This window comes from Gadus macrocephalus, chromosome 8 (assembly GCF_031168955.1).
Source record: "Gadus macrocephalus chromosome 8, ASM3116895v1".
Lineage (NCBI taxonomy): Eukaryota > Metazoa > Chordata > Actinopteri > Gadiformes > Gadidae > Gadus > Gadus macrocephalus.
This window is the reverse complement of record NC_082389.1, coordinates 1475205-1532704: the sequence shown is the minus strand read 5'-3', so window position 1 is coordinate 1532704 and position 57500 is coordinate 1475205. Positions and strand designations below refer to the sequence as shown.

The following is a 57500-nucleotide window of genomic DNA, read 5'->3' as shown; positions in this document are numbered from 1 at the left end:
GTGTGTGTGTGTGTGTGTGTGTGTGTGTGTGTGTGTGTGTGTGTGTGTGCTTTTCCATTGGACCTGGGCAGCAGGCAGAGAGACATTTGACAAATAGAGTCAACCTTTTAAAAAAAAGACTTATTTTTAATACAGCTCAGGTTTTTTTCGCACTGAATGTTACAGCAAGAGGTTTCAACGTTGAATGTATTTAACATTTCTGTAAGGCTCCCGTTTCATTAACCCATGGAGACAAACCTACGCTTCACTGACCTTATTTCATTTAAATTTAATTTTCACGACGTTTTTTCCAGAAGAATGTCCTTCAATGTCCATTAAGTCAGGTCTGAGTAACGGCCGGTGACATGTCCTCACACCTTCCACCCCCTCACAGTATAGAAGGCCGGTACATACAGTACCTTTGGCTAAACAATGGGGTCTAATCCCCCGGTGCAGAATGTACTATTGTTAGTTGGATGTACGGGTTGTATTTGCCAAGCATTGTGGTTGTGTAAGCTTATTGATGATTGTGCAGAGAGTCTGTGGAATTTCCAGGAATTGACAACTAAAAAACATATTTAAGTCCTTCAAATGAATCTTTCAAGATTGCCCTCATTTCATTTTGACTCATTTCATGTATTTGACTGTAAATTTATTAAATGTTCTATTTCATGGTCCAATGGGTTTTTGTTGATGTTCTTTTGTTTCGTAAGTTTATCTAAATATATTTCTAAAATAAAGCTTTTGTAGCAATTATGTCCCTGTTTTGGAATGGATGGTGATGTGATCTTTAATTGTCTATAAAACATATCAGTGTGCTCTCACAGAAAATAAAATGCCAAAATGATGAACAAATATATAGGCTATATGAACAATGATGGCTCTTATGAACAAACAGGAAAGACCTGGTAGGCTTGAATAATGATGTTCTCTGATATCCGGTTACGACAGGTAGGAAATAAAAAGGTCGGAAAGTATCCTAATCCAGTCTTGGCTATACCTGAATCTCATCCCTGCTTTGCATAATGTAAGGGGCTGTAATTATAGCATTGGGTTACAAACACAAAACTGCCTTTCTGAAACCTTCCAAAAAACGTTTGCAGTTTTCTCTTCGCACAGTGTATGTTTGTTCTGTACTACAAAGACACACTACTAATGATGTTAAAGAGCCAATCATCGGTATGTTACTCTGTAAAGTCCACCACAACCACCAATACCACACTTTGTGAACATGGACAAACAAAAATGCCACTAGGGTAATCGTATACTAGAAGGGCTATGCATAAGACTCACATGCACCTGTCATATGCATGTCACCTATTGTGCATGAAGGAGTCTGAATGCTTAAGACTGATGAAACTTTGCATTAAATATGAAATATTTGACCGAATGACACTTAAGTTACAACAGTCATCAACATTCTTCAAGACTCCTCTTCATGGTCAAGACATGGTGTTGAGGTGATGACCTATTGGGTCAGCCTTATGCTCAACCCTCCAATGAAGTGTTAACAAAGATCAAATAGTTGCGGTCATCCAACTATTAATCAGAAATGTATTCTTGGATGTGGTTTTAATTGCCACAACTATAATGACATCCAATCTAAAATATGAACAGATGCAGATATTTGATATCTGACTGATGTAGCTTCAGGTTTGTATTTATTTATAGGTATATACATATTTATTAAATGATAACATAATAACTTTACACATTATACCTGATCAAATCAGATCTCACAACCGCCATCTTGTGGTTAGAATATAACGTCACTGTATCAGATAAATTATTTAAAACACAGTGTGTGACAAATACGTTATTAATAGTCAACCACAAATCTTGGATAGTGTGTATTCTAATAAGGGGGCGAAGAAGGATGGATTGCCTGCATAAATGGATTGCCTGTCAGAATAGGCAAACTGGAAAGGATTATAAAACTGCCCAGGAGAAGGAAGCACTAAGTTTGACAGGAAAACGATGTGAAGAACAAATAAGACAGCTGGAATGGCCAATGATAAACCCAGGGTGTGTGTGTGTGTGTGTGTGTGTGTCTGTGTGTGTGTGTGTGTGTGTGTGCACGTGCGCGCCCATGTGTGCATGTGGGAATGTGTGTGTGTTTTCAGGTATAGCCTACATTATGTCATGAAGTTGTACAGTGCTTGGTGCTAAATTGCCATTGTGGCGCATTCATTCCAATAACTTACTGACATGGGAAACACAGAAGTACCTCAGTTGTAATGCCTACTCAAACAAAGAATTGGAAATGAAATGTGTAACATATTCATCGTACTTTAACAGACATTCCTAATTCATATAAATTAATTAATTAACCTCTGTGCTACAAATTGCTTATTGAGGTAATTTGTGACTCTGTTATGAGTTATTGAAAGATCAAAATGTCGCCCAATTATTAGCTAATGCTTTAACTATCAGCTCATGGTAGAACGCGTAGGGACAGGATTCCCAGGCTATAAACTGTGAGTGATGTATAGCGGATCATGACATTCTGACAGGGAGGTTTAAAAGGCACGGGGAACTCATATTGTCATCAGTAGAGCTAGCAGGCACACTAATCATCAGCCTCATCCTTTGTAAGTCAGCTGTTTCTAGTATTTTGGGCCAAGAACAGCCTACTGAGAGTTTGTGTGAAGTGGGTCTTGATGTTTTCTAGGACTTCCGGCCATGACGGTGTCGTACTCCTTGGAGGTGGCTAACGCTCGATTCGGTGGCTTCTCCAAGCTCCTCTTTCCGTTGGAGAGGGAGTATCTACCGGCTGCTTTACAAGGAATTCCTGGTGTTCTGTGCGCTGTACGCCTTTGTCAGTGTCTTCTACAGGTAAATGCTTTTATTTTTGTTTGTTCTTGACACACTGACTCTTTTGTTTTCTGAATCTGGCATTGAGCACTGGATCTCTTCTGTGTGTAGATATACACTCACATCTAGACAACGGGACCTGTTTGAGCGCATTGCCCTCTACTGTGATCATTTCACCAACACCAACTTCATCCCAGTCTCTTTTGTGCTGGGTAAGCCCATCCAAGTTCTTCTTCATCCACTCCATTGATCCGTGATACACAGAATTCCTTTTATTTACTTCAAACTTTTGTGAAAGTTATAACTTTTTCGAAGAAGGCCTATCGGAATTGAATCAGAGTATTTTATTTTATTTTTATATTTTAATTTGCATTAAATCATTCCAAAAACGTTTTACGGCTCGCTCTCAAAACGATTACAACCTCCACAGGATTTTACGTGACCTTGGCATTCAACCGATGGTGGGGGTCAGTACACCAGCTTCCCGCTGCCGGACAACCTGATGATGGTGGTGTCTGGGAACGTGCACGGCGGAGACGAGCGGGGACGCCTGCTGCGGCGCACGCTGATGAGATATGCGCACCTGTCGTCTGTCCTCATCCTGCGCTCCATCAGCACGAGGGTCCGCAAGCGGTTCCCCTCCCTCGAGCACATCGTAGACGCCGGTGAGGAGCCGGCAGCTGCTGTGTATATAAACTTGCTAAATCCGTATTCACGATATACATTTAATCATAATTTCTCATCAAAGGCTATATAATGTCTGAACCCTTTTCGGTGAAACTTTTTTAAATTATTCTGATACGGTTCTAAAACTAGCTTAACTTCTTAATTACCTTTGCATTGTTGACTTTAGTAGGCCTAACATTTTTTTCCAAATTCAAAATGTCCCATGGCCACGGATCACGATGCATGGCTTCGGACTGCAAATCGATTACAAAGCGCCTTGTATATACGCAGGGTTTATGACGGCAAAGGATGTGGAAAAGCTGGAGTCCCTGAACTCTGACTTCAACAAGTATTGGATGCCCCTCACGTGGTTCTCCAACCTGGCGGCCGAAGCCAGGGAAGAGGGTCGAGTCAGGAACGATGTGGCGCTTAAACTCCTCATGGAAGTAGGCCTGCGTTTTCCCCTTCTAAAATTGGAAAGAACAACGTAATAACTTGATTAATTAATCAAAGCTGGCCTAGTGTGATCTAGTAGTGTTTATTAAATAGGGAGAAATGAAATGACATGCAAAAATGTAATAACAAGATTAATAATATATATATATAATATAATATAGTATAATATGAGATAAGATAATCTAGCATTAAATAAATCAAAGTAGGCATGCGTTTAAACCATTATCCACTATGTTCACAGGAGCTCAATAAATACAGAGCCAAATGTAGCCTCCTGTTCCACTATGACTGGATCAGCATTCCTCTGGTCTACACGCAGGTATGTACGACGTGTAATAAAATAATAAAAGATAAGACCTTCTGGAATACTCTGATGACCTATGGGAGGCATCAGATGTTAGGCTCGCCCACAGATGGAACTTCCTGGTTCACAAAGTAAAAGTCCTCCCTTTAAATCCATTCCTATGTATTTCTTTTTTGGTAAGTTTGACCATCATGAGTTGATTTAACTAAGGACAAGAAAGATACATATATATTTTTCTCTTGCCATTAACCTTTTGTAATGAAATTTGTGCCTTCATAATATTATGGTTGCTCTCTACACAGGTTGTGACGGTTGCAGTATACTCCTTCTTTGCTTTCTGCCTGATCGGACGTCAGTTCCTAAACCCGATGAAGGGCTACAAAGACCATAAGATCGACTTGTACGTCCCTGTTTTCACACTGCTCCAGTTCTTCTTCTACGTCGGATGGCTCAAGGTATGTAGGTATATGTACCCAGCCACGGGGACGACTCTGCGCTGTCTACAGTGAGTTCCTGTTATGAGAGTGGTCGCCCATATACCTCGATGAGGCTGTGATGGTTCCACACAGGTGGCCGAGTTAATCATCAATCCCTTTGGAGAGGATGACGACGACTTTGAAACCAACCAACTGATAGACCGAAACTTTCAGGTGGTTTATTTTGTTGATTCATTTTGTATCATTACGTTTTCAGGTTTTTTACTGCAATTTATATAAACATGTATATTTTATTTAAAAAAACTGCCACGCTGAAAGAAAGATTCCCAGGCCTTTATTTCTCAGAGCCTATTGCGGGGGGGGGGGGGGGGGGGGGGGGGGGTTGGTTCCAGTTTCGCGTCATCTCTCCGCTCTCGTTCCAGGTCTCCATGTTGGCTGTGGACGACATGTACCAGAACCTGCCCCCGACGGTGAGGGATACGCACTGGGCCGCGGCGGGCTCCCCCGCGCCCTACAGCCGGTGCGCCGGCCCCGGGGCGCGGACCCCCGCCTTCATGGGCTCCACCTACGACATGAGGTGAGCCGCTGGCGGCGCTCCCTCTCTGGGGTCTGCGCTGGTCGTCGTTGTCCCGCCGGCGGAGCCCAGGTGGAGCGTCCAGGGTCAGACCTGGGCCCCACTGGGGAGGCCGGCAGACCGGTCTGTTGACTAGCCGGCGTACGTCTGTGAGGAGGACACTCCCTCTGGTGAAGTCACCTGAGGAGGTTTTGAAACGGCTTTTAAAAGCCCTTTAATCACATTGCATGTCGTGTGACTAATCATGCAGGATTGGGCTTTTTCTTACAAAGCTGGGATCCTCCCTCAGTGCAGCTCAGTGGTCATCAATGAATTGTCTCTTTTGCACAAAAAAAGAAACGTTTGTGTTTACTGTTGCTGAGTCGGCTAATTAAGCCGACAGGAATAAATCCAAAATATAGCCCTAACTTAGTTTCTTCCCTTTTTATTTTCCTACTTATTTAGCACATATGCTTCGGCGGGATATCCCAAGTGTGCAAATTAAACAAACACAAACCAGGTGTTGTTTTTTTTTAAGAAGTTGGCAAACCGCCATTGACGTAATTAGTGGCCCTAGTTCGATTCACCGTGTTCTGTACTCGTGTCTCTGGCCTCTGTGTATCCTACAGGATGAGTGCTGAGGATCTTCAGGTCCACCAGCCACAGGACTCCTCTTCGAACATTCAGATGCTTCAGCCCAGGGGCTCTCTTGGAGACGGGCTGGAGGGGGTTTGGGAGAAGGGCAAGGGAATCATTCGAGGGGCGAGCCTCCCGTCCTTGCTGGAAGGCTTGACACACCCGGTCGAGGATGACTGCGTTAACGGCAGCGGCGATGAGGTCTGAGCCCTGACTCAAGGACACAGGCAATGATTACAGTTGGATTACATGATGAATTAAGAGGAGGTTTATGCATTTGTTTAAGCTTTCTACAGTCTGTTTTTGTTACAATAATGGTTTTGAAACATGATTTATTTATTATTTTATTTTTAACCTTATATATATTTCTAAATGATGCATTGTTCAAAATAAAATCATAATAAATGTGATATTTGTTATTAATTTAAATCTATGACTGCAATATTTCAAACGTATGGTTCATGGTTGGATAAGCGAAGCGATAGTAGCGAAGGACTTTTACTTTGAAATTAACAGGACGGATCACGAAAAGGGTCAAAATAAATGTCAAAAACTTACTTCCGTATACTTTCGCTTTACCAAATACATTACCTGTAAACACCCAAAGACTCCTGACGACGTTGACATTATTGGTTGAAAAGTCCAATTGTAGGTAAGTTGTTACCGTTAATGTTAAAGCAGCATTAAGCCATTCGCTTTTACTAACATTACGACGTGTTTTGCAGCTATATTAGCTAACGAAAAGCTTGTTAATGATAGCTAGCCTTACTTCATAGTTCTGATGTGTGAAAGCCATTGGGTGGCAGCTTTAGCAGTCTTTCGTTTTCTCGCTATCGTTTATCTGAATGATTATATAACAGGCGTTTCACCCTTTAGACCCTAGTCAGAGACGGGGTATGAGGTTGTGAGATTAACGTTAGTCATCTTATAATAACCAGCCCTGTTCGGGTCTCAGAGACGGACATTGCTCTGCCTCGAGCATCATATAATATGCATACTGAAGCCGAGCTCTGATTCATTCAAACGAATGTTCTGTTTTGTCTTGCTGAAAACAGGGAATCCGCTGCCACACTACGTGGTAACAAACAAGCACTGAAAACGGTCATGTCAGGTGACGCCTCGCCGCCGTGTTATTAAGTGTGACCGCTGCATTGCTGGCGGTGGGAAGCCCGCTGACAGCACCGACATGGCCCTGGGTGACAGCCCTCACGTGCTGTTAGGGAGGATTCGCTTCCTGAACAAGTGCATCGAATGTTTCCGAAAGAGCGAGCCTGTACCAGAGAGTTTATGTTATGTGCCGAACGAGGTATGTTATAAAATCTGCAAAGATTCATCGTCCGCCTCTTCCGCATCATCCAGCACGTCGGCTGGCACTGCTGGTACTCCCGGAAAGACCGTAGTCTCCGTGTTTGAAGCCCCTACAACGACCAGTAACAAGAAATTATGCAAGTACAATATTGAACCAAAGAAAGGAACGTGCATACGGACAACTGGCGATGAATACTGCAACAGCCAAGGCCTTTGGGTGAAATTAAACAAGGTAGGCGTCTGAGGTTCCAATGTGATCACTTCTAAAGTTCATCATATTTTTATTCTGGCACCACTGCATGTGCACTTTTCACACCACCAGTGTTCGCTTATCCACTAATTATCGAATCGTAATGAATATACTTTCTAAATTGATGGAGAATTGTTTTCATTGATGCACCCAACATAGGCCATTCTTTTTGCAACTCCCTGCTTTCGTAACTTCTTTTGTTTGAACATTACAAACAGATTGTTGTCCTAGAATGTCATTCTGTAATCATTTCTAAAATAGACTTGCATACATAAAACCTGCTGCTTTGTATCAAAACACCACCTTAACGCTTAACATAGACGACCCCTCAGTCACCAACCATACAGCTCCCTATATATCCTGCAGCCATCGTGACTGTATCCAACCAGTGGTTCACGTGTTGACCACGTGTCCCCCCCCCCCCCCCCACCCCCCCCCCCCCCCCACCAGGAGCAGCTGGAGGAGCACCGCGCGGGCCAGGACCTGGAGGAGGCCTGGATCCTGGTGTGTAAGCACACGGAGGGCGGCGACCGCCTGGTGCCGGTGGAGTCCCCGGAGACGCTGAGCCGGCACCAGCAGCTGTTCGGCTACGACCACAAGCCCTGCAGCCGCTGGGAGCAGGTGGTGGACGTGGAGAATGCCCTGCACCTCGGCACCAAGCCCAGGGTCGCGGACAGCGACCCGGCCGCCGTCCAGAAGCTCAGGTGAGGGAGTCGGGGTCTCCGGGTCAGTTTCTCTTTCACCACAGTGACGCTCACTGGTTCCCAACCGCTGACTTGAGGCGTGCAGCTTAGTTGACGTCAAGACCTTTCGTGGACTACCTCGTATTTGAGTCACTAACCTAATGAATAGATGAATAAACATGCAGTGGTTGAGCAGAGTGCCGTCACCCCCCAAATACACAATGATTACTGCAAGGTTGTGTCTGCTACCATGGCCGGTGGGAAAGAGTGGAAAGACTACGTCAGCAACGTGGCCCCCAGTGTGTTTATTTCATAAAAACGAAAGATTCTTTTATTTTACGATACATTTATTTTCAATGATCTATTCCCTTTTTTTCAATGATAGTAAATCGGTCTATTTCAAGAATAAAACCCCCGTACCGCCTGCAGTACCCTCACATACCACCGGTTCAAAAACACTGTTGTCGCTCATTTACTCACTCTATACCTCTTCCACTAACTCATTCTAAATCTCGATTCCGCACGTTGTGGAGTCAGAGTGAGGATGCGAGCCGTCTCTGCGTGGGTTTAAAGGCGATGCCTGTCTTCCCCCCCCAGGCATGTGCCGCCCACCTGGACGTACGAGAGCGACGAGGACCTCGTGCACTTCTTCTACGACCACATCGGCAAGGAGGACGAGAACCTGGGCAGCGTGAAGCAGTGCGTGACCAGCATCGACGTGTCCTCCTGCTCGGTGAGTCGCACGGGCTGACCGTCGTCAGTACGTCGACTGTGACGCGTTGCTGTGGCTGTGGTGGTGGGGGGGGAATCGGGGATGAGGATACCGGTCAACGGTCGCCATCAGGGGGGCTTTATTTATGCAGGAGCACCGCGATCAACCTCTGTGTTCCTGGATGGCTGGGCGTTTATTTTATGTTGACTACGATGCAGCTCTATCTGCGGATTTCTAAATGGATCGACCAAGCAGTCGGAGGCACCAGCCAGACTGAATCAATACGAGTCTCAATAGAGTAGCAGTACGGAAAGCCTGTGTGTGTGTGTGTGTGTGTGTGTGTGTGTGTGTGTGTGTGTGTGAAGCTAACTGCTATTTGTTGTTCAGGAGGACCCTAGTGGCGGGGCGAGCGGTCTGACGGACGGGGACACGGAGACCTACTGGGAGAGCGACGGCATGCAGGGCCAGCACTGGATCCGCCTGCACATGAAGAGAGGCACCGTGGTGAAGTACGAGACGCACGCCCTCACTGCGGGATGGGGGACCCCCTCGGGGCCCCTGAGTTGGTATTCTCGCCCATGTTTCCATATCTGTCGCTGCCTGCTGTGAATGCTCAAGAAACCATCAATGCTAAGTGGCAATAATTATGTAACAGATACAGAAGACTTTAAATTGTATGTTAGAGGCGCCCAGCTGCAGCAAGAAACGTCCAAGTAAATAGAATAAACACAACAACACATAAACACTAGCATTATAAAACACAAATACAGCATCCATAGAATATTGTCATTTTAGATTTAAAAATATGCATCTTTCCAACAGTAGAATGTCAATAAACATGCTTGTGTTTAAAATCAAAGTATAAATGTAAGCGCAGCTAAGTGAGGTGAAGCCTAGTGTTAGTAATGCATGTCTGCAGCACCTCGACCACCCTTAGTTCCCCTGCGCCGTTGGGCTCCAACATGGGCTCAATGCGTGGGATCGAAGCGTCTTTGCCATGGTTCATATTCTGAGCCCGCCGCCCCCTTTGCGGCCTCCAGCAAGCTGATCCTGACGGTGGACGCCACGGACGACAACTACATGCCCAAGAGGGTGACGGTGTACGGAGGGGAGGGGGACAACCTGAAGAAGCTGAGTGACGTCACCATCGACGAGTGAGTGTTCACAAGGGAAAAGGTCATGTGGTTTGTTTTGGTTCTGTTGTTAGAAAGCAGTGTTTTCTATCGATGGGTGTTCAGGACTGCATGATAAACGCCTCACATATATCGTCATATATATTTAAAAAGGGCATCCGATTGCTAACTGAGAAACCATCCAAACATGCAGGACAATAACATTTTTGACCCGTTTTGAACCCGTCGCTGCTGTGTGTTGTTCCCGCAGCAATCTGATTGGAGAGGTCTGCGTTCTCGAGGACATGTCGTCCCACCTGCCGGTCATTGAGGTCCGGATAGAGGAGTGCAGGGGTAAGCCTATGAGCCACCAGCTCCATATTCCCGCCTCGCAGATCCTTCCTGAAGCTGCTGCTAATGTCATTCTAACGGATTAACGTCCACCCCGCGCCGAGTCCAGACGAGGGCATCGACGTGAGGATCCGCGGCCTGAAGATCAAGTCGTCGTGCGAGCGGGACCTGGGCCTGAACGCCGACGTCTTCCAGTCCTCCAACCTGGTGCGCTACCCCCGACTGGAGGGGACGCCCCCTGAGATCCTCTACCGCAGAGCCCTGGTCATCCAAAGGTCAGGGGGGGGGGGGGGGGGGGGGCATGTTCCATTGGTTCGTAGGGGTTTCTGAAAATAGCTGTTAAAGGGGAAACACTATACCACCGGGTGTGAGTGTGATTAGCCGTTACAAGCCATTTTGTAAATGTGATACATCTAGGTGGACACGCCCACCTGGGATGTCAGAAGCTGTGCATTTTCAAAACGTCTTGTAACGGCTAATCACACTCACACCTGGTGGTATAACATGTCCCCTTTAGAGTTTTGAGGGGTCCTATCTATCTGCCATGAGCCATGGATCACCAAATAACTTAATTCAAAGAACCACTGGGAAAAAATCTTCCACTGGGCCTTGACACTGAACATCGCCGAAGGGAAACACCGTGCCCAAGCTGAACTGGACAACAAATTAATAATGAAAGTGAAACATGACTTCACTTCAGCTGAGCCAGCAACTTGAAATGTTATTGCGTACTTTTTCCCTTTGTTCATGCTCCCTTCTTGTTCCAGTGTGTGACTGATGCCTTGTGTGTTGGGCGCACAGGTTCATCTCTCTCCTGGACGCCCTGCTGCCTCACCTGGTGCCGGCCTGGGACTACAGCCTGGGCACCTTCAGCCACCTCAAGGTGAGCCCTGTCTCCACCCCCCAGATCACGTGCACAACGGACAGAGGTCCACCATGTGACCAGGGCTGAACGATCTAGGGAAATAATCGAATTGTGATTATTTCAACCATTATTGCGATTGCTATTTAGGTTTTTCGTTTTTTTACGTTCTGTATTATTCACTAAACAAGCAATAAATCATTTTATAGTATGACCAACACAACATCGGAAGCAGTCATCATATAGACGGCTCTTACCTTTTAAGCCAGGTCGATGCGCTGAGATTAATTGATGCATGAATGGATATTATAACATCTTTATTTAACTATTGAATTGTAAAATAAAAATCTATACGAATCGTACTGATCCCCAGTCAGTAAAAGTAACAGTAAAAAATATATCGCGTTCTATTACTTCGTGACGTCGGTTTGATTTCGGTGCATCGGTCAGCCCTACATGTGACCCGAGTTAACGATCGTCCAATGAATCGATCCCCGCAGAGCATCAAGCAGTTCCTGCTGCTGTCCAAGCGGCGCTCGGCCCTCATCACGCAGTGCCTGAAGGACTCGGAGACCAGCAAGCCCAACTTCATGCCGCGCCTCTACATCAACCGCCGGCTGGCCATGGAGCACCGGGACAACCCCTCGCTGGAGCCCAGCTGCAAGAACGCCCTGTTCACCCAGGTAGGGGCCGCGGAACCAGGGCCCGCCAACCCAGATACATGGGATGTTTTTTTAATTGTGTCGTCCATGATCTTGAACATCGTGGCCTTGTTGTTTTTTTGGTCACTGTAATTAAAATAATAGCATCATTTAGAAGAGCGAATGTAATCCTATGTGCGGATGAGCGCTTAATGTTAATGCTGTGATGTTTTTAAATCTTAGTGTTTGAGATCTAGCTGAAAGCGGGGGTTCTTTTGTACTATAACCTCGATGAATAGATGTGTCTGTGTCTGTGCACACAGACACAGTCTGTGTGAAATGCACCGGGGAATGAGGAAGATAAATAAAAACGCCTTCAAATAACACGCCATTTCTTCACCCAGGTCTACGAGGGTTTAAAGCCGTCCGATAAATTCGAGAAGACTTTGGATTACAGGTAGAACTCTCCTTGTTTGAACCCCTCCCCACACCCCTCACAAACCCCCCCTCTGGCCTCCTGATCGTCACCTCTGCCCCTCTTGCGCGCGCTCCACCAGGTGGCCCGCCAGGTACGATCAGTGGTGGGAGTGCAAGTTCATCGCAGAGGGCATCATCGACCAGGGCGGCGGCTTCAGGGACAGCCTGGCCGACATGTCTGAGGAGCTGTGCCCCAGCTCGGGGGAATGCCCCATGCCTCTGCCCTTCTTCACACGCACGTCCAACCAGGTGCGCCGCACTCAGGCCTTGTGCCTTCGTACCTTTCCTTCCTTTTTGTTTCATGCAGGTCGTTTTCAAAGGAAAATGCCCCAAACAACTTACTTTAGACGAGACGTGATGTATTGGGTTGTACAGTGTCCTTATGGATTAGTCCTGGTCCAATTCAGAAGTTAAATGCACTTTGTTTTAGGGACTATGTGATATGGTCCCACACTGCCCTCTATTGGTCAATCGGAACCGCCAATTCTTTTTGGCAGCTCTGTGGTGCAAATATTCGAACGAGAATTCGGTGATTGTAGCGGGTGGAGTTGATTAAAGCCTGAACAACAACATCATAGCCCGCGCCTAAATACAAAACAGTGTGCGCCTGAAGGCCTCTTTGATATTGTGATTGTTGGTTAGGGGAATCTACCCGCCACCCAGAGGTACTAACACTTCCCTAATGCCTTGCTCCAGGGCAGCGGGGAGGCCCGGGACTACTACGTACCCAACCCGTCCTGCAAGGAGTTCCACAAGTTTGAGTGGATCGGCCAGCTGATGGGCGGGGCCCTCAGAGGAAAAGACTTCCTGGTTAGCACGCCGCGCGCCGCGCACTGAACGAATGCAGCGGGGATTAAAATGAGCATCGCAAAGTCATGGACTGGATTTGTGTTTCAAGTGGAGGCACAAAGTGCTACACCGATAAGGAGAGTTAGAAATACATCACAACACATATATTGCATAGAATGAAATAATACAATATAAGATAGGAGATTTATTATGTGTTTTTAGTCAGTATTAAAAGTATTTACAGATTCTGAAGAAGGTGAAATGTGTGGCAGGTTATTCCACCATGTGGAAAAGCCCTTTCACCTTTTGGATTCTAGGCTAGAGGGGAGCGGCTAAAGTAGGACTGATGTCTTGTAATAATAGCCCAAAAAAAAGCCAGTTTGATGAACTACATTCAACCCTGTTTTAATACAGCCCTTTCATTATTATGTTGTCTCTTATTTATTACACCCTGTCCAGACCTTCACGCCTGTCCCCTGACTAGTTTAAGTGCATTTGTGTTTTCTACTTTCTTTCCGTGCATAGGCTGTGTATTTGTATATCCGTTTTATATTTGCCCTAATGAGTCATGCCTGTGTATTTTTTTATTTGTACCTTTTATTCCTGGTGGGGCCTCTTGGGCCAGATCCATATTGTATATAAGAAACTGAAAAATAAAGGTTAAATAAAAGTAATATTGATGGGAACCTGGAGGACGCTGCCTTCCGGTCTCACGCTGTCTGCCCTGGGTCCCTGCAGGTGCTGGCTCTACCTGGGCTGGTGTGGAAGCAGCTGGGTGGAGAGGACGTGAGCTGGAGCAAAGACTTCCCCGCGGTGGACTCTGTTCTGGTCAGCATCCCTCCCCACAAACATCGTGGCACCCGCAGCATCTGTAATGCGCTGTACTATTCGAGGAAGAGAGGAAGATGTAGAAAAGAAACAACCAAAAATAACCAGTCCCTGTTGGTCTCTCTGCCGTTGCCCTAACTCACCTGTCATGGAGCTATAATAGCACAATATCCTTAAAGAGCCTTTCACCCACGGATAGCTGGGGCATTTCTCACATTACACTCAAACGACTCTTGAATCTTCCCTACATCGCCCTTAGCCCCACTGTCGGTATGCGCCCACTCAAGGGCTGATTATGGTCCCAAGTTAACGTAACCCAAAGGGGGTTACGGACCCTCCTTGCGTCCTCCGCAAGGGCCGGACGTGCGCCTCCCAATAATCGTAACCTTCCGTCGAGGCGACGCAGCAGCGAGGGCTGTGATTGGTCCGCTCACTAAAACCCGACGCAGAAGCATGAAGGTTCAGGACTGCGTCGGAGCGTCTGCGGGGTCGTTGCGTTGCGGGGACGTGGGGCCATGATCAGCCCTTCACAGGGGAAGCGATGCCCCGCCCTGACCAGTGCTGTCGCGCTCTCTCCCGGGCCCCAGGTCAAGCTGCTGGAGGCCATGGAGAGCATGGACCAGGCCACCTTTGAGTTCAAGTTCGGGGAGGAGCTGGTGTACACCACGCTGCTGAGCGACGGCCAGACGGTGGAGCTCATCCCGGGCGGCAGCAGCGTGGCCGTCCGCTACGAGGACCGCTCTGCCTTCATCCGGCTGGTGCAGAAGGCCCGCCTGGACGAGAGCCGGCCGCAGGTAGCGGGGAGGGGGGGGGGCCGTGAGGGCGTGGCTGGATGCGTGTTCTGCAGGGCTATGTTGAGGCAGTGACGCCTTTCACTTGCACATTACACCGTTGTCATTTTTTCTTTTTAGGGGTGGTCAAAGATTTAGAGTTTTAATCGCGATTAATCGCATAGTATTTGTGAGTTGATCGCGATTAATCGCACTTTTAAAATTATATTTTAAATCCACTCCAATTGAGGTTAAAAATAAATAAAAATAGGCCAAGAGATCTTGAGGGAGTTTTATTGACTCACTCGTGTGGGTTTAATATGAAATTTACGGAAAGCAACAGATTTGGGAATTTCTACAGGCTGTCACTTACTGCAAGTGTAATTGAACGCAAAGTAAGCGGAACAGAAAACAAAAAAGATTTCTGATATGAATGCAAAAAAAAAAAAAAAAGCGTCAATTTGGATTAATATTGTTAAAATAAGATTGCGTTAACGCGTAATTAACGCGTTAACTTGCCCATCCCTCATTTTTATCTATTTTTTAATAAATCTTGCCCTCCCTTGGACGTTTGTTCACCGATGTTCACCGAGGCTTGTCTACCATGAGGTCCACCGCTGTGGTTGGGGATTCATCCGAGCCCTGTCTGCGGTGCGTCTCCTTCCAGATCGCCGCCATGCAGGCGGGGCTCCTGAAGGTGGTGCCCCAGGCCGTGCTGGACCTGCTCACCTGGCAGGAGGTGGAGAAGAAGGTGTGTGGAGACCCCGAGATCACCGTGGAGGCCATCAAACGACTCAGTAAGTGGACCGCTGATGTCAATGCAGATTTACCTTGGTTTAAGGTTATAACGGGTCAAAGAAGCTACGTCTATCTCTTAAAGGGTTTATGGTCTGAGCTTGGTAATGCGGAAATTATTTGGAATTGTATTATTTTTAAGGGAAAACTACTTCAATGTCAATGAATTCTAGTGCTGGACCGATTTACAGGATCCATCTTTCAATACAAAAAGAGCATAACACCTTCGATCATTGATTGACCGTTTGTTGCATTTGTCTCTGGTGACTTGTAGAGATATTGAAATTGTAAAGACCAAAGGGTTTATTAGAATAATTGAATAAGAAATGAGATGCATTTCTAGCAGCAGCCCTGAGTGTTTCTCCACCCGTCGTTCACAGCCCACTATGAGGACCTGGAGCAGTCGGACGTCAGGGTGCAGTACCTGTGGGAGGCCTTGCAGAACTTCACCAACGGTACGGTCGCCCGTTGCTTTATTCTTTAGATTATCATTAATTTATTATTAATTAAGATGAACTGGTCGCAAGGCCAAGCGCTCGCCGTGTCTCCTGTGTGTTTTGTATGGTCAATGGTCACAGTATCACGTGGACGCGATGACCACACCACGTGACTTGTCCCTTGTGTGTTCCAGAGGACCGCAGCAGGTTCCTGAGGTTTGTGACCGGGAGAAGCCGGCTCCCCGCTCCCATCTACATCTTTCCTGACAAACTCGGGTATGCCGGATCGTCTATTATCTCCTCAGACGCGTTCATACAAGGTGTTGTGTTGTTTTGACGTAGTTCCCCTCGCCCCCTCCAGGTCTGAAACGACAGACGCCCTTCCACAGTCTTCCACGTGCTCCAGCACCCTCTATTTACCCAACTACCCGAGGCAAGGAGCACGCCAGACGGACATATCTGACACGTTCTGCTTTACAGAGACTGGATTCACTATGACATGAATGAGGACATGCACCCTTTCATTCATTTTAATGTAGAAAATATTTTGACGCATACATTAAGTTCAGGTGTCAAGAATTCAATGTTTGATTTGAATGCTTAAATGTATACAACTAATAAATGCATTTTGAAGTAAGGAATAACAGCGACACTACATACAAACTGATATATTTATGGAAACATTGGCATTGCCTCATGCTAAAGTAAGCTGCAATATATGGCAATGTTTGTTATGAATGCTTAAATGTATATAACTAATAAATACAGTACATTTTGACGTCCGGAACAACACTGACACTACATACAAACTGATATATTTAAGGAAACATTGGCATTACCTGCTGCTAAAGTCAGCTGTTATATACACTGCTGCTTTTGATTGTAGACTTGGAAGGACGGATGGAGATTCTCTTGTGTTTTTAACCACTGTTCTCTCCGCCAACAGTGCAAAGGTTTGCGAGGAGAAACTGCGCTATGCTGCGTACAACTGTGTGGCTATCGACACGGACATGAGCCCCTGGGAAGAGTGAACCCCATCCTCGTGGCTGTATAGGGGAACCCATATTCACACACACTCACACAGAATCACTTGCCAAAATTACCACCATATCTACATTTTTGCCAATTATTCATGACTGTGTATATAATAAAGTATGGCATCAAAGTATGAATGTTATGTGTTTTTGTTTCTGCACCTGTACAGACAAGTCTGGTAGCTTGATGTCGGTTTTTAAATCAATATTGTTTGAAGCAGCATCAGTGTTTAGCGTGCTATGACACCAATGTGAAAAGAGGCAATGAACAGGTCTCATCTGTGAAAGTATGGTGGTTCTGAGATAAACACAATTCATCAATAACACCAGAAAATATGAACTTTTTAAGAGTGGGGTGCTACTCTGAAGGGATCTGAAGAAATATTCCTAGTTCTAGAGTGCTGGATCTAAATGATGAAGTGATGAAGATAAATTGAAGGAGGAGCTGAGTAAAGTAAACTCGACTGGGACTTGGGAAAAAAACTAGAATCCATGAAGCATCACAAGAGCAGGTGAACGTTATGTGCAGATAAGAAAGATAACAGTGATTTGCAACATATACCCAATGTTCAGGTTGATAACTTAATATTGTAACACCAATAATAAGTGACTCACTTCTGCGTATGCAAAGTAATATTTCGAAAATAAGCCAAAATAATTTGATATGTGTATGGCAAATGTTAGGGACATGTGAAAATTAATCAGTAGTGCATTGATGAAGTGCCTTTGGGTGGCGCTATGAACGAGGTTTACCTGCGAAAAAACAGGAAGTAATGGGTTTTCTCGCGAGAAGAAATGGCTTCAAACTTCCCCATGAGCCCTTGCGAGTTCTCTTTCTAGCCGGCGCCTGAGAATGGGTACGTGTTTTCATGCTCGGGTTGGAGAGAGAATCCTTGTCCATCAGGTTTTATACAGCATTATTATGGCATTAACAGTCTGAAATATACCTGCTTAATACAATCTAATCGTAGAGATGGCCAAATTGATAGACATATTTTAATGTATTTTGTTAAATTGAGATCTGTGGAAACGGATGGCTGACTTGGCTACCAAGATGGCTACGCTCATGGGCTGTATAGCAATTGATACGGAACGATGTTTTTAAAAACACGGTAGACTTCTCATTTAATTGACTTAAATTACTTCCAGGGTGCATATGTTTTCTTTGTGTTCCCTGGGCATATCTTAAACTTTAACCCGCTTGTATTTTCAATGTGATTTGCAGTAGTACTGAGTTCACGCTAACACTAGGCTAACTAGCAGGCTAACTAACACCGTTGTGAGATTGTAAAATACAGATATTGTAATTGACAAAGAACGTAGTTGCCTGTACGCATGACTCTAAAATGTTTTCTTGATGGCTGGCGGGTAATGCCGGGATCTAGTACTCTGTCTATACCCGTTGAGTCTAGGTATTTGTTAAAAGCTAGGTGTTTTTGCCATGTGCATGCTGTCTGTATGTTTGAGCAATATGATGATACTATAAGCGGAATCCGAGCTCGCTATGAGGATAACTACCTTGGAGAACTGATTGCTCAAGCGTTTCATGCGTGGAATTAAACAAATAGAATCTACTCTCCAAATTAACCACTTGTATCATCTGCACCAGGTATCTCGAGGGACAACTGGCATAAACGCCGCAAGACCGGCGGTAAACGCAAGCCTTATCACAAGAAAAGGAAGTATGAGCTCGGTCGCCCACCCGCAAACACAAAGGTATGTAGCCCTACGAATGCTGTTTCTGGTTTTTAATGCCGTGGGTGATGAGAACCTGACCTAAGGCTTTTATTTGTTTGGCCGTTTTGGTTCAAATCGTACTTGCCGATGATAGGACTCTGTCATAGTTACTCTGACACGTGCATTGCATGTAAGGCATGCTTGTTATTGGAAATCGCTTAAGTTAATCACACTACTTTACTCTTTTCACAGATTGGACCTCGTCGTATCCACACGGTGAGGGTCCGTGGTGGGAACAAGAAATACAGGGCTCTCAGGCTTGACGTTGGCAACTTTGCTTGGGGCTCAGAATGTAAGATTTGTTTATATATTGGCTTAATTGCGTTTTCTGCTGGCTGCACATAGATCTTGGTTAATGGTAAATGACTAGCTCAAACTTGATAAATTATCCATTAATTGTAATATTTACTACATGTAGGCCCACATTTCTTTCAATGACGATAACCTTGTCCAGTTCTGCTACTGAATGCAAGTGACGATAATGTGACTCTGAGAAAGAATGTTTACTAAAAACGTCCCCAGCAATTGCATCTACATCCAGTTAAACGTTTTGGGGTTTGCTGTTTTTTAGGCTGCACACGCAAGACCAGGATTATAGATGTGGTCTACAACGCCTCCAACAACGAGCTGGTGAGAACCAAGACCCTGGTGAAGAACTGCATTGTCCTTGTTGACAGTCTTCCCTTCAGGCAGTGGTACGAGGCTCACTACGCCACTCCAATGGGACGCAAGAAGGGAGCTAAGCTGGTAAGGATAATAAACTGATTTGTCTAAAAATAATTTGTCTTGTGCTGTGTGGTTTTAGCCCACATTTAGAAGTGGCCTTTCAGTGATGTTAAATAAACTTTTCCAGTTCTGCTACTGCTTGGTTGAAGACAATTGTGACCCTGAGGAAGGCCTTATGATAAAGTTAAAACTGTTGAAGAGCACTGGAACATGTGGTGTTTTACGCCACAACATCTCAATTCTTCTTGTGCATCTCCTATAGACCGCTGAGGAGGAGGAGACTCTGAACAAGAAGAGGTCCAAAAAGATTCAGAAGAAGCTTGATGAGCGCAAAAAGACCAGCAAAGTCAATCCCCTCTTGGAGGAACAGTTCCAGCAGGGAAAACTTCTTGGTACGTCAAATGTCTACAAAGTTATTTTAAATCATGGGGCTCTTTTTATTCCCATTGCTGTTCATCGGAGATGGCAATGTTGGCACACCTTAACTACATCCTTTAAATTAATCTTCTTGGATGAGTACTTATCTGCAACGTTATCTGCATGTAATTAAACGTTGGTGTTTCTCTCCCACAGCTTGCATTGCTTCCAGACCCGGCCAGTGTGGCAGGGCCGACGGCTACGTACTGGAAGGAAAGGAGCTCGAGTTCTACCTGAGGAAGATCAAGGCCAAGAAAGGCAAATAGATGTACAGCCGTTTGATAAGTCAAATAAAATCCAAACGTCCCAAAGCTGTGTATCGTCTTCACTTTCTTTGGGGTATTGATTAGAACAAGAGATGTGGGGATGGATTTATATCGGAGGGGTTTTTCAGATGCACTGTCCATTCATACTGGACTGGTATATGCTGCCCTCACTGGCTGTCCAAACATCCTCAATGTTAGATCAACCTTGGTTTGCAGAAGGACTGGGTCACAAAAGGACTTCTTCCTTTCAAAGGCTAAGAACAGGTGGATGCTGAAAATTTTAATCTGTTTCTAAATAAAACTAGTAATTCCAAAACTTTCTCTGTAGGACAATATATGCCATGATGCATCTGGATAAACAAGGCGATATAAAGACAATGGGGTTCAGCTGTGGCTATTTTATTATCCAGGCTTTTGTTTTCGTTTATTCAGAGATTTAAAACCTCATCAATAGAAATGTTAAACGATATGCAGAAGCATGCCAGCTATGAGGTATATATTTCCTATTTTGTCTTTACATCGGGAATTGCATAAGATGAGACATTTTTTACTCATGTCCTATAGGCAAGTAAAAAGACAAACGTTACCTTCATCTCGGAGTCCCCCGTCGATAAATAATGCATCAGACAAGTCAGGGAAAGTATGACCGCTCAGTGTTGTGGCTCCACCACAACCCTATAAGCTTTACTTTGACAAAAAAAAAAAAAAAACATGGGTTGGGTCAACTAAAGCACTTACCCAACTCCCCAATACAAATCGGAGATGTGTAACTAATCAGGAGTTAAATACAAGCACACAAAATATGTTGGCTTAATTAAAGTATTTTTGCTCCCTCTGAATCTATTTCATTGATAAGTTTGTAGTGTATAGCTTGGGTTGTGTTTGTAGTTATCATTTTGGTATGGATTTTGCTCATCCAGGAATGCAGTAAATAAGAAATAAAATCTGGACCAAACTAATTTCTAAACCCTCGCTATGGTCCTGAGAACAAGTACACACATAAGCTAAGTCTGTTTGATCAATGGGTTAAATAAAATGCGTGTTTCCTTCAAACATACATTTTTATATCGATAAATGCTCTGATGCATTGGAATGGAATAAACATAATTGGCATGTCAATTACTATAGAGTGGCGAAGTAACGCCTCTTCCGGTAGGGCTCATGGGACCTATGAGATCGAAAAATATGAATGGGTGTCAATGGAGAGAAAATAATTATTTTCTGGTCCCGGTCTTTATATGCCCTGGATTACACATATGTTGTTTGTGGATTTAAAGGATAATTTTTCATGCAAAGAGTTCGACCGTTTATTGTGCAATTGTTCAGATAAAGGCTGTAGAGAAAACACGAGAAAGACTACACGGCTCGTATGTGACGTCACACTCCCTGCGACTGGCGTGGAGAAGACCGACAATCTTCCCATCGGCATAACTGAAACTCTGCACGTGCCCCGATTTATAATGGTTTTCACCTCTTTCGATGCTTTTATCCTCCCCTTGGAAAAAGCGGTGAAGTGGGGCAGAGAGATCGCCATCTCTGTGCCGAGTTCCAAGGGCGGGTGTGGTGACGTATATCATATGCGTCGAGAGCAGCGAAGAGCTGTAGTTCACAAAGCGGCCTCACATAAAACCTAAAATTATCAAACTTCTTCACGAACATTTTTAGTTTTCTTTGCACGAAAAATTATCATTTAAATCCACAAACAACATATGTGTAATCCAGGGCATATAAAGACTGGGACCAGAAAATAATTATTTTCTCTCCATTGACACCCATTCATATTTTTCGATCTCATAGGTCCCATGAGCCCTACCGGAAGGGGCGTGACTTCGCCACTCTCTCACTGTAATTATCTTCTGGTCCCAGTCTTTATATGCCCCGGATTACACATATGTTGTTTGTGGATTTAAATGATAATTTTTCATGTCAAGAGTTTGGCCGTTTATTGTGCAATTGTTCAGTTAAAGGCTGTAGAGAAAACACATTGAGAAAGACTACACGTCTCGTATGTGCCGTCAAGCTCCCTGCCACATGCCCCAACTTACAATGGTTTTCACCTCTTTGATGCTTTTATCCTCCACTTGGAAAAACCCTAACATTATCAAACTTCTTCACGAAAATGTTTAGTTTTCTTTTCATGAATAATTATCATTTAAATCCACAAACAACATATGTTTTATCCATGGCGTATAAAGAGTGGGACCAGAAAATAATTACTTTCTCTCCATTGGAACCCATTCATATTTTTCGATCAAATAGGTCCCATGGGCTCTACCGGAAGGGGCACGAGAACCCCCTTGTGAGTGGGTAGCTAGAGTGAGGGCAGGACTTCTGGTTGCATGAGAGGGAGGGACTACCCCTACATCCTCATGCAAGTGGCTCACTCTAAGCCAATCACATGGAACAACCAATGAGCGCTGACATACACCGCAACCATGGAAGTATAAATAACCATAGAACCCACTTCTCGATCTCATTCACTTCTTCAAGAACAACTATCAAGTGAAGATCTCAGCCGATCCCTCCTAAATACGTCGACGGTAAGCTGAATGGCTATGTTATATTATATTATAATCGTTAGTATAAGGACTTTACTCGTGCAGCCTCATTCAGGGAATAACTAACTTCTAATGTTGCATGATTCTCTTATGTATGGGTTTAAGGAGATGTGTAATCACTCGATTGTATAAGCGGTACTAGGACACTCACTTTTGGAGTTTTAAGTTAATGATGTGGGAAGATATTGTGTTCTCAAGACTGCTATTGACGAGGCCTATTATCAGTTGCAGCACAAACGAGATAAAATCGGACATTTAGTTGATGGTCGGTATCCACTAGACTGGTAATTCACTCCCTGGAAATGATGACAAACCCAGCTCATTGAAATACAATGAAAATACATGTTCCAAATATTCTGATCCAGGGAGCATCCATCCACGGTTTTGCATGTAGTGCTACCGAAAAAAAAACGAATTTAGGTGGGTCAAGGAGCCCATATCCGTCCACGCTGCGAACCGGGTTACTACCACGTGTTGCTACATTAGCATGCTAGTCTCATAACCGTACACGTGTGACTGCCTATAATGGTCCGCGTGCTAACGGGCCCGGGGTGCAACCGCTGTATTTCCTTCATGAAATACACAACAGATGCATTATTTATTAAATAATGAGGATTGTTCTTACCATCCGTTTTGTTCATTATTTGAGTTATCACGGTATATTGATATTTTCCCCAGTGAATTGTCCCTATTTGCACCATTCTAGATACAAAGTGATCTACTTCATTTTTTTTTTGGTAGACTGATTACTTTCCTCTTAAGTAATGCCTTGATCCAATCTTTTTAGGTTGATTGGGAATGCCGAAATCCGCCAACTTGCCGATGACTTCGGCGGCTGCGCTGGGTCCACGCCGGCCTCAAGGAACAATCCCTGGGAGTGAGTAACATTCCTTTATATTTTATTAAACGATTGCTAGGTTTCACACGTGGTATTCTCCTGCAATCCATCTATGGGTGGGAGGTGCAAGATGTCTGTAAATATATATATAATGAGCTTGCTAGCTGCATGCTGTCGACGATGCTTGAGCAATATGATGATACTATAAGCGGAATCCGAGCTCGCTATGAGGATAACTACCTTGGAGAACTGATTGCTCAAGCGTATCTTGCATACTTAAATTTGTCGGCAAATTACTCTCCCAATTAACCTATGGTACTCTTCTTATTCCCACCAGCTATCTCTGACAATTGGCCCTAACCCAACTGGAACGAAAGCCCTACCCTAAGGATTGAGCCGAGTCATCTTCCAGCAACACATGGGTATGCTTGATCTCTACCATGGCTACGGTTTTGGCTTTGCTGTTAATCTTTGTCTAAAGATGGTAAATGAACTGTAGCTTTTGAGACAAAATCTAAAATGTCCACTAATATATGATCTTGAATACTATTGACTGGATTTGAGTTGTATACTGGTTTGACTTAATTCTGCACTGTCCATTTATACTGGTATGCCACCTTCATTGGCTGTCCAAACACCCTCAGTGCTAGAAGAACCTTGGTTTGCAGAAGGTCATGGTCACATAATGGCTTATCCCTTTCGAAGGCCAAGAACAAATGGAGGATGAGAATTAAGCAGAAGATCCCAATCTGTTTTGACGTGTGTGAAATGACACTAACTATTGCATTACTTAATGTCTCGGTGTGTAGGCATCTCAGTGGACAGCTGCCATAACCCACCAAGATGGGTGTGAACGGCTGGGTGTCGGCCGACAGAGGTACGTTAACCCCTGTGACTGCGTTAGTCGATTGCGTGGGTGATGAAACCCTAACCTTAGGTTTGTTTTTATTTGGCCGTTTTGGTTCAAATCTTTTAACTTGCCGATGCCAGGACTCTTGTCATAGTTACTCTGACACGCTGCAGTACATATTGGTGTTGCCAATACAATGCAGTACAAGTGGATGCAAATATCATGGACTAGTCAATTAATCAGATTTTGTTTTTGAACAGATTGGAACTTGCCCTAGCCACACGGTGATGGTCCAACGTGGGAACACAAAATGGAGGAACCTGAGCCTGGATGGTGGCAATGTCTCAAAGGTAAGATTATATTTTAGATTTAAATTTTATTTTCCTCCCTATTGTCTTTTTTTTTTGTTTACGAATGGATTTTAGTATTTGTATCACTTTCAATGACGATAACCATGTCCAGTTCTGCTACTGAATGCAAGTGACGATAATGTGACTCTGAGAAACATTATGTACTAGCATTTTCCTGGAAACTGCTTGTTCATCTTCCTAATATTGCTGTGATGCTGTTTTTCAGGCTCCACACGCAGGACGCGCCATGTGGTCCAGCAGGAAGCCGTGAGAACCCAGACTGGTTAAGAGTGGTGGTGTCCTGGTTGAGGCTTCAGTCATGCTGTTGAATGAGGCGTGGTTTGCCAGCCCTACTGGATGCAAAGCTGGTGAGGATTTCAACATGATTTTCGATTATTCTTTTTTTTATTGTATAGAGTGTTTGTGGTTAGAGCCACATCTAAACTTGGCCTTTCAGTGAAGATAACATTGTCCAGTTCTGCTACTGAATGCATGTGACGATATTTGTGACTCTGAGGAAGGCCATATAATAAAGTTAAAACATTTTAGAGCACTAGAACATGCTAGAGGTAGGCATGAATTGTTAGGCCTCAGAATCTCACTTTATTCTTGTCCATCTCCTGCAGTCTCGACCTGAAGAGCTCCTGAACACTTTCTTGCAAGATCCAGAAAGTTCTGCAAGGGCCCAGCAGAGTACAGTGAAGAGCTTGAGATACCTGTGGAAATGGATGCAGAGAACAACATATTGATTAAAAAATAAATCAACTTTCCGCAACATTTTCTGGTTTTGTCCTTCGTATTGACGCATGGTTGACTATGTTGCTGCACTTTGAAATTCTATTTTGCCATATGGACAGCATAAATTGTTAATTCCCACTTTTGGTTTAAACATTTAGTCTAGATTTGAGGGTTGGTCAAGCACTGATAATCAATTCACATGGTAAACCTGGTGGAACATGGAACATGACCTTGCAATGAAGGTTATGGCTCATGAATAAATCTTTTAAGGATAAGGAATTAATACGACTGCGATTCAAAATCTTTTCTTTTGCCAGCCGAATCCTAGAGAATAAACATTGAGCACTTGACTATAGGTCAAACATGCTGTTGGCTACGCTTGGCACTAGATGCTGAATTTAATACTCTGCCTATGAAACTGGTAGAATGCGCTGAGATGCGATCCGAAATCATAATAAAAAGTCACGCTTTTCATTTAGATGTAATTGTAATCTACAAATTTCAATGTTAACTTTTAGTCAGACCTTTGGAAAAAGGGGACACGCGGTGATTCATTAGTATTTGTCAAATGGTTTGGTTTTGTGTACAATGCCATCTACCTTTTCATACAAGACTAAAATTGGAACTCTAATCAGAACTGCGGCATAGCGTTGGACTCCCTGGCTGGACTTGGCACACGTGGATGTGGGGGAACGTGTGGGCGTCAGCCCTCCAAACGCCGCGTTACCAGGAATGATTGTCCATATCCGATCTATCCTGTCAATTGAAAAAGAACCAGCCTTCACTCTTAATGTTTCATTGTCTCGATCATTAAAGTTAATTCTGGAATTTCCGTTCCATATAACTGCAAATATTGGTAAATCAATCCCCCTGATGATTGGTGATTTTCTTTAAACGTCGCTTTAACGAATTAGAAACTATCAACTCTTTTCCATGAGAGAAAATTTCGTGTTGGGTAAGAAAGTAGAGCAAAGGTCTTCTCCTTCCAGTAGGGCTGGAACCAACCAAGGGATGCTTTGTTCTGATTGGCTGGTGTGAAGTGAGGGTTGTTTAGTAGGTCAGAGGTTTCTTAGGGAAGGGTCTTATTGGAACGTCAAACTCTTTCTGGATCAAACAAAATAATGTTCTTCAACAAGGTAAATGCAATCCTTATTGCAAGGACCAACGCCACACGAATGACTCGGATATTTGACTAGTCTATGAGTTTTTCGAAGGCAGACTTCCTCCTTTGCTGCTAGCTTGTGCTATCGAGGCTAACGTAATGTCATGGTATTCTGCAACATGCACTTTGTTGTGTACAGCGGTTATGGATTATTATTATTATGTATTTTTCATGATAAATCCTATGCCTACTACCTATCGTATAACGCAACTGTGTAAATGTTGTTTTGACGAGGAAAACTGGTTGGTTTCTTTCAAGTAGCTGATTACATGACCCGTTTTGTAACAATTTAAATATCCTTATACGTTTCTCCACTGAAAGGTTTTCTCTTGTACCAATCCTCGTTTTTTTTATAAATACCAGACACCTAATGCTATGTTCATGTCAGTTCAGATCTACATACGTTGTGTGTGATCTGTGTCCATGTGTATCTAACACATTGACACAGATCACACACAACGTAATACGTATGTAGATCTGAAAAGACACGGAACACAAAAGGCTGAGAACACTAAGGCATTTGACACTAATTATTATCATGTATAATGCAATGTAACATGTTTTTGTTGAGAAGTTATTTTAATGCTAGTTTGTTGTACTTTGAACATCTTTCCTGGCGACACCTGAGTTGCATTCATATTCAGTTATGCTTTTAAGTTCAAGTTCAAGTCTTTCAAGTCTTTCAAGTCTTGGGCTATCTTGAACAAACCTGAACCAATGGTCCTAACATATAATGGCACTATGTCCTCTGTAGGACCCTTTGAAGACAATGCTGTAATAATAATAACCTATTCGTCTGATTGACCTCCAGGCACTTCGAGCCGGTGTACAAACCGGACTCCGGCTGCAGTCCACTCACGCTGCCGCAAGCGCGAATGTCGCCCCAAAAGCATCCCTTGGTTTTTCCTTTGGTATGTGGCAGTCGGGGTTATACATTAGCTCATCTTGAGATGAGGTTCATAATATCATGCGAGGACACACACACTATTGTGCAACACATTCCCTGTGCCCACAGAGCTCACCGAGCAGCAGAAGGAGTTCCAGGAGCTGGCACGGAGGTTTGCCCGTGAGGAAATCGTTCCCGTTGCAGCCGCTTACGACAGAAGTGGTGAAGTGGGTCTTATTTTTTTAATCCTACGGTCACATTGGTGTGAGTGCAGTGCTTTCATTAATTGTTTGCCTCCAATTGCTTTATTTTGTACGTCTTTTCTTCTCGCTGTACAGTATCCCGTCCCCGTTATCAACAGAGCGTGGGAACTCGGTCTGATGAACTCTCACATCGGAGAGGACTACGGTATGCACTCCTTTTTTGTATTTCTCGTTTCTTTTTTCTTTCAATTTGTATTTTGTTTACAGCGCACTATATGTGTAGGAACGCCTTTTGCCTGGCCTTGTGTTCAGGTGGAATGGGCTTGTCCATATTCGACGCCTGCCTGATCACAGAGGAGCTGGCCTACGGCTGCACAGGTGTCCAGACCGCCATCGAGGCCAACTCCCTGGGTGTGAGTACCATTTCTCCAAGGTCATTGGTGTCACCAATTACGTGTGCTTGTGTCTGTTTGTCCATATCATCTGGCCTGACATGAAAGCATTACTTTTATTATGTACATTTAGATCATCTTGTTTATAGGCCTTTTACCTTTTTATCCAGACCTGTATTGCCTGATATTTTATGTTGTGTGTTGTAGTCCATCTCATGACACTGTTGTTAAAAACGAAAACCTGGTAACAACCTTTTTGTTTTTGTGTGTGCAGCAAATGCCCGTTATTATTGCTGGCAATGAAGCCCAGAAGAAGAAATACTTGGGGCGAATGACTGAGGAGCCCCTCATGTGTGTGAGTACGGCATTGACCCTGTAATCAAAAATGGTCTTTTGTTTTCTCCTGACATCTACTCCAAAGATAAACGAGGTCAGCTACATAAAAATAAACAAAACTATCAAAAGCCGAATGACTACAATCATTTGTCAGTAGGATATTCAGCGTTGGGACACTATCGGGCTAAATATGTCCTGTACACATTTGTGATCTGAACGTCTCCGGGTTACTGGGATTCTTGCATCAACTATGAGATGAAGATGTGAAAGATGGTGAAACATGTACTTGACCTTGAATGCCCCGTGTGTACCCCGGCAGGCCTACTGCGTGACCGAGCCGGGGGCGGGCTCCGACGTCGCCGGCCTCAAGACCCGCGCCGTGAAGACCGGGGACGATTACGTCGTCAACGGCCAGAAGATGTGGATCACCAACGGAGGGAAAGCCAACTGGTGCGCAGCCGCCGAGACCGGACACGGCACAGGTGTGGGAAGTGGCAGTCTAGTCGCGGCCTCTCAAATGTGTCGTCCCATCTCAGGTACTTCCTCCTGGCGCGTACCAGTGTGGACCCCAAGTGCCCGACCAGCAAGGCGTTCACCGGCTTCATCGTGGACGCAGACACCCCAGGAATCCAGATCGGCCGGAAGGTGAGAACCGCTCCGGGCAGTGTCTACAGCCTTGTTTACCTTCAGCCCAACCAGTTCACCATTTTGAAGGGTGCACTAGCTTTACACTTTGCCCCGAAAGTAACACATGGCCCGGTTAATATTAAGGCAATACTGTGTAAAGTACAATCGCTTTTCATGGCTCCTTTTTCCAACGTTGGTGCAAAGAGTTTGAACATGGGTACATTTTACAATTGACCTTGCTTGTGAGTAGGCTGGAGCCATATCATTTTTCAAGGGTCCGGTTCAACTGGTTAGCGTTTCTCATGAAATGTGTCGGTTAAAATCTCGTGCAGCAGGTTAAAGAAACAGGAAATTTAGTTTTCAATCCAGAAACATCCAAATCCTATGAATGATGTATTGTCAAGATTGAAAATCCAGAAATTATGTTTTATCTAACGTGTGTATATATACAATTTAAGAACCATGTGCAAAGCTGGAGAAAAAACTGGGCCTGGCTCCTGAGGCCAATGCAAAGTTAAACGTTACCTTTTTTCTTTTTAAGTGTTTCTACACTTACCCACCCTCCTCACCTTGATGTCAACCTCTGTCTCTGTGCAGGAGCTGAACATGGGCCAGAGGTGTTCCGACACCAGGGGCATCACCTTTGAGGACGTGCGGATACCCAAGGAGAACGTCCTCATTGGAGAGGGAGCCGGCTTCAAGATCGCCATGGGGGCTTTCGACAAGACCCGACCCCCCGTAAGTCTCCACTAGCTGGGAGGGAAGAACCCCAACAGTGATCCTTGTACCCCCATACGATCCTTCTGACACCGCAGGATCCTTTAAGATTCTGTAGACGGATGGTCATAAAACAGAAGCCCACTGTTTTTGATTTTGTGATGTTCAACAGTGATGTATCACATGCATTTTAGTAGCAATCATTCTACTTGGCTGACATCCATTTGGGTTTCAAAAATGTCTATGGTTATATAATTTACACGATATTGAAAGTACTAGCACATGCAGATGGACTTTGTAGGTCATTTAGCAAACATACTAGAAACGGAACACATACAACCTAGCACGTCAAGGTATCTTGAATGGTGGTACTATGTTGGTAGCCGTCTACACTGGCAGTCATTCAGGGTTCATCACCGTGCTGCAGGTGGCTGCCGGAGCCACCGGCCTGGCCCAGAGGGCCCTGGACGAGGCCACCAACTACTCCCTGGAGAGGAAAGCGTTTGGCGTAGTCATCGCTGAGGTCAGTAACAAAATCTCACCGTATTATTCATGATAACAACGGTCCTTAAGGGCTGATCGTGGTTCCACGTTCACGCAACACAAGGGGGTCACGGACCCCTGTACGTCCTTGCGGACCCTCCTTGCGTCCACCACAAGGGCCGGACGTGCGCCGCCCAGAAATTGTAACCTTCCATCGAGGCGACGCAGCAGCGAGGGCTGTGATTGGTCCGCTTACTAAAACCCGATTGGTCCGCTAACTAAACCATAAAGGTTCCCGACTGCGTCGAAGCGTCTGCGTGGTCATTGCTTTTCGTGAACGTGGAACCCAATCACTTTGGACACAATCCATCCGCAAAGATTGCTATCGATTATGAATATCGAAAAATTGTCATCGATCCTTCACCTGCCCTCGTCTTCCTCCCCCAGCACCAGGCGGTGTCCTTCCTCCTGGCGGAGATGGCGCTGAAGGTGGAGCTGGCCCGCATGGCCTACCAGCGGTCGGCCTGGGAGGTGGACATGGGCCGCAGGAACACGTACTTCGCCTCCATCGCCAAGGCGTACGCCGGGGACATCGCCAACCAGGTGGCCAGCGACGCCGTCCAGGTGTTCGGCGGCAACGGCTTCAACAGCGACTACCCCGTGGAGAAACTGATGAGGGACGCCAAGATCTACCAGGTGTGTGTGTGTGTGTGTGTGTGTGTGTGTGTGTGTGTGTGTGTGTGTGTGTGTGTGTGTGTGTGTGTGTGTGTGTGTGTGTGTGTGTGTGTGTGTGTGTGTGTGTGTGTGTGTGTGTGTGTGTGTGTGTGTGTGTGTGTGTGTCATAGCATCAGGGGGAAAACAGATGGAACACCACTGGCTGAGATTATTAAAGGAAGTGGATGAGACGCCTCGTTAAATGTACTATGATTAACTATTATTCCTCTTTTTGTAGATCTATGAAGGCACGGCTCAAATCCAGAGACTCATCATCGCCCGTGAACACCTTGGGAAGTACAAGAAGTGAACGTTTTAAACCATTGGACTATGCATCATCGAAATACCCTCCTTGCTTGTATTATATTTTTGGATATATTTAATAGAAATCACTCTTGGATAATACTGCTTGGATACAAAATCAAAACATTTGTTGCCTTAACATCAGCCAAATTGTAATGTCATGTACTTATCATCATCTTGGACGATATAAAGTATGGCCTTTCATTGTACTTTCATACCGATCACAGCGAAAAAAATGTTTAGTGTGTCCAGGTGGAAAGCTGAGTGTGGTACTTCAGAATGCTAACCTGTGGAATCCAATGAGGTCTATTAGATTCAGCATACATACATAATAACTTTGACATTCTCTTTCCGTGTCATTTTCTTTTCAACTACTTTCTTCTGTTGTCCATGAGGTCTGTTGGGGATTGTAATAAATGTAAAATGTGACAACTATGGTTTTAACTCTTGTGTACTTTGAATGGATTGCCGATACATTTGATCACGCACTGAGATGGGCAGTTAAATATACATACATTTTCGATACCTAAAATGTAGGGATCTCTCATACAGCCCCAATGGATGTAATCTTAAGATTAAGAAAGGAAATACTAAGCGCAATAGTGATCATGATTTGATTTCATTAAATGCACAGTGACGATTAGTTTTGACTTCCGAAAAAAAACAGCCGCTGACAGCCAGCTGATCTGGTGGCGTGACGTCGTAAAGGTGCGACGCATGATCACGCGATAAATCCAGAATGGTAACTAGCTTGCTGTTTTAAAACTGATACATTCCTGCTATTACTGATTGTAATGGTGTATAGTACATATATTCCGTAATGTCTGTGTTTATACTTTTAATAATTTCAACAGCTGGGGCGACATCAGTTCTTTCTACAGGACTTCTAACCCTGTATTAGCCGCGTAGCTTCGTGTAACATTTAATACAATTGCCAACAGGGCAACACCTGTTTTCTACTCCCAACGATGCAATTTATTTAACATAATTTCTAATCTCGACGCCCTAAACTCTAACTCATCACGTCAAAGAAACATCGTTCATAGTGTTTCATATGTTCGGCTCTTAATTCCAGGGTACCCAAATAAAAGATGTGGTCATCAAGGATGATGCCCCCAATGCGCTCATATTGGACAAGCATGCCGACTATATAGCAGCATATGGTTCTAAAAAAGATGACTACGTAAGTTTGGATTTATTTTAATCATAATGTATGAAGAAATTAAATGTATCTGTTTAAAATTGGGTTCGTGTTGGGTGTTGTGTTCCCCTAGGAGTACACGGTATCAGAATACCTGAGGATGAGTGGCATCTACTGGGGTCTGACCGTTATGGACCTCATGAGCCAGCTCCCGAGGATGAACTGCGAGGAGATCACAGAGTTCATCAAGTCCTGCCAGCACGAGTGTGGAGGCATCAGTGCGAGCATCGGACACGACCCGCATCTACTGTACACCCTCAGTGCGGTGCAGGTGAGGGGGCTGCCGTTAGTCAAAGGACGTCTCAAAAACGATATATTCTAATGCAATGTAAATTTATGTCAATTTAAACAGGGACAATGTGCAAAGAAAGATTAACCTTGTTTAGAACAAGGAGAGATGCATTGCACCAGGTTTTTGCTAATTTCTATTTTCCACCTGTAGTACCTGGGCAGGTTAGAATAATAAATAAACAAGACACAATAATATATTAACAATAATTCCAACTACATAGCTAATCAAGTCATTTGGGTTTCCGATGTCAATTCTATGTTCAGTGGGCATGAAAGGACTTCTATGTAAGAATTTCGTTTTTAGACTAGTCTTACTTTAGCGGCATCCATGGCTTGAGCACGTGGCTCCAAACATGGCCGGACTCTGGATGTATTGGTTAAAACCAAAATAAGTGAATTTAAATAGATGTTGTGCACCACATCAACAAACTATCGGTCTGTTATTCCAAAATACAATTGCTATAGTACAGTGGGTACTAAACTACAAGTGTAGTTTAATCGCCAACCATCTGCGGCGATAACAGAGTGAAACTCTATAGCGACGTGTGTTAATATCTTACTATCACAGGTTACGACGTGGTTACGATGCGGTCTACACAGAGTGCAGCAGCATATAGCGGTCTATGTTTACTCTTGATGCAAAGATAAAAACTATCTATACATTGTGATAGTTTAGTTTAGAGCCGCTTTAAGTTTAATTGTTGTGTTTAGTTTGTTTCAAGTGATTAAGAACACGTGTTTGATTCCTGTCCCTCAGATCCTGTCGCTGTATGACAACGTTCAGGCTCTTGATGTGGATAAGGTGGTGGAGTACATCAAGGCCTTGCAGCAGGAGGACGGCTCGTTCGCTGGGGACAAATGGGGTGAGTAAGGATCCTTCTTCGTCTGGATATTAGTTGAATCCACATATAGGAACCACCACTCAGGGTTCCGGTCTTATAATAACTGCAAATCAACATTTTTGCAAAAATCTTTTGAACAGAAGGGAACGTTAATACTAGCCAGGCTGTCAGCCCTTTGTTTGTAGTTTATTTAGCAGGGACAAAGCAGTGCACATTATTACAAACATGACATGGCAAGGCCATGACACAACTTGCAGATGTGAATACATAAAAGGTTTGTAGCTAGATAGCTAATTTGCAACCTCAGTCCCTGATCAGGCTACCTATTCTAATAAAATATATAAGTCACCTAAAATATACAATTAAACAATATATAGGCCTACAGTGTACAATTATACAAATATATGCTATCTTAAAACATACTTCCTATAACATTAAAACCTTGTGCAGAAAGAAGAAACAATATGATGAGTGTGACCTATATATGCTGTGTGTGCATGTATGTGTGTTATCTATTGTGTGTTGTCATGATTACATTTTTGGTTTTCCTTCAGCCAGTGTTTCAGTTGTCTGTTAAATGTTTTAAACCTTGACTTCCAGAAGAAACAAATGCCATCTCTGTTTTGGAATCTTGGTGTTCTGTGTGCAAGGCTTTGAAGACATTCCCTTTGCACATTATACAGTGCCTGGCATGATGTTGCCTCATTCCTCTGCCTTCTGTCTCCACAGGAGAAATCGACACGCGGTTTTCCTTCTGCGCTGTCGCCACACTCGCCCTACTGGTATGTATGTAAGGGATAATGTATAGAACGCCGGTCATTATCGGGATAATGACGTAGCATTCGTAGTGTTGATCAGCAGAGAAATAGTCCGCCAAAGACGTTGACGTCGCTTAGCAACCAAAGACGCTGGGGTTGACAAGTTACCGGACTACTTGCGGAGTGATACCAAAGACATCATTAGAGGCAAAAAATCCTTTGTTTTCCTTGACAGCGGTCAATTATCCTTAGCAACGGTGAATTATCAAATATAATTCATCGCCGGAAGTTGGGAAGGGCCCAAGCAAGGGAACGGAGCGTTCCACGGCATTGAGAAGACCCGTGTAATAAAGTTGCATAATCGTCTACGCAATTATTAAAAAATTATATTATAAAAAGACTTTATCTTAAACATAAACCTAATAATCGATTTGGTTATTCTTGGGTAATAGCTTGTGTGTTGTCCCAGAGGACGTGTTTGAGAGATGCGTTGGTTCTGTCGTCCCAGGGGAAGTTGGACGCCATCGACGTCGACAAGGCGGTGGAGTTCGTCTTGTCCTGCATGAACTTTGACGGTGGGTTCGGCTGCCGACCCGGCTCTGAGTCTCACGCCGGCCAGGTACATTCCCCGGGTTCAGAATAATGAAAGGTCCCATGACATGCCACCAGGTGTGAGTGTGATTAGCCGATAGATCGGTCTACCAGCCTACCCAGTGGACTGTGGCAAACGCTGCTCATCCCACTGTTGTCAGAAGAGGCAGATTTTAAAACGGCTCGTAATGGCTTATCACGCTCACTCCTGGTGGCATGTCACGGGACCTTTAAAACATCAATAACATTCCCCTTCCATACTGGATAAGGGCTATGCCAAAAGCATTAAGAGTGAATTGCGCCCTCTTGTGGGGGAAACGTATTTCAAGTGAGTGCTTGAGAAAGAAATTATGTAAAATCGACATTATCTGTTGATATATTCTCTTGGTCAAACAAAAGCTCTCATAAAACGTGGGGGAGTCTTTAACTATAATTAACCGTTTCTTTTACCAACACTGCCGTCCCTTCCGTGTTGTTTAATAGTGTCTTTCTTATTGTATTATTTTGTATCACGTGCCCCTAATCATTGTAACGTATAAACACACAGTTTACATTTAAGAGAGGGAGAGAGACAGTCTTTTCCCTAATTCTTCATATTCCAATCTCCTGTTTTCTCCCGCTGTGTCCCGTCCGTCCTGTCGCCTCCCCCCTGCGGCAGATCTACTGCTGCACGGGCTTCCTGTCGCTGACGGGCCAGCTGCACCAGCTCAACGCCGACCTCCTGGGCTGGTGGCTCTGTGAGAGGCAGCTGCCGTCGGGGGGGCTCAACGGCCGGCCGGAGAAGGTGGGTCCCATCTGAGCCGGCTCTTGACGACGTTTAACTCTGGGTTGGGTTAGAACGCCAGATTCATAATGTATGATAGAAAGCCTGATTCAGAACGCCTGTGATGAACGCTCAACAGGAAAAAACAACAACTGCAACAAACGAACAAATCTTCCTGACCCTCTCTCTGGTTCCTCTGACCCTTTCTCTGGTTCCTCTGTCCCTCTCTCTGGTTCCCCCTCCCTCTCTCTGGTTCCTCTGTCCCCCTCTCTGGTTCCTCTGTCCCCCTCTCTGGTTCCTCTGTCCCCCTCTCTGGTTCCCCTGACCCTCTCTCTGGTTCCCCGTCCTCCTCTCTGGTTCCTCTGTCCCCCTCTCTGGTTCCCCTGACCCTCTCTCTGGTTCCCCTGACCCGCTCTCTGGTTCCCCCTCCCTCTCTCTGGTTCTCCCCTCCCTCTCTCTGGTTCTCCCCTCCCTCTCTCTGGTTCTCTCCTCCCTCTCTCTGGTTCTCCTGACCCTCTCTGGTTCTCCTGACCCTCTCTGGTTCCCCCTCCCTCTCTCTGGTTCTCCCCTCCCTCTCTCTGGTTCTCCCGTCCCTCTCTCTGGTTCTCCCGTCCCTCTCTCTGGTTCTCCTGACCCTCTCTGGTTCTCCTGACCCTCTCTGGTTCTCCTGACCCTCTCTGGTTCCCCCTCCCTCTCTCTGGTTCCCCCTCCCTCTCTCTGGTTCTCCCGTCCCTCTCTCTGGTTCTCCTGACCCTCTCTGGTTCCCCCTCCCTCTCTCTGGTTCTCCCCTCCCTCTCTCTGGTTCTCCCGTCCCTCCCTCTGGTTCCCCCGTCCCTCTCTCTGGTTCCCCTGACCCTCTGTGGTTCCCCTGACCCTCTCTGGTTCCCCTGACCCTCTCTGGTTCCCCTGACCCTCTCTGGTTCCCCTGTCCCTCTCTCTGGTTCTCCCACCCTCTCTCTGGTTCACCTGACCCTCTGTGGTTCCCCTGACCCTCTCTGGTTCCCCTGTCCCTCTCTCTGGTTCTCCCACCCTCTCTCTGGTTCCCCTGACCCTCTGTGGTTCCTCGGTTCCAGCTCCCAGACGTGTGCTACTCGTGGTGGGTGCTGGCCTCTCTGAAGATCATCGGTAGGATCCACTGGATCGACAAGGCCAAGCTGCGGGCCTTCATCCTGGCCTGCCAGGACGAGGAGACCGGGGGCTTCGCCGACCGTCCAGGAGACATGGTGAGTCCGTGTGGTACAGCAGTCAGACCCTCCAGGATTTCGCGATGTTGCGATTTGCAACTTCAACGCAACGTCAACCAATCACCGGCGAATTCAGGGCGGTGTCGCAATTTTAACCAACCACCGCAACTTTCCCGCAAATTTGACCAATCAGTGGCGTCGTCGTACGTTCAAGCGATTCAAGCGTTCATGCAGCATGTGCGCGTCCAACGTTTCACACTTGCCGACCAAAATAACTGCGAAAGATCGCGAAAAGCAGTATCCTGGTATTCTACATGAAAGCGGGGGGGAATTATTTTGCACTCCATGCAACATTGTGGGGGAACATAAGCGGAAATCTTCCATTGATAAGCATTTTGCCACTGCGAAAAATAACTACAGAAGTGCAGGCAGGACGTCAGACGACGGGGCAGATCGCTATGACAGAGGCTGTGGCATCCAAGTCAATTGCCAGCGCGGAAAGAATCAAGAATCAATTATTCATGGGACCATTTCTCCTTTTTTTCTTTTTCTTTTAATATTTTTTTTTTTCAGTAATAACTTAATATTTAACAAATTACTCAGGGAAAATGCAGTAATATCTTTAATTTCCTCTCGCACTGTAATCGCAAAACAAAAACCTAAAAAACACTGCAACTATCATCGCAACTTTCTGGAAAAGGCATTTTAGGCTGCAACAATCTCAAAAAAGGTCCCCGAAATCCTGGAGGGACTGAGCAATACATACTAACAATGCATTGGTCTAGCGCCCCCTGGAATCTGTTCATTTATGTGTTGGATCTTTTTGGGGGTTTTACCTCTCTAATGCCAAGTTTCTAGAAAAACAGGCCAGAATTGTACCTGGTATCTGCAAGAGTTTCTTTAATTATAGGCGTCTAATTGTGTTTGCTTTTCCCCGAGCAATCCTCAAGTTTAATTGGATCGTTTAGAGGATTTCTGTCCCTCAGCCCATTTTCCTGGGTTTATTTGTATAAATTGTGTTAGTAACGTATTCTTTGATTTTCAAGAGCATAGTACAAATAAACACGTCTCTCTTTTTGTCTCTCTCTGTCTCCACCTCCCCCCTCCACCCTCGACTGCCTCTCTGTCTCCACCTCCCCTCGACTGCCTCTCTGTCTCCACCTCCCCCCTCCACCCTCGACTGCCTCTCTGTCTCCACCTCCCCCCTCCACCCTCGACTGCCTCTCTGTCTCCACCTCCCCCCTCCACCCTCGACTGCCTCTCTGTCTCCACCTCCCCCCTCCACCCTCGACTGCCTCTCTGTCTCCACCTCCCCCCTCCACCCTCTGACTGTCTCTCTCTGTCTCCACCTCCCCCCTCCACCCTCTGACTGTCTCTCTCTGTCTCCACCTCCCCCCTCCACCCTCGACTGCCTCTCTGTCTCCACCTCCCCCCTCCACCCTCTGACTGTCTCTCTCTGTCTCCACCCTCTGACTGTCTCTCTCTGTCTCCACCTCCCCCCTCCACCCTCTCTCTGTCTCCACTCCTCCACTCCTCCACCCTCTCTCTGTCTCCACCTCCCCCTCCACCCTCTCTCTGTCTCCACTCCCCCCTCCACCCTCTCTCTGTCTCCACTCCCCCTCCACCCTCTCTCTGTCTCCACTCCCCCTCCACCCTCTCTCTGTCTCCACTCCCCCTCCACCCTCTCTCTGTCTCCACTCCCCCTCCACCCTCTCTCTGTCTCCACTCCCCCTCCACCCTCTCTCTGTCTCCACTCCTCCACCCTCTCTGTCTCCACCTCCACCCTCTCTCTGTCTCCACCCCCCCCTCCACCCTCTCTCTGTCTCCACCCCTCCACTCCTCCACCCCCCCTCCACCCTCCACGGTGCCGGGCGTGCCCCAGGTGGACCCCTTCCACACGCTGTTCGGTGTGGCGGGCCTCTCCCTGCTGGGGGAGGAGCAGGTGAAGCCCGTCAACCCCGTGCTCTGCATGCCCCAGGACGTCCTGCGCAGGATAGGCCTGGAGCCCGAGCTGCTCAGCTGAGAGCGCCCTGCCTCCCCCCTGCCTCCCTGCCTCCCTGCCTGCCTCCCCCCAGACCCCCTTCTTAATACCGACCTCCACCACCACCTGAGACCCACCAGCACCTCTCACACCCGACGCTCACTCGCACCCTCCCGATCACCCCAGAGAGAGAGTGTGAGAGTGAGATTGACGGGGAGAGAGAGAGAGAGAGAGAGAGAGAGAGAGAGAGAGAGAGAGAGAGAGAGAGAGAGAGAGAGAGAGAGAGAGAGAGAGAGAGAGAGAGAGAGAGAGAGAGAGAGAGAGAGAGAGAGAGAGAGAGAGAGAGAGAGAGAGAGAGAGAGAGAGAGAGAGAGAGAGAGAGAGAGAGAGAGAGAGAGAGAGGTTATGGTGGCTTGGGGTGAGTGGGTGGAAGGAGTCTTGTTTTAGCTAGCTTGCTCTGCAGACAACACAAGGACCAACAGCTGGGAGGCGGACGGGCCAGAACGACGGCAGTGAATTCCTCCCCGGGTGTACTGTGTGTTTAGGGTCTAATCTTCAAATGATTGGGAAAGAAGACGAGTAAAAGTGGGGACGGTTAATATAAAACATTTACAAATACACCCACCATTCCACCTACCGTTGACTCGCTCTTCAACAGCGGTTGAACTGAAGATGTAGCTCCTACGGCTAGCGAGCGGCTCCGTGTCGGGTAGAGCGCGCCGCCGCGCTACTACATACGTGTTCGGTGCTGTGTCTGAGAGCTAGCCGCCGCCGCTGTGTTATCACCAGCTCACCGTAGTCGCCGAGAACAGAACACCTTGTACTCCTATGCGTGCTCAAGGTTGAAGGTCAAGTGTTGCACTGACCGTTAATCAGCAATATGATTGTTATGCTTCTAACAAACCAACTTTCAACAAAACCCTGTGTAGCCGATTTGGTCTCTTCTGAGCGGGGGCGTCGCCGAAAACGACCGCAGAGGATCTGCAAACGAGAACTTAATGTCTGGAAAATGTCTGTGGGAGGGGTATCATTGGGTCGTATTGATCTGCGGGGGCCTCATCTATATACTGCTACACCTTACAGCTGGAAAGGTGTTTTACTAAGTGGAGTTTGGCTCATTTCATGACTGGAAACACACACACACACACACACACACACACACACACCATATTAATGCAGAGAACATACAGTAGCAGTGATATCAGCTTTTTAGCTCCAGGGGATTTCCTAATTTATGCACAGTCACAGCTACACTAATTTATTTTTGATGTTCGTGTCATTATCCCATTGTCAACTGTCTGTACATCGCAAGACGGAAAACCTTTGCGTGTCAGTTCTCCCAGGGTCACATCTGTCAATATCTCCACTTTCGCCATGCCTCACTTTGATATTGAGAGTGGTCCATTGTAAAGAAACATTGATTTCTTGTCTTTTTTTTTCTCTGTTTACCGCATTGAGCGCATTCAGCGTCTTATTTGTCCACCTGTCTTCCTTAACGTCAATTTGGTCCGTGTGGCTGTTTGCTCATGTCTGTTTTCTTATAACCGGATGGAATAAATAAATGTGTAAATTGCCATTTCTGGTATCCATTTCAGTCTTAATCCTTATTATCCCGTTGGAGTATTTTCTGGTCATGGTCCGCGAAATGCTGTGAAGTACAATCAGACCACTAGATGGCAATAGTGCCACTTATGACATTACGTCGCCCTGCGGTCCGACCAGACCGATACCGACCAACGACAATCAACGGCACATTTTTCTATGATTTGGCAACTGATCATTTTCTATAATCACAATCAGTCAAAAAGATAGAAATACGGTGGCTCTAAATCCCTATTCAAGCCTATGATAAAACACACAAAAAATAATTCCACTTTGATCCATTAACTAAACTAACATCTCTCCCTGCTACTTAGGCCTATACTCTTTTTGCTTATTACTGTGGTTATTTTCAACCATGAAAGTCTTTATTTAATTACCGAACGTGTGCCGGCGGGGCTCTGATCTGGGAAATGCAATAGGAGTCATGTAGGCTATTTAACAGACATAGCAGTCATTGGAAGCATCCAGGTGTGTTTAGCGACAACATAGTGCTGGTGGCTCAAAGCGAGAGAAAGATAAATAAAGATAGACAGGGACACAAAGACACAACGGAGAGCTGGTTGAATCTCAAGCAGCAATGTGTAACCTGCCAATCATATCAGCACGTTCGAAATAGGCTAGCCTACATATTTCCCAAGATTGCATTGCCCACAACAATTTGAGGAAACATTCTGAAAGCAAACAAACTTTGGCATCTTGGTATAATAATTTGAAACTCCAGTACAGCAAGACAAGACGTGTGCCCCGTTTTGCTGAGAAAAGAGAAACCAACGCAACACAAACAGTGCTGTTCACATATGGACCTGAATAATGTGTACGTGTGTTATTCTGCTGTGGAATAGGCCTATTTCTTATGGTTTACCTTTCTTAAAAACCTTCTCTCATTGTGTTTATGTCACATTATTAGAGAATTTGTATTCAATATGAAACAATCTAACATTAAAAAAAGCTATTAATCTGATAATCTTTAAAACATTGCATGCTTTACGGTCCAACAATTGTTGCATACTAGGTCATTCAGAGAAATCTCCCATGGATGCTTCCTACGGGAATCAAACCCGGGGACATAAATTCAACGCTCTACCAGTTGAGCTACACGGGACCACAAACGAGGTATTGTTCTCGTGGCAACGGAATCAGTCAGCGCAGCGGGGGACCAGCGCAATCTGAATCTCTCGCAAAACTGAATTCCATAACTCACGTGTGAAGCGAAGAACAAGGCAAGCCGTTGAGGGACCGCAGGTTGAAGAATTATTATCCCCCCCCCCCCCCCCGTCCTCGTTGTTCATTCAGAGCGACACGGCAGTATTTACGGATGACAGGAGTGCAGAGTCAATGAGCGAGGTTCAGCGGGCCTATAGGTCCCCTCTATACGTCTCCTCTACCGCTGCAGCGTTACAACCAGGCGGCCTCTGGGAAGCCCCGTGTCTCTGACCGCCCCCCAAGCCCGACGTGACCATGGAGGAACCTCATTAGGCACGAAGGGGGGGGGGTGTACACGCCGTCTGATAATTCATTGCTACCAGACATCGCCGCTGATGGGTTCACCCATAAATGTCTACATATAATTGAACCACGTGTTATTCGGTTCAAATCCGAGAATGTGTAATTGGTCAGTGAGACCATTGACTCAGTCCCTCATCTTGGTAGCCTGCCGTAGCCTCGCGTCTTGTGGGTACGAGCCCCGTTTAACGAGAGGGCACGCTCGCAGGGAAGCACAAACGCCTCGGCCGCTGTTCATTAACGTCCGATGCTGGCCCATCATCTTTTCCATTAGCTTTCCGGCCACTTTATTAAGTCTTCATGTCCCGTTGAAGTTCCTTAATCGCCTGCCTTGCGTGGATGAAGGGGTCGTGGAGGAATGGCGTCTGTCCATAACGGATCTTCTACAGCCGCCCACGAGTGATGATGCCTCAGCAATGCACTAGTGCCTATTCTTCACCTGGTTAATGGTCTATTTGGGGGGGGGGGGGGGGGGGTGACGCTGGTGGGTTTACGTCCGCCTTTAGACAGTGGTAACACACCTTTATAGTACACGCACGCTCACGTCCGCACACACACGCACAAATGCACGCATCCCGTTTCTGGTGTATTTGCAAACGTCTGCTGAATGCCATTGCTGGAACAGTCCAGGGCCAAAGCTAATCGTACTCATTTGTTATCTTCTACTGTGTTGTTGGGAGTAGCTCCAGCTAAAGCAAGGGATAGGTCATCTGTCTGTTTGAACGTCGTTGTAGTATCTTTTCAGCAGGGTTTCTCAGTTACAGTTAAACTTCAACATAGGGGGGGGGGGGGGGGGGTGCGGTACTGTTGCTGTACACATTGATGAACCATTGCGCGGCCATTCTTGCGTGCAGTGATTTGGCCGAAATGTATCAAGTCTGATTTAATGGGTTGTAATCAAACACCTCCTTAAGGTGAGCAACTTCTCACACAAACACACACACACACACACACACACACACACACACACACACAGGGCCGTTGCTACAATTCCTGGGCCCCTAGACAAGATTTGCTGATGGGCCCCCCTGCGCTGAATTGTTGAGGGGGGGGGTGGAAGGAGCAATTGTTGACCGGGGAGAACAATTGTTGACGGGGGGGGGGGGGGGGGGGGGGGGGGGGGGGGGTACTATGGTAGTACTATGGGCTGGTGATAAAATAATAATTTAAAATATTTTTTTTTATTTTTTTTTGTGGGCCCCCTGAATCGTTATCCCCTTTCACCCCTTATCGATGGCCCTGCACACACACACACACACACACACACACACACATACACACACACTCACTAATCAATGTGCTGCACTTAATATGCTTAGAATGCCTTGTTTGATAGAAGGGCGAAAAGAGGTTCAGTTCGTATTCCTATGTTTCCAAAACTCGCTCCTTGGAGACTAACGTGTAGGCCTACCACAGGAGACTGTGAGCTTATCTCCTCTTTCATGTGGTTCGCTTGAGGCAATCTGACGGGCAAGGCAAAGCACACGCTACAGACAAGCTGGTTTAAATGGGATGGAGAAGGAAGATGGGAGAGGTACTGATTCTGTGGTACGGAAGCCTTTGCAGCGTTTTGCTGGAACAGGATGAAGCAAACTTTAATGTTAAAGCTTTAAAAAAAAAATGTTTTCGATTATAGATTTGACAACTCCCGTATCCCAGCATGCATCTGGAAGGAGGAATGCAGTGGTACTTCCTCCATGTGGTTCTCAGCCAATCACAGGACTTCGACAAGAACACACAGAATCAGAATCTTATCTGGGGCTAAAGAACAAACTGCTTTTTTCTTCTGTTTCTTTCACTCATTGCATTTTTCGTTTGACCAAGAATTGGCTCCTGACGCTTGGCTCCTGAAAATAGCACATAATGGTGGGTTTTCTAAATAATCAGGGGGTCTTGAGCATCAATCCATTTTGCATTGTTAATGGTTGTCACCTAGGTTGTCAGGGCAATCACATGGTGCAAACAGATCTCACAGAGCTCAAAGAAAAAAACGTTGACACTTCTTTAGAAAAGCTGACATGTACCAATTTAAAACCAATTTGAATGAAATGGAATAATAATAATAATAATAACATTAAAACAATAATTGCTGCTAATTTTTTACAACTATTTATTTTGTGTTGGAGGAGCTTGCTAAGTGATCAAAGAGCTCTTTGATTCACCATTAGTTTGAGTTGAAAGTGCCGATTGGACCGAACAACGTGGAAACCAAACCCATTCAAAGGCGGCCTCAGAGATTGGCTGTACTGGACGTGTGGAATGAAGCCCCTCTGGGCCCCATGAGCTCATTGTGTTTGCGTTTCCGATGTTCGCATTGCTCTTCATTATCTCCCCTTTTCATTGTCTTTGGAACCCCCCTCCCCCCTCCACCTCGTTCTATCTCGGCATAGGCCTAATCGCTCTCCCCTCCCCACTGTCCAATCAGCTGACTGTCCTGCAATCACCAGCTGGGAGCATCTCTGGGCTCCATTGTGAGGGCGTCTGTCAGCCAGGGAGACGGGTTTCACAGCTCCAGCAAAGTCCTGGGAACCGGACCAACCTGGCCCGGAGCATTGTTCATCCTCAGACAAATGGAACCACGTGCACAAGGGCAGCGCGCTGCCGCTGACTCACTGTTGCTTCTCTCCGGGAGAGCAGGGCTGCACACTGCTCGAACGGGCCGTAAAACGCCACGTTTCACGGCCCGCCCTAAGACCGGATCCAGCAGGCCTGCGATGCTACAGCTGAACGCCTGGTAGGAGTCGGCGCAGAGACAGAAACCAAAGACTTGTTGCCTGTTTCGTAACGGACAGATTTGACGACGTGTATTCAGCTTTCAGAAGGGGAAGCTGATCAATGTCTTTCTACAATGGCCAGCCGACATGGTGTTGAATTGAACACTTTGTTTTCACCTCTTTTAAATACTTGGTTCAGGTGGTGTCTGAGGTAATGCTGGCTGTTAGCCAATCCGGTGCTCACAGATAACAGATGGACAAAGTCCTATTCACGAGACGTACATCCCCAGCCCTCCAAAGAGCACGAAAACACCCTGGATTAAAGAAGGATCCTTGCGAAGGAATGCAGGAGAGCGACCCCTCCTATAGTTGCAGGGTGGTAACGAACATGGGCAGCTTTTGGGTTATAACAAAACAACATTTTAGTTTATAAACCCTGCTGGTTCCTGTATGCTATGTGGTCGTTTTAAATACAATGAGAGCCATTCTGAAGCAACTATTTTGAGGCTAAATAAATGCAAGATGAACCTGAAATTGAGTCTGTAACCTGCACTAATCTTTTTCAGAGCAGCCATTTTAACAGACCAAATCGATTTGGGGCGAAAAAAGTGTCTTTGGACTGAATCGGGGATTAAGGGCTTTCAATCTTGTTTGGACACTCCTACACAAACACGTTTGCATGTCTGCAGTCAGTGAATAGCTTACAGATAAGTCTGATTTTATTGCCTCGGTTCAAAAGACTTTATTAAAAACAAACAAATTCACGCAAATCACATCACAAATTCCATAAACAGAGATGCTCTATATTCCCCCTCCCCCCGCCCACCCACTTCTCCCCCTCAGAACATCGGAGTGCTTGAGGTGGGGTTGAACGCCTTCAAAGAGTCTCCCCTGCTATGTTCCCATGGGAGCACGCCCTGCCTAGCCCCCGCTGCCTCGCCTGACAACAGATCCACGGGGCTAATAGCTTCCACCCAGACAGCCGTCTAGCTAGCAGGCAGTACCGCTGGGAGGGGGGAGAGACAGAGGTGGGTTCTCTCTCCCCGTGGGTGGCATTGTGTTGCTCTCTATCTCCTCCGGTTTTGCTGTTCCTGGCCCTCTTTTATCGCATCTGATAAAGAGGTGAGCGAGAGTGGGAGCCTCTTAATCATTCATTGCACACGTTTGAAGCGTACAGGCGATGAACCCCCCCCCCCCCCCCCCCGACATCTTGTCCTCTGACTGAACGCGGGCATTGACGAGGGGAGAGAATGTAAGCCACCACCACAGAGTTCACAAGGATTTAGCTGCTTCTTTGTCATGCAGGGATTGAAAAGGCAGCTTGAGAATCAGCAGTAGACATGGAGGGCTTATGGTTAATACGGTGGTGGGGGGGAGACAGCCTATTTCACAATCTAACCTCCTTCTTTCTGCATTTACAATGCCCTTTCAGGTGAGTCTGTTCCAGCAGGCCATTTAAGACAAGAGAAGGCCAGGTTTAAGTTTTGTTTTTAAGCCTAACTTGATGCAGTCATTCATCTTTATCGTTCTGGCTAATATTCATGCGTAGTACCTCCGAGACAGAACGCATGCATGTCCAGGATCATTAAAAGAATACCACTGAAACCTTTTTTTACAGAAGTGGGTGTGTGAATCTGCATGCGAGGAGGGTAGGCGTGGCCTACCATCCTTGGGCTGGCCCGGGGCCCACCGTGAGCGAGGACCCCCAAGGGCCGAATCAGAAGGAAAAAAACAACAACAACCCTGTCACCAATCAGATCTCTTCAAATCCCCCCCCAGACCACCATGGCGATCCTCGGGATATTTGTATGGAATCGTTGCATAAAAGATGTGTCCATGCCCAGCGTGGCTCATAAGGGTCCCTTCTTTGGGGTCTATTTGTGTTTGTTTCTGCCTCTGCAATGGCGCCGAGCAGAAATCAAATATTCATGTAATGAATATAAAAAAAGAACCAGATTGGTTTCTTTGGCTTGTGGACAAGAGTGGCATCTTGGAGATGTCCTATTCACTCAGGATGTCAGGCCCAGCACTGGAGAGCTGGGGGGAGGCTGAACTCAATTACAGCAGCCACAGGATGAGCCAACGACACACACGCACACTACATGCACACAGACATACACACACAAGCACTCGCACACATAGAAAAACACCCACACACACAACACAAACACACACACTACACACACAGACACACTACATGCAGACAAACACACAGACACTATAAACACACACAGACACACAATCACACACACACACACACACACACACACACACAGACACACACACACACACACACACACACACACACACACACACGACTCTCAAACCCAAGGACCATAACTCGGCAGATGTTATTCAGCTTGTTTCCTGTTTGATGACCCTAAAACTTTCTGTCATAACCGTGCAGAAGATCGATAAAGCAAATCAAACTGATTTGCAGGCGTGACATGAACTAGATACATTTTCCAAGGTTTCTGTGCATTTGGCAACTGAAAGAATGACGTGAATATTTGATTTATGCCTGCTTCGATTACAGAGATACGAATGTATCGTCAGCAGCACACAGAGTATTCCACTGAAATAGATTACTGCTTGTCACAAGCAGTGTGAGCAGACGCACACACACACACACACACACACACACACACACACACACACACACACACACACACACACACACACACACACACACACACACACACACACACACACACACACACACACACAGTCTCACACGTTCATGCACACACAGAAACACATGCACATTTTACAGTTTATAAGGCATGTCATCAAAATGTGTTGGCTGGTCGGGCGTGCTTGAGTGTGTTTATGTGAGCACATGTGTGAATTTTAGTGGAGGTTTGTCAGCACCTTGCAGTGCTATGAATTTATAGAGCTCTATCTTTATTCACGCTGGTTTTGATATTACAATCCCAGCACAATTTATATCAGGACAGTTCCAAATTTACGCAAACTGCTGTGTGTGCAAGGATAGGTTTAAAAATAAAAATAAATCCATCTAATTATTTTTTTAAGCCTTTAATGGCTAGACTCTCAATGCATTTTGGACATGTTGGCCTGCGATAAGCCACCAAGCACTCTATAAAGGAACCCTATGGCCCTTATTGTCACTCAGCAGCTGTAATACTGCCAGAGTTGGTAAAGTATATATTTGTAATATTTGCCTTTTTCATCAACATATACATTTTTTATCTCTTTGATGCATTAAATGAAGGTTTATTTCCCGGTTATAACTAATCTTTTTTACCACATCCCGTGCAAATTTTGGTACTAACAGATGCACATTATTTTTCAGGTAACAGTTGGGCTACTGTCCTCACCATTCTAAACTCATGTTCAACATCTCCTCAACTCATGTCCGCTGGCCAGCTCGGGAGCTCGAGTAATCCTCTTAACTTAAAACACATAGCAATTCGATAGAAAAATGTAAAACTCCCCTCCAGATTCCCGTTCTCATCGGTCGGTCTACTGGTGATATAGCTTAAAAATGCATGTGGACGCAGTTGCCATGGAATTATTATTTCTTCAGTGGATATCGATTTGCATGTGGCCTTGGTATGAAATTAATATTCCACTATGCATTGGGAGGATTTAGCCCTGCGCCATACCTACATTTCTGATAAAAGCACACCTAGTCGTGGATCACTAAAGTAAGTATAACTCTTTAGGCAGAGGATATAACATTTGTAGCCTATACATTTTTCGCAGAACAGTATTCTGTAAAAATGTTGAACAGTTTGGCCGCTACATTTTTTTAAACTATTTCAAATCATGCAAATTGTACCAAATTCCCCAAAATGTAATCCACAAGAAAAGATTTGAAAGGAATTTCAAGTCTGAATGGGGTTAGCATGAAAGTAGGCTATGAACATGCAAACCCTTTTAATAAATGTAAAAAAATAACAAATTGGATGCTTCTTATGTCAAAGGCCTATTTGATGGAGGTCTTACATAAGGCTAGGCAGTAAGTAAGTAAGTAAGTAAGTAAGTAAGTAAGTAAGTAAGTAAGTAAGTAAGTAAGTAAGTAAGTAAGTAAGTAAGTAAGTAAGTAAGTAAGTAAGTAAGTAAGTAAGTAAGTAAGTAAGTAAGTAAGTAAGTAAGTAAGTAAGTAAGTAAGTAAGTAAGTAAGTAAGTAAGTAAGTAAAATTTATTTATAAAAGCACATTTAAAACAGTTTGCACTGACCAAAGTGCTGTACATAGTGCATTCAGCAGGCAAAGATGAAGGTAAAATAACATTAGAATAAAATACAATAAAAATAAATAAATAAATAAATAAAATACAATAGTGCAGAGGTCAGATAGTTAATGGGGAGGGAAGGCAAGGTTGTACAGATGGGTTTTGAGCCTTGATTTAAAGGCATAAATGGAGGGGGCTAGCGCTAGCTTTAACGTATATTGTTAAAGCTAGCGAGCTAGTCAGTGGTTGCTAAAGCTAGCGAGCTAGTCAGTGGTTGCTAAAGCTAGCGAGCTAGTCAGTGGTTGCTAAAGCTAGCGAGCTAGTCAGTGGTTGCTAAAGCTAGCGAGCTAGTCAGTGGTTGCTAAAGCTAGCGAGCTAGTCAGTGGTTGCTAAAGCTAGCGAGCTAGTCAGTGGTTGCTAAAGGTAGCGAGCTAGTCAGTGGTTGCTAAAGGTAGCGAGCTAGTCAGTGGTTGCTAAAGCTAGCGAGCTAGTCAGTGGTTGCTAAAGCTAGCGAGCTAGTCAGTGGTTGCTAAAGCTAGCGAGCTAGTCAGTGGTTGCTAAAGGTAGCGAGCTAGTCAGTGGTTGCTAAAGGTAGCGAGCTAGTCAGTGGTTGCTAAAGCTAGCGAGCTAGTCAGTGGTTGCTAAAGCTAGCGAGCTAGTCAGTGGTTGCTAAAGGTAGCGAGCTAGTCAGTGGTTTTGTGGGAGGGGCTTTTGAAGGAGGCCTGAAGGGAGGGGCAGATTTATTAATTTAGGGTTAATTTAAGGTACGTAATTTCACTGTGGTACCATACTTGTGCACCGGGGGCAGGGTACTAGATAGTGTTAGAAGGCATGGGGCTGAATGGAGCTAAACGCTTACATTTTAATCTCCGTCCATCTCGGCTATGCAGGGGCTTTTCGCTATTACTAGTCAATAACCTAATCTATCTGTATAACAAACATAGAGCAAAAATAAATAAAGGAACCAAGAAAATGCCCTCGAAACTGACATGATATCAACCGTCATTAATTTTTATCACAAATTCAAAACTGATTGAAAATATTTAAAATTAATTTCTTCACAATTGAAATGATACATTTTGCTGTACTTCTATGTAAGGTTTACCATCATTTAAAAAATAACATTTGGTATGATTCAGGGTGGAAAGGAAATTAGCAGTGGTCTGCTCTTCTCACCTATTTAGGCAACTTTTTTCGGGTGCCCTTTTCATAGATTGAAGCGCTGTGATAGGACGCTGTTCACGCCCCTGCTCTGGGACATAATCAGCCCTATAATGCAGCCTACATCGGCATCCTGGGAATGCCGCATAAGCCGCTGCCACATTGCCAATTTGACACCCTTATTCCTTAATTCAGTGCCTGAACTCCGCCTCTTCCATTGAATTCGGCTAAACCGGTCGGATGCTAAATGGGTCGAATCGAGCAATGGGCTGATAGAGAAAAAGGTTAGGTTTCCAAAAGTCTAGTAAACCCCCACAAGATGAGCGTCGCCTAAACTACAGGCCAGACAGGGCACCATACCCCAACCCGCTGCACGGGAAGCTTTGCTCAGCAAGCATTGAGCTGGAGCAGCAGCAGCAGCAGCCAAACAATCGGACCTGGTCACATGACCCAGTAGGCGGTGCTGGGGATTCACCGGCCAGTAGCGTTTAGCGTCAACCCTGGATCCGTGGAAAATGAAAAGGGAAGGCGAATAACGGTACCCTACGGTACAAATAGAGATGATCCCCGAATACAGCAACGCATCTCCGTCGCGTAGATAAATAAATGCTCCCCATTTACAAGCACGGCACGGTGCGTTCGGTTCGCGAAAAATAAGCGGTCCACCATTGTCTGCGTTAGAAATTAGAATGGCCTGGATGTGCAAGGTAAGTGTGGGATTCCCCGCATACATTACTTTAAAAAAAATCCGGATGATAACGTCCGTGCTGTTGTTTGAGCTCATCATGTTAACAGATGTGAACACCCGTTAGCTTGGTGATGCTGCAATGGAGCCCGCTATCCTCTACATGTCGGCACGGCCACGCATCTGCCCGGTGGACTGTAGGCTCCTCGGTGCGAAACGATCACTTAAAATGAACATTAGGCCATCCTCCCACAGCACGTATTTTTTTTAATACAATTATATCTTTCCTATAGCCTGTAAGTGCTACTAACCAAGGAAGCTATGTTGTAACTCTATGCTTATTACAAAACAAGTTAGAAAGTGGAACTTCCTGAATTGGGTTTAGGGTAATGCGTGTAAAGGACTAGGAGAACTTTGGCTGTGCGAATTATATTGTAACACCAGGAGCAGGGATGTGGACGACAGGCCCACATGTCTTAAAGAAGACTATACTTGCCAGTGTGGCTTCATCGTATTGTACAGATGTTTTTGGATCTGAAACTGTCCTACCATACCATGCAAATTAACCATGATGTGGTTTATTCCATACCTTGCGTGTCCAATGCAACACCCCACAATTTAGTGCAAAACACATTCTACAAGCCTCATTTAAAATGAAATATCAGCGTTATGTGGCCTGGTAGTTACCAAGATGTAGGCTAGTGGTGTAATCAGCATGGACTAGCCCTGTTATCATTTGAGAGAGTGTTGAATGTGACATTGCATTATCTCTGCGTGGATGTGTAGTATAAGCCTCATAAGCAAATACTGAGCCTAACTCACTGAGCCCCTTTTACTGCGATGTGGAAAAAGTGTTTAAAAACACTTATTACCCATCCAGGCATTTGTGACCCATCCTTATGAAAGTTGATCGTGTAAATTACTTCAATCAAATAGTCGACTGAAGTCATTTCCACTCTGAAATGTCCCATTTAAATGTGTACTTCCAGATGTGATGTACTGTTATGTTAATGTCAAATATGTGTATATATAGACAATCTACTGAACATTCCCTGATTAAGAACATTACTTCAGCCAGAATGAATGGGTTATTTTTGAAGTTATCTTTCAACCAGAGCCATAATGGAACATGAATTCCAAGCCAACTTGAGAGCTGGAGCGAATGAGTTGTAAATGCATTGTAAGAACACATAAAGACAGGAAAAATGTAAGGTCATGTCAAATAAGTCCTTCCAATCTCCCGAAAAAGGTGTGAGAGTCTTGTGTGTGAGTGTGGATCTCTTTTACCATTTAACAAGCTACTTACAATGTGGTTGGTCGTATCTAGTTGTAATGGGAAATACATAGTGCGTCATGTGCAAATAAGTTCCAAATAAGTGAAAAATTTGCATTCGGACTCGAACTAGGTCTTTGTGATTACTATTTGCTTGGGAGAGCAAAAGTTAACATGTTGATACAATTCACACCCAAAAGAAGACCAGGCACCAATGACAAATCTGAATTAGTTTGACCCTATACAACATTGATAAAGTTTATCTTGGTCTAAAAGTTGACCTTGTGTTTCAGCCTCACTTATAAACAACAATAAAAGACAAATGGCTGTCTTGACCTAGCAGATTAGGGGTGTCTTTGTGCTGGTTGATTGTCAATTGAAACAATCCAACAATAATAAGTCATCGTGATCCCTGGAACCTATTAACTAACCTATTAACTATGGAACTATGTGACCTGGGCAGGTCTGTCCTGTGGCCCGTGGCTCATCAGCTCTCATGTGGGCGCAACAGTGAAAGGCTCTGCTGGACACAGAAAGGCCTCAATTGTTGCCCTGTACCGTTCCCATTGGCTGTGAGTGCCCCCCCCCCCCCCCCCCCGTTCCACAACAGTGAATGAGGTGATGTCATCACTGCTTCTACTTCACAACGCCTGGTGCATCAAGGCCAACAGAGCTAGCTTGTGTTTCCATGCGCTGCAGGTCAGGCAGATGAGCACCACGAAGCAATTATTAACACAAAAGACAGAAAGTAACAGACATACAGACACACACACACACACACTGTTTGCACATACACACCCTGGTGCAGACCCACTGTGCACACACACACATACCACTCGTGCAAACATAACAAAAGATAACATTCACTGATTCACAGAAAATAATGAAGAACAATGTCTTGCTTTTTGTTTTCTTCGCCAAGAGGAACAACAAAGACAAGATGCATTATTAGGATACGATTGTCACAGAGGTTGATTGTTTGTCAGAGAGACCATTTTTCGAGTGTACAGTTCCACTGAACATTTGCTGCATGCGTGAGGTTGTAGACGTAAGGATCTGAAGTGGGCCTCTTCTTTACTACTGGCCGGCTTGCAAAATGAGGAAGTTGTCTTGTTCAAATCAGTGCGTTTTCCAAGTCTTTGTCTCTCCTAGATCCCAGAGCCATGATGCCGTTAGTTAGTGCCCTGTAGCACCCCTGCTGGGGTATAGGCAGTGGACAAGGGACCTCCAGAGTTCACGGTCACTGGCGTTCTTTTCTATCTGCGACCAGGTGCCTCCCAGTCTCTTGGTGTCTGCCTGGAGGTCCCGGCGCCAGGTGTTTTTAGGACGTCCTCTGCTTCTCTTCCCTTGAGGGTTCCAGGTCAGAGCCTGTCTGGTGGTGTTTGACACTGGTTTGCGTAATGTGTGCCCGATCCATCTCCATCTTCTTTGTCCAATTTCGTCTGCTGCTGGGGGTTGTTTTGTTCTTGTCCACAGATCGTTATTGCTGACCTTGTTCGGCCAGTAGATTTTCAGGATTCTTCTGAGACATTTGTTCATGAAGGTTTGCACTTTATTTATTGTGATCTTATTGATTCTCCATGTCTCTGCCCCATAGAGCAGGACAGATTTTACGTTGGAGTTAAAGATTCAGATTTTAGTCGTTTCCCGTATCTCTCTAGAGTTCCAGATGTTCTTGAGAAGTAGAAATGATGTCCTTGCCTTACCTATCCTAGCTTTTACATCTGCATCTGTACCCCCCTGACTGCTGATGACACTCCCCAAGTAGGTGAAGGACTCTACCTCTTCTAACATGGTGTCACCAAGGGTGATCGGTTCCGTAGTAGTTGTATTTATCCTTATGTTTTTTGTTTTTCCCTCATGGATGTTAAGTCCTACTTGTGAGGAAGTCTCTATGAGTGTATTGATCTTTTCTTGCATCTGGTGGTAGCTATGTGACAGTAGTGCCAGGTCATCTGCGAAATCTAAGTCATCCAGTTGTGTCCATAATGTCCATCGGATTCCGTTCTTCCTTTGTTCTGTTGTTGTTCTCATGATCCAGTCAATGGCTAGTAAAAACATGAATGGGGATAGAAGACAACCCTGTCTGACCCCAGTCTTGATCTGGAACTGTTCTGTGAGCTTCCCATCATGTATCACTCTACAGGTCATTCCAGAATAGCTGTTTTCAACGATGTTCACTAGCTTAGTGGGCACTCCATGGTGTTTCAATAACTTCCATGCGGTCTCTCTATGAACACTGTCGAATGCCTTCTCGTAGCCATGATGCCCGTGTTAATCCTTTATCTGTGGGCTCCTGCAGGATAACCCAACAACCAGCCATCATGTCTACATGGTTGACTCTCTTCTTGTCCCTCTCCTACTCTGATCTCCCGTTGTGCGTCCTCTCCCATTAGAATGTGTTGTTCTCCCATTAGGGCTAGGGACAAATGTTTGGCAGGAAGCGTGATAGAAACAGGATGGAGGTTACGCGTATTTACTGTCTGATCAAATAAAAGTAGGGATCGGAGACGGAGGTCTGGCAGGCAGGGGGAAGAGGCCAGGGTGAAGGTGTCATCATATCAAGGCCCAATCCCATTTCTACCCCTTCCCCCTCCCCCCTTCCCCTTACCCCTTCAAAACAAGGGGAAGGGGTAAGGGGTAGAAATGGGATTGGGCCTAAGTGTTTGATCAGTTCATAGTTGGGGTCAGGGGCAGGGCTCTGGCAGGGACAGCGTTGAGGGCAGAGCAAAGTAATCCTCAAAGGGCGTTGGGGTTAGAGACAGATGTTTGGCAGAAAGGCGCCGGAAACCATATCTACTCTCAAGGTCAACTTGTGAATGGAACAGGGACTGATGTTCCGGGAATATCTGGACCCGCAATTTGGCTGCCCTAAACATAATAACTTTTTTTTTGCGAAGGCACGCAAAGGGTTACGAGCGAGCTAACCACATGCAATACTCGTATTTGAAGTTTCTTGTCTGTTAATCTAAATGTGCCAAATTTTCGCGATTCAATTCCGATATCAATAGAGCTTATTTTGTAACAAGCAAGTTCCATCTGTCAAGAACGGCGCCAAAGTCGGAAGGTTTCTCACGCCGCACGTTTTTACGGCGGCTTGCCTCTCCGTATGTGTTGAATCACCGCCGTGTTCCGGGCTATTACAGCGCTGCTTTGCCATGGTTAAAAAGGTGCATTTGTGAATAGTAAAAAAAGTTTTTTCCAGTCATTCACCGGGAACTATGTGTGATAGAGGCTCCAGACAGACCTCGGATTCTGGGCCCCGGGGGGGGGGGGGGGGCTGTCTCGGCGACCTGAGGCTGGGGCCAACCTGTCGAGCCCGTGCTGGGTGGGGACTTGGGGACCCTGGCACTCCGGTTTCCCTTTGAGCGTATCCTCTGTGTCCCTGGCCTGGGCGTGAAGTCTGGCTGGGCTCCCCCGGATTCCTTTGTGTGCTTTTGAGTCTTATCGCACAGAGGAGGTGACTTGACAAGATGTGAGATTGGGTCGAAAGGTGTCGTCCAATGGCGATCGCACAATCACACACACACTTCATCCGTTGAGGCTGTGTGTTCCGTGTTGGGTTTCTTGTTCTTTTCAAGTGTGTGTTTGGAACTTACCTGCAGGTGGTGTGGCCTGATTGTTGTGGGTAAATTTGTGCGAACACTTGAAGCACACACACACACACATAGTCACACACACACACACACACACACACACACACACACACACACACACACACACACACACACACACACACACACACACACACACACACACACACACACACACACACACACACACAGACAGACATAACACAGAGACAGACACAGACAGCCATTGCTCTGGTAGCATATTTAGTGTGGGAACCAAGGTTGATAACCTTCCTCCAGGGCGATGCAGGTAACCATGTGGCTGTCTGTTTGACCGTACCCACTCCATATATACCATCGCGGACCTTTTGACCCCTCACATCCTCCATAGCAGTAAGCAAAAGCTATCTATTTATCTAAAGCGATCTGTCTATCTGTAGAATACAGGGTCAGACTGTCTGTCTGTCTGTCGGCCTGTCTTTCTGTCTGTGATTAATCTCTTTATCTATCTAACTTTGTGCATCTGTCTATCCCTCTGCCTCTGTCAGCCAAGCCGTCCATCCTAATAATGGAATACCATTCTTCATTGTTATTGCCTTGACTACCAAGAATGCCGAGCGGGATACTCTGATCATTATCACAAAGCGTTTTTGTTTCATCCCCCTCCCACCCTTAAATACCATCCCTGCGTGGTAGTGCCTCCATCCATCACGCGGAAAACCACAGTTTCATATCGTTCCCGGACACACCCCTTGTGAATGTGACCGAGCACGTAATGTACTGATCGTCCTGATCATACTGCTGATTGCGGACAAAGCGCTCCTCTACAGCAATCAAATGTGTTATTCATCAGAAACACGCAGCCTCATTAAAAGTAATCCAAATCTAAAACGTATAGAGTTCATTCATTTTTCATTATGTCATTAATGTAATTGCATAATTGAGGGTTAATCTTAATCAACTCTTAGAAAAAAAGCATGAAACCAGTTTTTAATTAAGTGGTGGATAAAATAGGATGCATTAACCCTTTATCCCACTAGTTTTCGAGGGCATGAAACAAGTAATGCCAAAAAGAGCCGGTCACATGATAAAACAGTGGTACCTGATTCACTGCACCTATCTGACCTTAATCAACTCATCCTGACCAGTTACACTTGGGATCACAGGGTCGTACGGCCTCGTGGATTACCTTCTACCTCTTAACAACTCTTTACCCCCTATCACCCTGAGTCTGGTCCAAGTAGACCGATTGGCTCTCGACTCGCTGACACAGCAAATTTGCAAATCTGTGGCTCGCCGACAGAGCCGCTAGGCCAGGTGACGGCTGTCTGATGTGATGGTAGGTTCTGGGCGGCAACCCGCACGCCAATCAGAACACGCAATTCTTTAGAGGCTTGCCTTTGCATGGCTTCTGTTGCTGATTTTGCGTGGTTGACTGGGATGACCATGGATTTGCATTGAACACGGAGGAAGGAAAGAGGTTTATCGCTGGATCGCACTGTGGGCGTGCGGATTTGGCACTGAATCACTAAGATCAATTTGTATTTTTTTCATTTTCAGATTCATTTTAAATGCCCGAGATACACGCTGTTTATGGAGTGTTTGAAATCAGGCTAACACCTTTTCTTTTGCATGTATTAGATTAATCAATTAGACAGCTTTTTAGTATGTCTTGTAAAAGGTGCTCTTTTGTATGCCTTTTACAAGGTTTAGCAGTCATACAGATGGAGGTAATAGAGTTGGCCTCCAAAAGTAAAATCCCAAACCTAAAACGAATGTGCTAAATAGTTTTGCAGTACACACTGATAGGGTACGGTCAGCCTTGGGACACACTCGACAGAAAAGTCCAGGGTTTTTATAGTTCTCCCTGTAGGCTCTAAAAACGTATTTTCCAGCCATTTAACTTATAGCGGGTAGCTGCTCCACTGCTTCTAAAATACTCTTGGCTTCACCCATCTGCACATTTGCTCTGCTTTGGCCCA

The 57500-nt window shown here is 45.4% G+C and overlaps 5 protein-coding genes, 1 long non-coding RNA gene and 8 other non-coding genes across 16 annotated transcripts; 13 read left to right on the top strand and 1 right to left on the bottom strand.

Moving 5' to 3' along the window:
- Positions 1-2592: 2592 nt before the first annotated feature.
- Positions 2593-6268, top strand: best4 (bestrophin 4). The gene is given in 11 exon segments (XM_060057963.1): positions 2593-2724; positions 2726-2814; positions 2905-3005; positions 3224-3258; positions 3260-3458; positions 3751-3905; positions 4157-4234; positions 4522-4674; positions 4789-4869; positions 5079-5233; positions 5839-6268. Coding segments are annotated over 11 exon segments (1323 nt in total). The 5' UTR covers positions 2593-2661; the 3' UTR covers positions 6053-6268.
- Positions 6269-6346: 78 nt separating this feature from the next.
- Positions 6347-17032, top strand: hectd3 (HECT domain containing 3). Of its 2 annotated transcripts, none has more exons than XM_060057961.1 (20): positions 6347-6497; positions 6901-7385; positions 7854-8107; positions 8684-8819; positions 9186-9307; positions 9839-9952; positions 10182-10264; positions 10371-10536; positions 11063-11144; positions 11624-11806; positions 12169-12221; positions 12322-12490; positions 12938-13051; positions 13769-13858; positions 14446-14652; positions 15296-15425; positions 15804-15878; positions 16055-16136; positions 16222-16293; positions 16807-17032. In XM_060057961.1, exons 2-20 carry the CDS (start codon positions 7032-7034, stop codon positions 16889-16891), a joined length of 2571 nt encoding a protein of 856 aa, XP_059913944.1. In that variant the 5' UTR covers positions 6347-6497; positions 6901-7031; the 3' UTR covers positions 16892-17032. The 2 variants fall into 2 exon arrangements, with proteins under 2 accessions (XP_059913944.1, XP_059913945.1); XM_060057962.1 differs by having other exon boundaries at positions 6375-6493.
- A 610-nt stretch (positions 17033-17642) lies between these two features.
- Positions 17643-22679, top strand: LOC132462431 (small ribosomal subunit protein eS8). Of its 2 annotated transcripts, none has more exons than XM_060057967.1 (6): positions 17643-17751; positions 18504-18610; positions 18824-18923; positions 19203-19378; positions 19620-19788; positions 22636-22679. In XM_060057967.1, exons 1-6 carry the CDS (start codon positions 17748-17750, stop codon positions 22662-22664), a joined length of 585 nt encoding a protein of 194 aa, XP_059913950.1. In that variant the 5' UTR covers positions 17643-17747; the 3' UTR covers positions 22665-22679. The 2 variants fall into 2 exon arrangements, with proteins under 2 accessions (XP_059913950.1, XP_059913949.1); XM_060057966.1 differs by lacking the exon at positions 22636-22679 and adding an exon at positions 19931-20085 and having other exon boundaries at positions 19620-19749.
- On the top strand, positions 18358-18432 carry LOC132463721 (small nucleolar RNA SNORD55/SNORD39). The gene has a single exon (XR_009527121.1). It is a non-coding gene; the product is annotated as a small nucleolar RNA SNORD55/SNORD39 (small nucleolar RNA).
- On the top strand, positions 18648-18753 carry LOC132463726 (small nucleolar RNA SNORD46). Its single transcript, XR_009527127.1, has one exon. It is a non-coding gene; the product is annotated as a small nucleolar RNA SNORD46 (small nucleolar RNA).
- Positions 19061-19128, top strand: LOC132463723 (small nucleolar RNA SNORD38). The gene has a single exon (XR_009527124.1). It is a non-coding gene; the product is annotated as a small nucleolar RNA SNORD38 (small nucleolar RNA).
- On the bottom strand, positions 19620-22769 carry LOC132462432 (uncharacterized). The gene is made up of 2 exons (XR_009526841.1): positions 22636-22769; positions 19620-19788 (listed from the first exon to the last, which is right to left on the bottom strand). It is a non-coding gene; the product is annotated as an uncharacterized LOC132462432 (long non-coding RNA).
- An 852-nt stretch (positions 22770-23621) lies between these two features.
- Positions 23622-23696, top strand: LOC132463720 (small nucleolar RNA SNORD55/SNORD39). The gene has a single exon (XR_009527120.1). It is a non-coding gene; the product is annotated as a small nucleolar RNA SNORD55/SNORD39 (small nucleolar RNA).
- Positions 23697-24023: 327 nt separating this feature from the next.
- On the top strand, positions 24024-24154 carry LOC132463729 (small nucleolar RNA SNORA35). The gene has a single exon (XR_009527129.1). It is a non-coding gene; the product is annotated as a small nucleolar RNA SNORA35 (small nucleolar RNA).
- Positions 24155-24345: 191 nt separating this feature from the next.
- Positions 24346-24455, top strand: LOC132463725 (small nucleolar RNA SNORD46). Its single transcript, XR_009527126.1, has one exon. It is a non-coding gene; the product is annotated as a small nucleolar RNA SNORD46 (small nucleolar RNA).
- Positions 24456-24723: 268 nt separating this feature from the next.
- Positions 24724-24791, top strand: LOC132463724 (small nucleolar RNA SNORD38). Its single transcript, XR_009527125.1, has one exon. It is a non-coding gene; the product is annotated as a small nucleolar RNA SNORD38 (small nucleolar RNA).
- Positions 24792-25087: 296 nt separating this feature from the next.
- On the top strand, positions 25088-25157 carry LOC132463722 (small nucleolar RNA SNORD38). The gene has a single exon (XR_009527123.1). It is a non-coding gene; the product is annotated as a small nucleolar RNA SNORD38 (small nucleolar RNA).
- A 993-nt stretch (positions 25158-26150) lies between these two features.
- On the top strand, positions 26151-31629 carry acadm (acyl-CoA dehydrogenase medium chain). Its single transcript, XM_060057964.1, has 12 exons — positions 26151-26510; positions 27348-27447; positions 27552-27649; positions 27761-27830; positions 27938-28038; positions 28292-28372; positions 28673-28803; positions 28890-28998; positions 29578-29718; positions 30125-30220; positions 30628-30876; positions 31133-31629. Exons 1-12 carry the CDS (start codon positions 26496-26498, stop codon positions 31202-31204), a joined length of 1263 nt encoding a protein of 420 aa, XP_059913947.1. The 5' UTR covers positions 26151-26495; the 3' UTR covers positions 31205-31629.
- A 208-nt stretch (positions 31630-31837) lies between these two features.
- rabggtb (Rab geranylgeranyltransferase subunit beta) lies at positions 31838-40384 on the top strand. The gene is made up of 9 exons (XM_060057965.1): positions 31838-31939; positions 32273-32380; positions 32472-32669; positions 33447-33552; positions 34261-34313; positions 34798-34908; positions 35539-35664; positions 36717-36866; positions 38710-40384. Exons 1-9 carry the CDS (start codon positions 31937-31939, stop codon positions 38848-38850), a joined length of 996 nt encoding a protein of 331 aa, XP_059913948.1. The 5' UTR covers positions 31838-31936; the 3' UTR covers positions 38851-40384.
- The last annotated feature ends 17116 nt before the right edge of the window (positions 40385-57500 follow it).

Bases quoted from the DNA above. Each gene is read 5' to 3' on its own strand.
- hectd3 (XM_060057961.1), top strand. From the start codon at position 7,032: ATGGCCCTGGGTGACAGCCCTCACGTGCTGTTAGGGAGGATTCGCTTC. The intron at 11,145-11,623 runs GTGAGCCCTGTC...CGATCCCCGCAG, and splicing joins GCACCTTCAGCCACCTCAAG to AGCATCAAGCAGTTCCTGCT. The intron at 16,137-16,221 runs GTATGCCGGATC...CGCCCCCTCCAG, and splicing joins ATCTTTCCTGACAAACTCGG to GTCTGAAACGACAGACGCCC.
- LOC132462431 (XM_060057966.1), top strand. The intron at 19,379-19,619 runs GTAAGGATAATA...CATCTCCTATAG, and splicing joins GCAAGAAGGGAGCTAAGCTG to ACCGCTGAGGAGGAGGAGAC. The intron at 19,750-19,930 runs GTACGTCAAATG...TCTCTCCCACAG, and splicing joins CCAGCAGGGAAAACTTCTTG to CTTGCATTGCTTCCAGACCC.
- acadm (XM_060057964.1), top strand. The intron at 28,039-28,291 runs GTGAGTACCATT...TTGTGTGTGCAG, and splicing joins TCGAGGCCAACTCCCTGGGT to CAAATGCCCGTTATTATTGC. The intron at 28,373-28,672 runs GTGAGTACGGCA...GTACCCCGGCAG, and splicing joins CTGAGGAGCCCCTCATGTGT to GCCTACTGCGTGACCGAGCC.
- rabggtb (XM_060057965.1), top strand. The intron at 32,381-32,471 runs GTAAGTTTGGAT...GTGTTCCCCTAG, and splicing joins GTTCTAAAAAAGATGACTAC to GAGTACACGGTATCAGAATA. The intron at 36,867-38,709 runs GTGAGTCCGTGT...GGCGTGCCCCAG, and splicing joins CCGACCGTCCAGGAGACATG to GTGGACCCCTTCCACACGCT.